The 72,089-nt window shown below is 39.3% G+C and overlaps 5 protein-coding genes and 1 long non-coding RNA gene across 6 annotated transcripts; 2 read left to right on the top strand and 4 right to left on the bottom strand.

Annotated features, from left to right (window-relative positions):
* Positions 1–16,779: 16,779 nt before the first annotated feature.
* On the top strand, positions 16,780–18,111 carry LOC138879585 (uncharacterized). Its single transcript, XM_070159199.1, has 2 exons — positions 16,780–17,199; positions 17,242–18,111. The coding sequence occupies exons 1-2, from the start codon at positions 16,780–16,782 to the stop codon at positions 18,109–18,111; spliced, it is 1,290 nt and encodes a 429-aa protein (XP_070015300.1).
* A 12,917-nt stretch (positions 18,112–31,028) lies between these two features.
* Positions 31,029–36,180, top strand: LOC104233897 (uncharacterized). Its single transcript, XM_009787358.2, has 2 exons — positions 31,029–31,693; positions 35,189–36,180. The coding sequence occupies exons 1-2, from the start codon at positions 31,187–31,189 to the stop codon at positions 35,963–35,965; spliced, it is 1,284 nt and encodes a 427-aa protein (XP_009785660.1). The 5' UTR covers positions 31,029–31,186; the 3' UTR covers positions 35,966–36,180.
* A 5,267-nt stretch (positions 36,181–41,447) lies between these two features.
* On the bottom strand, positions 41,448–42,197 carry LOC138879584 (secreted RxLR effector protein 161-like). Its single transcript, XM_070159198.1, has one exon. It carries the CDS (start codon positions 42,195–42,197, stop codon positions 41,448–41,450), a length of 750 nt encoding a protein of 249 aa, XP_070015299.1.
* Positions 42,198–44,249: 2,052 nt separating this feature from the next.
* LOC138879583 (uncharacterized) lies at positions 44,250–46,260 on the bottom strand. The gene is made up of 3 exons (XM_070159197.1): positions 46,084–46,260; positions 45,076–46,005; positions 44,250–44,672 (listed from the first exon to the last, which is right to left on the bottom strand). Exons 1-3 carry the CDS (start codon positions 46,258–46,260, stop codon positions 44,250–44,252), a joined length of 1,530 nt encoding a protein of 509 aa, XP_070015298.1.
* Positions 46,261–48,113: 1,853 nt separating this feature from the next.
* Positions 48,114–52,106, bottom strand: LOC104233896 (uncharacterized). Its single transcript, XR_712775.2, has 3 exons — positions 51,844–52,106; positions 51,110–51,253; positions 48,114–49,045 (listed from the first exon to the last, which is right to left on the bottom strand). It is a non-coding gene; the product is annotated as an uncharacterized lncRNA (long non-coding RNA).
* A 1,654-nt stretch (positions 52,107–53,760) lies between these two features.
* On the bottom strand, positions 53,761–54,402 carry LOC138879582 (uncharacterized). The gene is made up of 2 exons (XM_070159196.1): positions 54,309–54,402; positions 53,761–54,191 (listed from the first exon to the last, which is right to left on the bottom strand). The coding sequence occupies exons 1-2, from the start codon at positions 54,400–54,402 to the stop codon at positions 53,761–53,763; spliced, it is 525 nt and encodes a 174-aa protein (XP_070015297.1).
* Positions 54,403–72,089: the final 17,687 nt, after the last annotated feature.

The raw sequence follows: 72,089 nt of genomic DNA, 5'->3' as shown, positions 1-72,089 counted from the left end.
GCGACGAAAGCTGAGAGAAATAAAATGAGAGAGTCTTATTGGTGAAAACCTTCACAGGCACCTTAAGGCGACAGTAAGTTGAGAGAAAGAACAAATGCGAATACCCTTTAGGCGCTACAAGCCGAATAAGGAATGCGAATCAAATTGGATAAGCGGAGCATTGAAGCCCAGTTTCACGGCGAAAAGGTACAACAAGAGCTGAACATCAGATTTGCTTAACATAATAGGCCGCAGGTGCATGTCAAGGTCATTAGAGTCAGTATCCACATCCGATAGGTTTCTACTGTGTAGTTTTCTTGTTAGGAATCATCTCTTTCTATTGTCCTTTACTCTGTCCCTTTTGTTTTTTTTATTTCCCCTTTCTGAGTCTTTTGGTCGTAACAAGTGAGAAATGACTTCAAAATTTGCCATCAGCTTTCCAATTGCACAAAATGGGGTCACAAGTCAGGAAAAACAACAAGAGCAACTAAGCTGGTAATAATCAACATACTTTGGGATCCTTATGAAGCACAAAGGTTTGGTAGACATCGATTCAGGAGCAATGAGATAGAGGGTATTGGGATTGAACGGGGAAAAAGGGTATTTCAGTGACACAGATGACGCGGAAAGTGGCTAATCAGTAAACATGCAAGACCTTCAAGAAGAATCAGTTGTCATAGAAAACATATGGGGTTAGATAAGAAGACTAGAAGTAATAATTAAGAGATAGTCGTCAAGAAGGACGGAAGTTATTACCCAAGTTTCAAAGATGGTCGGACAATACAAAGCATGGAAAGGAGAAAAGGAAACCCATTCCCAGCAGGAGTACCACAATACAAGTGGTATGGAAACAGGGGCATGAAAATGTTATTGAAAGATATGCTACAGGAAGATTATCAAACTAGGGTAGAAAATTATTTTCGGAGGATTGAAACACTGTTTTTAGGGAAATGGTTTTTGAAGGAGGACAACACCAGTATTTAAGGAAGCAGTTCTGGAAGAAGATAATTCAAGTTAGAGGGTAGATAAAACAAGTTTCGGAGGAAAATTGTTAAAAGAAAAATCTTAGTCTGATGAATTTTTCACCTAAGATGAAGGAATCTTAGTCTGTTGAATCTTTCACCTAAGATAGAAATCTTAGTCTGATGAATCTTTCACCTAAGATAAAGACAGAAGTTGGAAAAAAGAAAGGAATGCATAATTTGGGGGAAAAAAAGGAAGGCATAATTTGGGAAAAAGAAAGGAAGGCACAATTTGAAAAAGAAAGAAAGGAATGTCTGAATTTGAAAGATTAAGAAAGTCTGGATTCGAAAAATGGACCTAGTCTGATGAATTATCTCCTAGAGTCAAAATCTCAGTCCGATGAATCTTCCTCCTGAGATCACACTAAAATGGACCTAGTCTGATGAATTATCTCCTAGAGTCAGAATCTTAGTCCGTTGAAACTTTCACCTAAGATGAAAATCTTAGTCTGTTGAATCTTTCACCTAAGATGAAAATCTTAGTCTGATGAATTTTTCACCTAAGATAAAAGATAGGAATCTTAGTCTGTTGAATCTTTCACCTAAGATGAAAATCTTAGTCTGATGAATTTTTTACATAAGATAAAAGATAAAAATCTTAGTCTGTTGAATCTTTCACCTAAGATGAAAATCTTAGTCTGATGAATTTTTCACCTAAGATAAATTTCAAATTTTAAGATACATTTCAGTCTTTAAATTTTTAAAGTTGCACTGCAGTCTTATCACAATTCAAGTTTTAGTTCTTATTAGTATGCGGTAACAAGCACCCAGTTTTCCAAACTGGGGCAGAAAGTTTTCTTTGTTTTGTCTGTTTTTGTGAAATCAGGGGCCCGCCTGGATAACAGAGGAATACATTCAATTTCAAGTCCAGCAATCAGGAGCCCGCCTGGAGAATGGAGGTTGTTATATTTTGAGTTGTAGTTGAAGTCAGGAGTCCGCCTGGAGAACAGAGACATTCAATTTCAAAATTCAGAAGTCAGGAATCCGCCTGGAGAACAGATACATGCAATTTCAAAATTCAGAAGTCAGGAACCCGCCTGGAGAATGGAGGTATTAAATTTTTAAGTAGTCGAAGTCAGGAGACCGCTTGGAGAATGGAGGTATTAAAATTTTTAAGTAGTTGAAGTCAGGAGCCCGCCTGGAGAATTGAGGTTGTTATATTTTAAGTTGTAGTTGAAGTCAGGAGTCCGCCTAGAGAATAGAGGTAATATAATTCAAGTTTTAGTTTTTAAATTCTCATCCAGTAACATGTATCCAGTTTTCAAACTGGGGCAGAAAGTTTCCGTTGTTGTGTTTGTGTTGTGAAGTCAGGAGCCCGCCTGGATAACAGAGGAATACATACAGTTCAAATTTCAGAAGTTGGGATCCCGCCCAGATAACAGAGGAATACATTCAAGTTCAAGTTTATTCAAGTCCCGCAAGTTGAAGAGAAGGAACGACATCTTAGTTAGCAATCTGGAGTAGCAACGATGGATTTCATCAGAGGAACGCAAGACAATAAGGAAGTACAAGAACAAGTTTGAAGATTTTGGACAGGATCTTGTAATTCATAGTTCATAGCTTAGTCTAACTTCTTTTATTTTTGACACAGTGTAATAAGGGAGGTCAGCAAGCAGCAGCAACAGCAATCGTAGTGAAATCACCGCTCCTGGTAGTCCCAGCTACCAGACATTCCCGAACTACACTGACCTGATTCCTGTTTAGCCCAGGATATGTAGGCAACCTCTGAAGCAGGGTGCGGTCAAACTTTTCAAAAATGCTTCACAACGGAGTATTTCAAACGGGCAAAAATCGCTCGTATTTGCTCACTTATCTTTGCCCAAAAACATTTCATGTTTCCAAGCAAAGAGGGGTAGCTGTGAGCATGTGATTTTTGCCCTATATATGAATAATTCCCAAAAATTCAAACAAAATAATTTTTCTTTATTTTTACAATTTTTTGTGCATTTTGGTATCATTTTCTGATAATTGTTGCATTTTATTTGTGCATGTTAATTCATATAAAATACAAAAAATATGCAATTGCATTTAGGATATAATTTCATATTTTTAGGATCAATTAGGGGTTAGTTTGTTTTAGAACCAAACATGAAAATTACAAAATAGTTCACTTTTGCATTTTAATTGTTTTAATCGTGAATTTGGCGTAAAATAGGTTTTAAATAATTTTAGAATTTAATTAGTTTAGCTTTGGAATATTAGAACTTTATTTTAATTTTTGCACATTTATAAAATTGGAAAAATATAAAAATTACAAAATGGAAAACAAAAAGGAAATAATAAGAAAAATAAAAGAAAAGAGGGAAAAAACGAGAAAACAAAGAAGGCTGCTCATTTTGGGCTCAAATTTTGTCCTAGCCCAAGAAAACCAATCGCCCAACCCGTTTGGCCAAAACCAGTGCCCAGGCCCAATCAGCCCCCCCCCCAACCCGGTCCAGCCCCAGCTCACCTGAAACGACACCATTTGACCCACCTCGAATCTGAGCCGTCGAGGTCTCATGATCTAACGGCCAGGAAGCCCTCACCCTCTAATACTTATATGTCTGAACAAGCCCCCCCCCTTTGTTCTCTCAATCGTCTTCACTAAACAAGACCCCTCCCTAAGAACCCTAATCTGAGCCGCCACCAAACCCCACCGCCCTAGGGTGGCGGCGCCGATGCCAAACCTCACCAAATTGACACCCCAATCTCCTCTCGTCCTCCTCTTCCCATATCTGATAATGGCTTTCCTCGAATCAAACCCAAGCCTCTCGAATCTTGATTTTGAAAATCAGGCCCAAAACCCTATTTCGTCCAAACGGCCCTAAATCGATACCAGGGGGTCCCCGACCTTCCTCACCACAGATCCACAGTCAGAACCCCTCGAATAACACTGAGTATCAACAAATTTGGAATCTAGAGTTTGCACAGTCCGGGCTAGGGATTGAGGATTTTTTTTAAATCAATCGATTTCTGTTTAATATTATAGGTTTATTTTCGTTGAAATAAACGTGTAATATTAATCAGAAGTCGATTTCGGAGGTCTTCTCATAAAAGCTTGAATGCCAGTAAGTTTCTTCCTTCTTTCTTTAGTTTAATTCGTCGTTCTGTTTAATCATGATTTCCAGTTTAGTTTAAGTTTACCTCTAGGAGTGATACGAATGTTTAGCATAATTGTTTTCTGATTAATGTTCACTTGTGTTTCTTTTATTCAAATTTTGTGTTGATTATTGGTTTTGTTGGTTAAATATCCAAGTGCTAATTGGCCGATAGCATAATTAGGTTTCCTCTTTATCCTGTTCATGTGAAGTGGGATTTGGAGTTCGTTTTAGTTTGATTTCAGTTAGTGTTAATTGCTGTAGTGTTTAAGATGGTTGGATTGGATATAGCTGAGAAGATCTTTTGATTAATTAACTTTAGTTAAATTCTAGCTAGGGTGAGGGATTAGGATCAGTTAACTTTAGTCTGTAATTTTCAGACTATTGGAAGGGCATTTTAGGCATAGAAAAAGGTAGTTTCTGCAAGAATGGTAATTTCAAAACATTAATAAGGGTAGTACAGGTATTTTGTGGGTAGAAGAGCATCCTAGGGCCTTCTAAAAAGGTACTTTAGTGTAGATGATAGCACTATAGAGGTATTTGCTTGCTTAGCAAGTCAAAAATAGAGGGACCAAACTGAAAATAAGGGAAGGACTAAAAGAGAAACCTAAAATCTGATTCACCCTCTTTTGGTCACCTATAAGAGGGCATCAAGTGCCTGGAGGAAGGGGCTTCAACTTTCAGCCCAAAAATCCCCACCAAAGGCTCTCCTCCTTGCTTTCAATTTCAGCTAGCATTTCAACTCCAGTTGAATTTCTATTTCTAAAAGTGTTCAGAAGTGATTAACGACTGATTCAGTTGAACTTGGGGCCTATTAGTTTGGATTTTAGTTGAGTTTTAGGTCCAACGGGATTTCAGAGGCATCTAGGTTCAGCTTTGAGGGCTAGGAGTGCATTTCAAGTGGGTGTTGAATTGATCTGTTGAGTCTGCTTGTATTTCTGGTTTTCAAAATCATTTCCTGGCATGTTCTGTGATGCTATACTGCTGAGTTTGGTTGCTGTTGCTGTTCAAAGTGGCTGACATTATTTTCTTCTCATATTTCCCTTATCCAGGTACACTTTCCCTATCCCAAATGATATGGAGACTTGGTTCAAATGTATGAGTGATTTGGAAAGTCAATAACAATGAATTGCCATCTGTTCAATGGAATGTGTTGAAAGTTGTTGTAGCTTTAAATATTCGATTAGATATTCATGTTCATTTTGGGACTGTATTGAATTACTGATTGATAAATGGTGGACTGTTAAACTCATTAGAAGTGTTCCTGGAAGTAATAAATGCAGAGTTAACAGTTTATTTTGGTTGAGCTTATGTTGATCATGTAATGTTAAATTTCAGTATGCCTGCGTATCACTTGGCCGTTGTTTTGGATTGTTTAAACTTGGAGTCGTCCAGTTAAAATTTGTACATAGCTAGTACTTTTAGTTTAGATTTAATTTCGTTTGTAAAAGAGAATCAGAAACAATTGAAGTATCATTTTGAATTTGAAATCAGGTTTTATATTCAAGCTGAATCCATATTGAACTGCAGTGAGTCATGTCCGCATGTTGGTTCTTAACATATAAGCGTAATTGATTTTAGTTAATGGTTCAGATCGGCAATCTATTTGGACTAGGCATACACAACTAATTGGACTATTTTGAGTTACTTAATCCATGCGTATTAATGGGGGTTGTGTGACTTGGGCCAACTTTGGGCCCGATGTCTGTGGCTATTGGGAATTAAAACATGCACCCATAGCGTGGTTTGGGCTCTTTTGGCCCAAGAATGAACTGATAATGGTGATTCAAAGCTTAACAATAATGTAAACTCGGGTCTTGAGTTAAGTAGCGGGTCCAAGCTAAAAGGTCCTTCCTTTTGTTTGGGCCCGGACTTGAACTCGAAGCCCAAGTTTTAATAATAATCAATTAGGATCTTTTCTTTTCTCTTAGAGACAAAAATAAAACAAAAGTTAGAAAATATAGTTGCTTCTAGGTTTATCCTTAAAATAAAATGGGACGAGCCTCGCCCAATAAAAATGCAAATTTGCGGGGCCCCCAATAAAGGTTTAAAAATATTTAGAAAATCGAGAAGGGTCGTTCAGTGAATGTTACGACCCTCCCAAAAGATAATAACGCGTTAGCCTCTTTAGACGCGATTCTAATAAAATTACCTTCTTAAACTCGGGTGTGCATTTCATGCGACCCAAATCAAATCCCAAAATGTTGGATAGAGTGTGCTTAGGATTGCGGGTGCATTTCATGTGACACGATTCAAAAGCACGCTTTAAACGACGTTCACTTTCTCTTCAATAAATACACATTGAATAAAAGCGGTAAAACGTAAAAGTTGGCGCGTAGGTTCTTCATGTAAAATCAGTTAATAAGCTAAATGTGACAGTTGAGCGACCGTGCTAGAACCACGGAACCCAGGAATGCCTAACACCTTCTCCCGGGTTAACAGAATTCCTTGTCCGGATTTCTGGTTCGTGGACTGTGAACAGAGTCATCTTTTTCCTCGGTTCAGGATTCAACCGGTGACTTGGGACACCATTAATCTCCCAAGTGGCGACTCTAAACTTTAACAAACAAATCCCATTCCGATTGTCCTTTAAGTGGAAAAACTCCTTTATGCTCTTGCGGGTGTAGAGGAAAAGGAGGTGTGACAGTTTTAATTTCATTTTTGTATTGCTTGAATGCGTCTATTGCTTCATCTTTACTATTAAGTAAGTAAACATAGCAATATCGAGTATTGTCGTCAATAAAAGTTATGAAATACTTCTTTCCACCGCGAGATGGTATTGACTTCATATCACAAATATCTGTGTGAATTAAGTCTAAAGGATTTGAATTCCTTTCTACCGACTTATAAAGATGTTTAACATACTTAGATTCCACACATATTTGACATTTTGATTTTTCGCATTCAAACTTAGGTAATACTTCCAAGTTAATCATTTTTCGCAAGGTTTTATAATTGACATGACCCAAACGTACATGCCATAAATCATTTAACTCAAGTAAGTAAGAAGAAGCTGAAGTTTTATTATTAGTTTCAATAACTATTACATTCAGCTTGAAAAGGCCCTCAGTAAGGTAACATTTTCCTACAAACATTTCATTCTTACTAATCACTACCTTTTCAGATACAAAAATGCACTTGTAACCGTGCTTTACAAGAAGTCCAGTAGAGACTAAGTTCTTCCTAATCTCAGGAACATGAAGGACGTTGTTCAAAGTCATGACCTTTCCAGAAGTCATCTTGAGAAATATCTTACCGTATCCTTCAATTTTTGCTGTAGCAGCATTTCCCATAGAGAGCGTCTCTTCGGGTCCAGCAGAAGCATATGTAGAAAATGCTTCCCTCACAGCACAAACATGGCGAGTGGCTCCAGAATCAATCCACCACTCCTTTGGGTTTCCTACCAGGTTGCATTCAGAAAGCATGGCGCACAAGTCATCAACATCATCATGCTTTTCTACCATGTTTGCTTGACCCCTTTGCTTGTCTTTCTTCCGAGCACGACACTCCGTAGATTTGTGTCCGGTTTTCCCACAGTTGTAGCAGTTTCCACTGAACCGCTTCTTGCTTGGGTTGTATTTCGGACCAGAAGCCTTCTTTCTCTTTTTGTTATCTTCAACAATATTTGCTCCCATTATTGTTGAATTTCCACGGCCTCTCCTTTCAGCAGCTTTATTGTCCTCTTCGATTCTCAATCGAACAATGAGATCTTCAAGGGACATTTCCTTTCGTTTGTGTTTCAAATAATTTTTGAAGTCCTTCCACAATGGAGGCAACTTCTCAATTATTGCTGCTACTTGGAATGCTTCATTGATGACAAGACCTTTAATGAAAATTTTGTTAGTAGAATTACTAAAAATTTTACTATCAACATCAGTATTCTTTTGAAATATACCTTCAGCAAATAGATCATGAATAATTACTTGCAATTCCTGGACTTGGGTAATAACAGACTTGCTATCTACCATTTTGTAGTCCAAAAATTTTGCAGCGACGAATTTCTTTATCCCGGCATCTTCAGTTTTGTATTTCTTTTCAAGCGCATTCCACAATTCTTTTGACATCTCCACGCCACTGTATACATTATACAGATTATCCTCCAGTCCGCTAAGAATATAATTCATGCACAAGAAGTCAGAATGCTTCCACGCCTCAATCACGAGAAAGCTTTCATTCTCTGGAGTTTCATCTGGAAGATCAGGAACATCTTCCTTTATGAACTTCTGTAGACATAATGTAGTCAAGTAGAAGAACATCTTCTGCTTCCAGCGCTTGAAATCCATCCCAAAAAATTTTCCGGTTTCTCTGTCGGTGCCAACGCCGGAGTTCAACTTGTCGATGCGTTGGCAGTCATCATCGGAACAACTTGATTTCCATCATTCGCCATTTTTTTTTTTGAAAAAAAAATGACACAAACAAATGTTTAAAATTGGAGTGAAAAATCACGTAGATTTTAATCTCCAACAAAATGCCATGAAGGCTTTACTCTCCAAATGGGAGTACACAAAACCACAAAGGTTTTAAGTTTCCAGAATAATAAGAATACCACAAATACAGAAATTAAAATTATTAAATTCCTTAAGCTTGTTGTTGTTATGCCTGTATTTGTAAATAATAATTCTGGAAATTAGAACGTTAGCTTATAAATGTAAATATAAATAAAACAGAAATTAATTCGAGCCCACTGAATTCACAGTGTGTCCTTAAGGAATTTAATCCGCTCCTAGTACCCAAGGTTATGGATTATTTCCTCCCAGGATAGAACGAATTACACACTGGTGTAGCGGTACTCAAACCCCAGTGTTTCAGCGAATACAAAGTTCGACAGCAAATCACACTTACGGATGCTTTGTTTGTAGTTTAAAACAATGCAGAACAAGGGAGGAAAACTCAGAAGTCGAATGGAAATTCTGAGAGGAAGGAATGCAAATTATAGCCAACGTTGAGTTTTCGGTGAAGAGAAGATCAATAGCTCTCAATTCTGTTTCGGTATGTGATTCTCCAAATGCTGCTGCTCATATTTATAGCAGTCAGTTGTGAGACCCGCCCCCTCTCCATGGTGGAGAATGCACTAGCTTGTTATGGAGCAAGCACTTAGCCATGGTGGGAGGAGCACTAGGCGACTGCTATTGCAACTGGTGGTACAATACACGAATTGGAATATATCCGTTACAAACACGGATAATATTACGTTAATATTTACTATTAATAAATAAATTTGGTCCAAAAAATTAATCAATCAATCATTTGACCAAATCCGAATCCGTAGCCGTAGCCGTAGCCGTAGACGTAGCTTTAGCCGAAGCCGAGCCGAACGAGCGACGACGACGGCACGAGGCTTGCCTTCTTCCTAACTCTTTAAGAGCTACATGAAGTGCATTTGTATATAAACCCACCAAACTCCTTTTCCTCTACCAATGAGGAACAATGTCTCATTAAAAGGAGATGGAAACTTAAAATTTTACTCAAAATTTTCATTTCCCTCCATTTTCCATTCACCCTCTTTTTAATACTTTTCTATATTAAAAAAAAACTCAACAGGTGTGCCACTAGAAAAACCCCTAAGAACACACACCTATATAGGAACCCAGAAACAAGTCATATTTTATGAAGGCATACACCTTCTTTGTACTGCCTGTTGTAAAATAGGGCATTTATTACAAAACTACTCACCTACCATCACCTTGCCAAACACAACGTCCACCCTTACAACCAATCAGAATTCCTCAGTAGCACCCACATAATCACAAGAATGGAAAACAATCCACTTTCCGAGGAAATCTGCCGCCAAAGCAAAGGGAACCCATCAACATTCTCTGCAGAAGGCATAGAACCGCCTCCCTCTACAGGTGTTTCCCACACGCCTCAAGCAGGTAAGTATTCCCCTCTCCCAAAACAAACTAATAAATCCACTAATCTTTCTCGTACCCCTATTATTAGTGTTAAGAGTGATTATACACACTCCAATCAACTTGCAAAACTTCAATTAGATGAGACAATTAACCCACATGGCCACCTCACTCAAGCCCAAAATAACGGCAGACCAGTAACTACAACTCCAGCCCAATCAAAGCCTAGCCCATCAAACCCAACTCCTAACAAGGTTAGTCTCCCAATCACTGGCACATTAGGACACCATGCCTCCACTTCTAATGTTCACATAAACTTTCAGGGATTAAAATCCACTACTCATACCCCACATGAAGCCACATCATCCAACCTAACCATGCACCTAAGGCCACGATTACCCACCAAATCTCTAAATATTTTCAAAAATCCCAGGCTTATCATCACACTGATAATACAAACCCACACGAAATTGACCACACCAATATTAAAAATCCAATTCTTGATACTACTATTTCTGCTTCAATAAAAGACTACACATCAAACTCAACTTCACCCTAGCAGTCACACTCTATTTCACCACCCATATTCACCATCCCTTACTCTACACATATTACTCCCTCCTCACCCCAATCATTAGTGCCTACAACTACAAATTTACGTACCCCTACACCGTCATATATTAACCATGCAGAGGATTCATCCATCACTCCCACAAACACAAACAACTCCATCTCTCGCCTAAACACCCCCCCTCCTCATTACCATCACCTCCAGTTTCAAAACTCAACCATGAACCCCAACACTCACATTTCACTGCCCAAACAACCCATGCAATAGAGGATCCGACGTCCTGGATGGAGGTGGGTCTCCAGAATCATACTCTCATTTTCACAATGGTAGTGAACAATCAGGAAGTCACGATCCTCCTCACAAACCCCACGGATTTAGCGCAAATAGTAACAGAAGGGATCCGCCTAGCAACAGACATTTATGGCCGGTACTACTAGTCTATGATGCAAGCTCCATTCCTAGCACCATATCAACCACTACCAAACCCAGCACCTACCACCCACCTCTATCCACAACGTCTCCAACTCCCCTTTTATCCAACATCGACATCGTATCCATCAACCCTATAGATGCAACCCTACACGCCCCTACCACTGAACACCCCACCACCCACACCACCACAATCACCACCCCCTCCCAATCCAGTAGAACCAAACATCGAATTCCAACAGGAAATTGCAAGAGCAATGGAGCATTATAGGAACACACGCCCAGAGCCTCTCTGGCTTATAGGAATCAAAGATTTTGTGGTCCAGGAGGAATACGCAAAAAAGTTTCATCTAAACTGTCCTCCAAATCTCCACACCTGCTCCTTACGAATCCGGCCAACCACAAATCGAGCGGTGAGCAAACATGCAGTAGTAGTGATCCCCTCACTCCATCCTTGGAGTGAGGATGACACTGGACCCAGTCAAGCTACAGAACGAACACATATGACAATAGCAAATACTAGCCAAATGAACTTCATTATGTGGAATTGTCGGTGCGCCCAATCCCCAGAATTTCATAGGAATTTCTGCTCTCTCCTAGACTATCATAGTCCCGCCTTAGTTGCCCTACTGGAAACCCACCTCCATGATCATAACTTTCTCAAGGAAGACTTTTTATTTACTAACATGGCACAAGTACCCACTGAAGGACAATCTGGTGGTATTGTCCTCCTCTGACATTGTGAGGCACTAATAGTGGATGTTATTGAGACAACCCAACAAGAAATCCACTGCATGATAAAGGTAATTCCATCCGCCTAACAATGGTTATTTTCGGTAATATATGCTAGCACTAGTCATCATGCTAGGAATATTTTATGGCAAAATATTAAATTTTTGAGATCTTTTTACGGGCCCTTGGATATTGGGTGGGGACTTTAATGAAATCATCTCTGTGAGTGATAAATTTGGCGGGAGAGCTATCAACTTAAATAGATCCCAATATTTTCTGATTTCATTAATTACTGTCAATTTGCAGACTTAGGCTTCAAAGGAATCCGATACATATGGTCAAATAACCGTAGGCTAGGTAGTAATAGTATGGAACGATTATATAGATTAATGGCTAATTATGATTGGATCAATTTATTCCCTAACTCGTTAGTCACACATCTCCTTCGCACTCACTCCGACCACTAATCTTTATTACTCCAACTCAATTTTCATCTATCTCCACAAATGAAGGTCTTTCGGTTTGAAACCATCTGGGCTTCTCACCTTGATTTTCGCCTCCTTATCCAATCCATTTGGACATACTATTCTCATCTATTACCCGTTATTCAAAATTTCACTGACGCTGTTCAAGTGTGGAATAGAACACATTTTGGCAATATTTTTAAAACAAAAAAATCTCTTAAAAAGACTAGCAGGCATACAAACGCCAGACAAATACCCCACTAGTTCCTTTTTACAAAATCTAGAACAGGATCTAATTACTGATTACAATGTTGTACTACAATAGGAAGAAGACTTTTGGAAATTAAAATCCCGCATCACCTGGCTTAACCAAGGTGATGCTAATATCAAGTTCTTCCACATGTCCACTATTCAACAACGTCGTCGAAATAAAATAACTGCCCTCCAAGATTCAGGGGGAATTGGATTTGTGACCCCTCCCAACTCCAACTCTACATAATGGAGTACTATAACATCTCTTTACCACAAATTCAACTTGTTCCAGTTACACGACGTCCTTAGCCCCGCATAACACCCTCTCCCAAGATGCCCAAAATCTACTATTGCTCCCCCTTCAGAATTCTGAAATCCTTGAAATCCTTGAAGCTCTAAACTCCTTTCAACCATTAAAGGCCCCAGGCCCTAGGCCCTGATGGACTTCATCCTTATTTATCAGTAGCATTACTGGACTGACATCAAACACTCGGAAATCTCCTTGTGTCACTAAATCTTTAAGGACCACGTCATCCCTCAAGAACAATACCACATATCTTTGCCTCATTCTAAAAAATAAGAATGTAACTTCCATCACCCAATATCGTCCTATTAGCTTATGTAATACTATCTATAAAATTATCACCAAAATAATCATTAATCAAATGAAGCCGCTCTTACATACCATTATCCACCCTACCCAAACCAGTTTTCAAAAAAATAGAAGCGCGACAGATAACGCAATTATTTTTCAAGAAATCCTCCTCAAATTTCAATGTATGCGAGGAAAAGTTCCGCATATGCTCCTCAAACTCGACTTGGAAAAGACTTTTGACAGACTTGAATGGTCTTTCTTACGCAATGCCCTCCTTCAACTACATTTCCCCACCCCTTTTGTACAATTAATAATGTATTGTGTTTCCACTTCCTCCATCTCAGACCTGTACAATGGTAGCCCTACCACATTTTTTCAACCCACACGCAGTATCCGACAAGGCGACCCTTTATCTCCCTATCTCTTTATACTTTCAATGGAAGTACTATCCCACAATATTAATAATGCTGTAGATTATCAACTACGGTATCTTATACAACTATCCAGAGGAGGACCACATATTTCTCACCTTTTCTTTGCTTTTGATATCATCCTCGCTTCCAAAATCACTGACTAAAAGCTGTCATACTATTATTGATACATTAAACAACTTTAATGCCCTATCAGGCCAGTCCATTAACTTTACTAAGTCAAAAAATTTCTTCTCTAAGAATTGCACCCCTTCGGACAAACATTTTGTACTCCACAATTTCTGCATGATAGAAGGTCATCAGTTCGGGCGATACCTTGGTTTTCCCATATTTTTATGTCGACCTCCTAAAACTGATTTTCAATTCCTTCTTGACAACTTCAAAGAACGATTGGCTGGGTGGAAATCTAGTCACCTCACCATGGCTGGACGAACAACTCTCATTCTACACTCAACGCGCTTCCAAATCACATTATGCAATATATTTTCATACCTTAGTACCAAAGCAATTTCTTATGGGTTACAACCCACCAAAAAAGGAAACTTCATCTCCTATAATGGGACAAGGTCACTCTCCCAAATACGAAGGAGGACTTGGCATTCAGCGATTAAAAACTAAGAATAAGGCTCTCCTTGCAAGCCTAGATTGGTTGGTCCACTTGCCAACTAGGCTACAAGTGGCGAATTGCCACTAGGCGACACATAAAATGTTGGCAAGACCCCTGGATCCGAGTGATAATAGGTGAATTTAACTATAATTAGGCCCTAAATAACCACCTTCTTGTATAGTTTGGATGATAAAAGTGATAACAAAATGCTCTTATTAGTGTTTTTCATGCTTTGCAGGTTATATATGACCAGAGAAGGCTATGGAGTACTTTTGGGATCAAATATGGAGAAAAAGAGGCCGATCGTAAAATTCCGTCAAGTAAACCACGCGAAACAACTCAAGTCAGAACTGAAAGAGGACTGTCACGGTTCCACCGCGACCGCGGCAGAACCGCGGTAGAAGATGGCTGCAGACAAAGTGAGAATCAGAGAGCATGTTTGGCCGCGGTTTGACCGCGACAGAGGCAGAACTGTGGCGGAGGCGGAGAGCTTCAGGGACTAAAGTGCAAAACACGGGATTAGCCCAAACCCCTATTTTAAACATTAGACTTCGCCCAAGAGAGGGATGTATTGATTTGGAGAGTAATTTGGCAAGGAAAACAATTGTGAGAGATCACCCAAAACATCTTTCTTCTTTTCTTTGATTTTTCTTGCAAGTTTTATGATAAATATTGTTTTAGTTTGTTTACCCATAGTTATGAGTAGCTAAATCCTTTGTCTAAGGTTTTGATGAAACCTATTGGGGGATGAACTTCTTGTTTATGTGAATACAAATTGCTAGTCTCAATCTTTATTTGTTCAACTTTGTGCATGTGGTAGTTAATTGACAGGATCCTCAATTAGTTGTGCCTATTTAGTGTGCATAACTCGGGAGAGAGTGCATATTTAGGTTATTGTTGAACAACATCACTCCCAAAGTATAAAAGGGATCTATAACTGCGGGTTTAAAGGCGGGATTAGGGATAACGAAGCCTTGAGTGCAATCTAAAGTGAACCGTGTTAATTAGAGCTAGCTAGTGTATTTCAGGAGAGTGCATTGAGTATATTACTGTGATTACTCGGGAGAGATTTACGGTAAGATGAGCGCTCATGATTGATAGAGAGGTGTTGGTCAATTTGTATGAAGCATAAACATAAGGGATTCCATCAATAGGGGAAGTCATTACCTTAGCGTTTTCTCATTATTGTTTACAACCTTAGCATCCTTAGTTTACAGCTGTTTATTTACTTGCAATTTTAGTTATTGAAGACACCATCAACTGTGATTCAAACGTTTGGGGAAATTTGTTCTCAAGAGTTTAGTGGATCTAAAGATAGTGATTGATAGGTTAACTCTCTGTGGATTCAACTCTGGGCAGAATACTCAGGTTATATTTGCAACGTCCGTAGGGTCCTTTTTATAAGGCATAGTTGGGCGTGATCAAATTTTGGTGCCGTTGCCGGGGAATTAACAGAATTATCAATTACCATTGATAGAAATACAAAAATTCTTAGTGTAGTCAGTTTTCTCTACACCAAATTTTTGATTGAAACTTTTGACGGTTGTTGACGTGGTTGCACAGGTGTATGCCTAGAAACTCTACGAGGACTGGATGACTACTTGAAGGACTCTCAGACCCCGAGAAAACATTCCGGATATTGAACAGTGCCAACAAAAGACTTCAACAACCTCATCAAACACACAAACTCGAAATTGACATGGGTGATGTAGACAACGTCAACGGTAACGTCAGAGATATGGCACCTCCTGTGCCTGAGGCTGCACTATATGACTGGGAACAACCACAGCTGACAATCTGGCCACTGCCATTATTGTGCTCGCGATACAAGCTGAATCGTTCCAGATCACGAACAACATGCTGCACTTGCTGCAAAACAAGGGACTATTTTCTAGGACACTAGCCGAAGATCCTCAGTAGCACTTGAAGAACTTCCTATCGATTTGAAAATCTCAAAGGCAAACCAACGTAACTCCGGAAACAACCATGCTGTTATTATTTTCATTCTCGGTGACAGGAGCTGCTCAGGTCTGGCTAAACTCACTCCCCATAAACTCTATAGAAACTTAGGATGAGTTAGTCAAGCAATTTCACATCAAGTTCCACCCGCCCAACAAAACAGCTCAACAAATTGATGAGATCGTGAGCTTTAAACAGAAACCAATGGAGACACTGCATGAGACATGGAGCCGGTTTAAAGGAATGTTGGTTATATGTCCACACCATGGTATTCCAGATCAGATGTTGGGACAACGGTTTTACATGGGACTGTCAGATAGCATGAAGAACATTGTAGATGCCTCAGCTGGTGGGGCATTTTTGATCAAAACTTGGAGAGAAGGTCAGAGTCTGCTTGACAAAATGTCTCAGAATTCGGGGTGGACGACGAGGAATGCACCTATCACTCCAGTGGTGCACTCAGTGCCTTTTGACCCATCAAATTCCATGGCTGAAAATGTGGCAACCCTCTTGACACAGATGAGCATACTCACCAAAAAGGTGGAGGAATCAGGGCAGAAACAGCAAGTGCACATTGTAGATACTACCAATGGGGGCTTGTGCACATCTTGCATTAGTCAGCCAGTTGGTAATCCTTGGAATGCAGAACATGATCATCATCATCAGCACCCTAAAGACATGAACTATGTGTCAAACTATGGAGGCAGAGACAAGGCAATCTGAACTGGGGTCAGCAAACTCAGTAGCCATACAGACCATCTCAGCCACAGTACAACGCTGGAAGCATGGGAGGTATGAGACCTTCCAACAATATGGCACCTTATCCAAGGCCACAGGGGTACAACAATCAGCAGCAAGGGTATCCCCCACCTCAACAACAGCATGGTGGAAGGCAAGAAGATGGGTTCACTAGACTTGAAGCAATGATGCAACAGGTTATTGGGTCCAATGCAAAAATAAATGAAAGAGTAGATGCACATGACGCAGCAATCAAAAATATTGAAGTGCAATTGGGCCAAATTTCAATGTCTCTGAACAATCGTCCTCTGGGGACATTACATGCAGACACCCAGATTAATCCAAAAGATCAGGGCCTAAAGCAGCTAATAGCGGTGAGTCTCCGTAATGGCAGGGATCTAGATGTAGAACAAGAGAGAGCCCGAGAAAATATACAGGCTGAGACATTCATTCCAGTGCTCATTGAGCTGGATGAGTCTACGATACTGACAGAGGTGACAGTCCAGCCTGCTCAGGAAGAAAAGAACATTCAGTAGGAGACCGAGAAAGTAGCTGAGCCAGTAGTTGAAATAGTAGCTGATAAAGAGAAGTCTCAAGTGATTGGGAAGAAGATACCTCCTGCACCCTTTCCACAGAGGCTGGCCAAGCATCAAAAGGAGGAGCAGTATAAAAAGTTCTTTGAAATGCTCAAACAAATCCAGGTAAATATTCCACTGATTGAAGCTTTAAAGGAGATGCCTGGGTACGCAAAAATGATGAAGTATTTGATGTCCCGGAAATTTGATTTTCAAGACTTGGCTACGGTTACACTTACTCAGACCTGTAGTGCAGTGGTGACGAGACTTATTGCTGAAAAGCTGTCTGATCTAGGTAGCTTTACAATTCCATGCACTATTGGGAATTTCGCCTTTGCTAAGGCGCTATGTGATTTAGGGGCCAGCATTAATCTTATGCCCCTGGCTATCTATAAGAGGTTGGGCATTGGGAGAGCTAGACCCACATCCATGTTGTTGCAGCTGGCCGACAGGACTGTGAAGCGTCCATTCGGTATCCTTGATGATGTGCTTATTCAGGTGGGGAAATTTGTGTTCCCTTCAGATTTTGTGATCTTGGATTGCAAAGTGGATGAAGAGATTCCTATAATCTTAGGAAGACCATTCTTGGCCACGGGGAGAGCTCTGATTGACTGTGAGACTGGGGAGCTCAAAATGAGACTCAATGATGAGGAAATAACATTCAATGTGCAGAAGTCTATGAGGCGACCAAGCGAGTTTGCCAATTGCTCTCTTATTGATGCCGTGGATGTAATTGTAGAGTCCGATGATGAGGTATTGACAATTGAGGACCCCCTTGCTGCATGTTTGATGAACTTAGATGAAGTGAATGGTGAGGATTTGGCGGAATGAGTGTTGGCATTGGAAGGTACAGGGTTCTGGGAGAGAAATCTAGAGTTTGAGCCCTCGCACTTAGAAAAGAGAGAAACTCCTCCAGCTAAGCCATCCATTGAAGAACCACCAAAGCTGGAGTTAAAGCCATTGCCAGCCCACCTCAGGTATGAATTTCTGGGACCTGACTCCACATTACCTGTTATTATCTCATCTAATTTGTTAGACGTGTAGGTTCAAAAACTTTTATAGGTACTAAAGGAGTGCAAAACTGCCATGAGGTGGACCATGGCAGACATCAAGGGGATCAGCTCCGCCTACTGCATGCACAAGATTCTGCTGGAAGAGGGGCACAAACCTTCCAGGGAACATCAGAGGAGGCTGAACCCCAACATGAAGGAAGTGGTGAAGAAGGAGGTGATAAAGTGGTTGGATGCGGGAATTATTTTCCCAATCTCTGACAGCAGCTGGGTGAGCCCAGTGCAATGTGTTCCTAAAAAGGGTGGCATGACGGTTGTGACAAATGAAAATAATGAATTGATCTCAACAAGAACCGTCACAGGCTAGAGAATTTGTATGGACTATCGAAAGTTGAATCTAGCCACCCGGAAAGACCACTTCCCACTTCCCTTAATTGATCAGATGTTGGACAGATTGGCAGGGAGGTCACACTTCTGTTTTCTAGATGGGTACTCAAGGTACAATCAGATCTCCATTGCACCGGAGGACAGAGAGAAGACCTCATTCACATGCCCGTATGTCATTTATGCCTTTAGACGGATGCCCTTTGGCCTATGCAACATTCCAACGGTGCATAATGGCCATATTCACTGACATGGTTGAGGACATAATGGAGGTGTTCATGGATGACTTCTCAGTTGTGGGGAATTCATTTGATGAGTGCCTGATAAATCTGACGTGTGTGCTTAAATGGTGCATCGAGACTAACTTGGTTCTGAACTGGGAGAAGTGCCATTTCATGGTACAAGAAGGCATAGTCTTGGGGCACAGGGTGTCAAGCAAGGGAATAGAGGTGGATCGCACGAAAGTTGATGTAATAGCAAAGCTGCCTCCACCAACTTCAGTCAAAGCCATCATAAGCTTCCTTGGACATGCCGGTTTTTACTGGAGGTTCATAAAAGACTTCTCCAAAATCGCCAACCCTCTCTGTAAGTTGTTAGAAAAAGATCACCCATTTTTGTTTTCTGATGATTGTAGGGTAGCATTTGAAGAGTTGAAAAAGAGACTGGTCACAACACCCATCATTGTTGCCCCCAACTAGGAGCAACCGTCCGAACTAATGTGTGATGCCAGTGACTATGCAGTGGGAGCAGTGCTGGGCCAGTGGAAAAACAAACTGATGTACCCAATCTACTATGCTAGTAGAACGCTGAGTGGAGACTAGTTGAACTACACTGTGACTGAAAAGGAGATGTTGGTTGTAGTGTTTGCGTTTGACAAGTTTCGATCCTACCTGATAGGGTCCAAGGTAATTGTATATACTGACCATGCAGCTCTCAGGTACTTAATAGAAAAGAAAGAATCTAAGCCACGCCTGATTTGTTGGGTGTTGCTATTGCAAGAGTTCGATCTTGAGATTCGTGACCGTAAGGGCACTGAGAATCAAGTCGCTGATCATCTATCACGACTTGAGGGAGCTGAAAATGTAGTTGAGGTTGAGGTTGAGGAAATACTGGAAACTTTTCTAGACGAGCAGCTGCTCGCCACCACTCATCAGAAAGCGCAATGAATGCAGACTTTGCTAATTACCTAGCCAGTGGTATTGTTCCTCACGACCTTTCATCGGTCCAAAGGAAAAGATTTTTTCATGAAAGCCGCCAGTATTACTGGGATGAACCTTATCTGTTTAGAATATGCCTTGATAATATGATCCGGAGATGCGTCCCCGAGATAGAGCAATTTTTTGTTTTGCAGGCTTGTCACGCATCGGCGTATGGTGGACACTTTGGAGGCGTTAGGACAACGGCAAAAGTGCTAGAGGCTGGATTCTTCTGGCCGACAGTGTTTAAAGATACGCACCTATGGGTGAAGGGCTGCAATGAATGTCAGCGGACCGGGAACATTTCCCGACGCCACGAGATGCCCATGAACCCAATTCAAGAAGTGGAAGTGTTTGACGTCTGGGGGATTGACTTCATGGGTCCCTTCGTCAGCTCCTATGGCAATAAGTACATTATTGTTGCTGTAGACTATGTGTCCAAATGGGTGGAAGCTGCGGCGTTACCCACCAATGATGCAAAAGTGGTGGTGGGATTTCTAAAGAAGAACATATTCACCCGCTTTGGGACACCACGAGCAATTATCAGTGATGAAGGCACTCATTTCTGCAACAGGGCCTTTGAAAGGTTGCTTGCTAAGTACGATGTGCGCCACAAGGTGGCTACTCCTTACCACCCGCAAACTAGTGGACAGGTTGAAGTGTCCAACAGAGAAATCAAGAGTGTGTTAACCAAAACTGTGAACGCCACAAGAACTGATTGGGTGAGGAAGCTAGATGATGCACTCTGGGCTTACAAAACTGCCTTCAAAACTCCAATTGGTATGTCACCATACAAGTTGGTATTTGGGAAGGCCTGCCACCTGCCAGTGGAAAATGAACATAAAGCGTGGTGGGCATTGAAAAAACTGAACTTAGACATGGAAGCTGCGGGCACGTCAAGAGTCACTGAATTGCATGAGCTCGAGGAGTTCAGATATCTTGCTTTTGAGAGCACAAAATTGTACAAGGAGAGAATGAAGAGGCTGCATGACCAGAACATTGTTGAGAGAAATTTCAAACCCAGGGACATGGTATTGCTATACAACTCAAGACTACATCTGTTCCCAGGTAAACTTTAGTCACGATGGTTTGGACCATTTTGAGTAGTTGAAGTTTTCCCTTCAGGAGCTGTTGAGATTGCCACAGAGAATGACTCTCGTACATTTAGAGTCAATGGTCAAAGATTGAAGCCATATGTGGGCATGAGCAAGAAAAAGGAAGTGTCTGAGCTGCACCTGACTGAACCACAGAGGTCGAGCGAGCCTTAAATGCGCTCATCCTACGTCGTGCCGCGACGTTAAATCAGGCGTTGCGTGGGAGGCAACCCACGAAATTGTTGTAAGTGTAACACATTATATGAAAAAAAAATCAAAAAAATTAGACAACTGCCCAGACCGTGGTTCCACCGCGACCGCGGTCAAACCGCGGTCAGAGACCCCCTCTGAACTTCGTTCACCGCATTTCCACTGCGACCGCGGTGGGAACCCCTCTCTGAACTTCGTCTACCGTGGTTCAACTGCGACCGTGGTAGAACCGCGACAGACCCCGTCGGGCCCAGGTATGCAGAAATTTTTTAATTCACCCCCACTTTCTAATTCACCTAACCCTGCACCCACCCCAAAACAATTATTCCCCCTCCCTATTCAGAAACAGAACCCCCCCCCCCCCCAAAATAAAACCCAAATCCTCTCTTCTCTTTCTCTCTCAAATCCCTCCCTCACTCCAAAAAAAAACCGCCATTGTTATCTTCTCCACACCTCCTCTCACCACTATCCACCCCTTCCAACCTTCATCAAGTAAGTGTTCTCTTCTTTTTGATTCTATTTCTTCTTCTAATTAGTGTAATTTAGTCTAAACTAGTTTAGTTAAATCCTAGGTAGGAATAGTATAGATTTTCTTTCAATTTTTGCTTCTTCTCTATTTTTATTGTTGTATTTTCTTCTTGTGGATTTGTTTGGTGCTAAAATGATTGGGTCTTTCTTATACTTCGATTGTGGGGGTTGTTTAGATGATTTGGAGGCCTAGAAATAATTTTTGCGGTGTAGTTTGGTGGAGGGCCCTTTTTGGTCGAAAATATGGGGCTTGTGGTGCTATTTTGAGGAATTTTGTGCCTATCCTAGGTTGTGGTGGTGTTGTATTTGGTGAATGGTGGTGTTATATTTAACATGAATCACTTGAGGGAGTAAGTGTGGGGTGTTGTATGCCAGAATTTGTAAGAAAGTTGTGGGGCCATTGTGGAGGTTGTAACCTGGAACACCTCACTAGTTGGGGGTTTGGCATAGTGTATGAATCGAATAAATTGGGGATATTATTTGGTGCCATCGGGTGGTGAAGTCTGAGTAACCATCCGACTGGCGCATGTAGGATATATTTGATGGTTCTCTTGTATTCTTTGTAGGTCATATGGCTCATAAGAAGCAAAAGAGATTGGCAAGAACGTCCCAATAACCTACATATGATGCCTCACGGTTCGAATCAGAATTGGCAGAGGACAACTTTCATGCCAAGGCCTCAAAGAGCTTCATCCCTGAGATTCCGATTGATAGGGCAGCCCTCCATGCAGAAAAGGAGGAGATGTATGAGGAAATCCGGCGGAGGGAAATGAAGTTCTTATTTGATGAACCTGAAATGGTGAACAGGATGCTTGTAAGAGAGTTCTACGCGAACTGCCCATCACATACGTTGCGGGAGGTGACTGTGCGGGGCAAATGGGTAGATGCCTCAGTTGAAACTATTCAATAGGTGTTGCGGCTGCCCCGATTTACTGGTGACGTCGACTATTACCAGGACGCACCAGGAGTCACTTGGGATATTATGACTGATGCACTCTACGCAGGAGGGCAACCAATCTGGATACGTGACCATATCACCCTGAACTCCAATTCATTCACCCATTTGGCTAAGTGTTGGCTCACTGTCATTTGCATCCGGTTCTTGCCCTCAGGCAACACGACTGACGTGAACTTCCAAAGAGCCCTCTTGACGTGGTGCTTCATCACAAAGAAAGATTTTGATGCGGCAAGACTTATTGGTGATGAAATGATCATACGACCCCCGCTGAGGTCAAAGGGATTATACTTCCCCTCCCTGGTGACTACATTGTGCCTGTTGAAGAATGTCCCCACCAATCCTACTGATGGAGTGTTGCCCCCTAAAACAGCTTTCAAAGCATCGACCATCAGAGTGGGCAGGAGTGCACGTACCACCATTCAGATAGATGATGAGGATGATGACCCGGTTCCCATGGCACTATCCAGGAGATCCTATGACAGTGCCGGACTCTCTCGGCGCCCCCATGCTAGGGCAGGCTTATCCAGATCACAGTCTACCCAGCCTATGTTGCGTATTATGGAGGAAGAGGTCGCGGATCTCCGCACCTCGGTGGAGGGCCTACACACGCGTATGGATGCCATGTCTCAGCGGCAGGCCAGGTCTGAGAGCCGGTTTATGTCATGGTTTCGTGCTTTGGGGAGAGCTTGCCATGTGGACCCCAGCACCGTCTCCGACTCTGATTGAGGCTCAGGGAAGTCTTCTTACCCTTCTGCTCGTTATTTTTGATATGACATGGGGACATGCCATAATCTTTAAGTGTGGGGTGGGAGACTTGCTCGGGTAATGTATTGTAGTGTATATAGACATGGTGTATGTTGTAGTATTTGATTGGTGTTGTTGTGTATAATTGACTGTACTCACATTAGAAGTAACTGACTTGGCCCAACGACGGACACTTGTCGACGGGTCTCTTGAGGGTCAAAGTCAAATTTAAAAAATAAAAATAGAAAATGTAGAGGACTCTTCCTGAGGACGGACCACTTGGACAGTACTCTTGAGGGAAGTAGTCCATTTAGTTTCTTTATTTTATTTTCTTTTTTCTTTTTTAGGTAGTGTAGTAATTTTTCCTTGGTTTTTCTTTTGACCACGGTTCTTTTCCAATGGCTTTTCTTGAACCGGGTTAGGTAGATTTTTCGTTTGTAGTTTTAGGACCAAAATGGGTGAAGGCTAGAATGCAACCCTTGATGTACACACCTGAGAATAACAAAAACGAACATGAGGGTGCGACGTCTAGGCTCGTTTGTAGACTCGTAAATCTATGCCTTAATTTTGCACATCCTGTCTTGCTTGAATGCTTGTATGAGTGTGTTGATAAAATGATTCGGAATGAGTTACATGCCAAGTGTGTGTGAGCTATTACTTGTATTCTGTGCTTGCATGTGATACCTAGAACTTTCCCTGTGTGTTTGCAAAGCGAAATAGAAGCTGTTTGGTTTTAGAGATGATTGAGGCATTTCTTTGTGTAGCCTGTATATTTGTGAATCCACCTGTATATATTGCCATAGTTAACCCCTTTGAGCCTGAAGCCTGTTCTTTGATAACCCTATAATGACCTATATCCCCTGTGTTTGAATAGTTTGACTGTTTGAACCTGTACCTCCTAGAAGCACTTGAATTACTAAAGAACATACAAAAGTCAAAGTGTGGGGTGGTAAGGAAGTAGGAAAAAGGGGAATCAGGAAAGAAATACTTGAATAGTGCAATGGATTTGTAAAAGTCTCAAAAAAAAAATAGTTGCACCTAAAGAAAAGTGGGGGTCACCTATGAACTAAAATGTGGAAGAACGAGTGGGCTGAGCATGGAAATTGAAATAAAAGAAAGTGTGTAGTAAAAGTGTTTAGGGAGGTTAGTCACTATATCCAAATATATCCTACCTGTCCCTTAGCCTACATTACAACCAAATAAAGACCTCTTGATCTTTGACTGAATAGCTCGATTAGTAGAGTACTACACTAGGGGCAAGCTTATGGTGTGTCTGTGTGGCATGTGAATGTTCTTTGCTGAGAGTGAGTGAATTCTTCCTATCTTTGGTTCCTTGTTGCTTGAATTTTATGTGTGTGGAACTTCTCTCAGAATTATGATGTGAGGGCATGTGACTCAGGAAGAAAAAGTGAGTTTTCACCTCTGTTAGAGTAACTAGAGTGAGCATGAGTGTGTCATGGTGTTAGAGTCTTCATCTGAGGCGTGACTATTGCACTGCTTAGGTTGTTCCTTCATAATGGCGAGTGTGGCATAAAAAAAAATTGGGTAATGCATCGTACGATTAGGCCTAGAAGTGTGGTTTAACTTGCTCGAGGACGAGCAAAGGTTTAAGTGTGGGGTGTTGATAATAGGTGAATTTAACTATAATTAGGCCCTAAATAACCACCTTCTTGTATAGTTTGGATGATAAAAGTGATAACAAAATGCTCTTATTAGTGTTTTTCATGCTTTGCAGGTTATATATGACCAGAGAAGGCTATGGAGTACTTTTGGGATCAAATATTGAGAAAAAGAGGCCGATCGTAAAATTCCGTCAAGTAAACCACGCGAAACAGCTCAAGTCAGAACTGAAAGAGGACTGTCGCGGTTCCACCGCGACCGCGACAGAACCGCGATAGAAGATGGCTGCAGACAAAGTGAGAATCAGAGAGCATGTTTGGCCGTGGTTTGACCGCGACCGCGGCAGAACCGCGGCGGAGGCGGAGAACTTCATGGACTAAAGTGCAAAACACGGGATTTTTAGCCCAAAACCCTATTTTAAACATTAGACTTCGCCCAAGAGAGGGATGTATTGATTTGGAGAGTAATTTGGCAAGAAAAACAATTGTGAGAGATCACCCAAAACATCTTTCTTCTTTTCTTTGATTTTTCTTGCAAGTTTTATGATGAATATTGTTTTAGTTTGTTTACCCATAGTTATGAGTAGCTAAATCCTTTGTCTAAGGTTTTGATGGAACCTATTGGGGGATGAACTTCTTGTTTATGTGAATACAAATTGCTAGTCTCAATCTTTATTTGTTCAACTTTGTGCATGTTGTAGTTAATTGACAGGATCCTCAATTAGCTGTGCCTATTTAGTGTGCATAACTCGGGAGAGAGTGCATATTTAGGTTATTGTTGAACAACACCACTCCCAAAGTATAAGAGGGATCTATAACTGCGGGTTTAAAGGCGGGATTAGGGATAACGAAGCCTTGAGTGCAATCTAAAGTGAACCGTGTTAATTAGAGCTAGCTAGTGTATCTCGGGAGAGTGCATTGAGTATATTACTGTGATTACTCGGGAGAGATTTACGGTAAGATGAGCGTTCATGATTAATAAAGAGGTGTTGGTCAATTTGTATGAAGCATAAACAGAAGGGATTCCATCAATAGGGGAAGTCATTACCTTATCCTTTTCTCATTATTGTTTACAACCTTAGCATCCTTAGTTTACAGCTGTTTATTTACTTGCAATTTTAGTTATTGAAGACACCATCAACTGTGATTCAAACGTTTGGGGAAATTGGTTCTCAAGAGTTTAGTGGGTCTAAAGATAGTGATTGATAGGTTAACTCTCTGTGGATTCGACTCTGGACAGAATACTCAGGTTATATTTGCAACGTCCGCAGGGTCCTTTTTATAAGGCATAGTTGGGCATGATCACCGAGCAAATACCACACTTTGCTCCTTAATCTCGGGGCTGCTACTACCTCACGAAGAATCCTCCTCGGTAGCCCAGTACACACCCAACGCCTCATGGCAACTCAATAACATATCCTCTCAATTACCTGATCATATTATACAACAAACCTGTACTATCTACTTACCCCGAACGAACCAGCAATTTGATCAAATCGTTTGGTCCCTCACAAACAATGGCACCTTTTCAGTAAAATCAATCTACCACTCCCACATTCCCTCTTACACTGTACCACTCTTTAAATGGCTTTGGCGACTGCAATCTACCACCAAAATTACTACACTTTCTTTGGCTATGCTTCCATGATCGATTACCCACAAATAATTATTTAACCTTCCTTTCTATAATCAGCACTCCCATCTGCCCAACATGCCACCTCACCCCTGAAACAGCTCAACACATATTCTTCGAATGCCCAAAAGCCCAACTACTATAGACCAAATTAAATCGCGCAACTCTCATCCATAATTTCAACACCCGGTTTCATACCCACCCCCAGTGGGTCTATCACTTTTTACACCTCCCTTTTAGTACATGCCCCAATAACATACCTCCGCATATTTTTGCCTCATTTAGCCTCTGGCAAATTTGGCTAAATAGTAATCAAAGCATTTTTGGACATAATGATCATCCCATTAATCTGCCACTAATAATCTCTAAGGCATCGGAATACTACTTCCTTACCAATGCGTCCCAACGAAAGCCTAAAAAAATTCCGTTACACATTAAATGGAACCCACCACCCATAGTGGTCTATAAATTGAATATAGACGGTTCGTACACAACTAACCACAACGGAGTAGGCAGAGATTTTAGGAAATACTTGGGGCATTGGCAATTAGGTTTCTCCAAACATATACATGCTACTTCTTCCATAGATACTGAATTGCATGCATTACTCGAAGGGTTACAACTAGCACATCAACACCAACTTCTTCCTCTCCATATCGAGGTGGACGCATCCGAGGTAATTAGTATTCTTAAATATGACCACGCCAGTTATATTAATATAATTGATGACTGCAGGTCAGTGATCTCACAAATGGATGATCTAGTCATCCGGCATGCATACAGGGAGCAAAACTATATAGCAGATTGCCTAGCCAAATATGCGGCACAACAACAGAATGGAAGCAGCTTGGAGCTTTTTGCCACTCCACCATCTTTTGTCACACACCACTACCAAACTGACTGCCTGGGAATTGACTCTACAAAACTTGTAAATGCCTGTGTTTTTGAAGCAACTATCCCTCCCCCTGTATATCCACCACAGGCAATAGTATCTTTTTATAGTACAACTAATACTTTTGCTCATACTACCCCCACTAGGGAAGTAGAACCTAGTAATATGTCTACTACTTGTAACAACTCTGTATCGGGGGTGCCTAATGAGCCCCCGCCCCCTGTATGCTTTCTTCCTAAATACAAAAGTTCTACTTTTTTAACCAAAAAAAAAGAAGCTTAAAACCATATCTGTCATTGCATTCATTACTTATGTCCTTATTAATTTCTCTCTTTCTTTTTCCATTTTTTGTTGCCTTTATTTTTTGAAAGGAAATTTCAATTTTTTTCTCTCAACAATAAGGTGCGTATTATGATTATCTTTGAAGTATGTCCAAGAAACATTTGTTTTAATTAATTTCTTTATTATATAGTCAAAACATGGAAGAGGAAAAGCTAAAGTGGACGAGAGGCCATAAGATCACAAGATTGAAACTGATCTATAAAGTTGATTGATATGGTGGACTAACAAGATAATTATTTTTAGGCAAAATACCTTAAACCACCCTAAACTTGGCTCAGATTATTAGTATCCTCTCCGAATTATGCCTGGTCTTAATTACCCCCCTCAACTTGGCCATTTGAAAGACATTACCCCCCTAGACGCTGATGTGGCAAAAAGTGTGAGTACACTCACCTGCCACGTGGATTTTTCTGTATATGTGGCATTTTTTTTTCATCAAAATATATTTTTACCGTTTTAAGAATATTACTCTTTTAGATAATTTTTTCGAATACAATTTATAATAAAACTTGGATAGAACTACATTATTTAGGCTAAATATTTTTATTTGGACAAAAATAATAAAGTTTTAGTTAATCTTTTTTTGAATTTGACCTGAAAATAAAGATTTATACAATTGAAATATATAGTCAAGGCATCTAAAAAGTTTTAAAAAAAACATAGTTTGAAATTAATTATTTTGGTTATAATTTTTTATATAGCACTAAATTACGGTGCTCTAATTTTTTTTTTTACAAATTTTACCTAAAAAGGTAAAATACATAGTTGAAATAAATAGTCATTGCATCAAAAGAAGAAATAAAAAAAGTGTATTGATGCAATGACTATTTATTTTTTATAACTTTTAGATGCCTTGACTATTTATTTCAATTGTATAAATCTTTATTTTCAGGTCAAATTAAAAAAAATACTCCCTCCGTTCCAGTTTATGTGAACTTATTTCCTTTTTGGTCCGTTCCAAAAAGAATGAACCCTTTCTAAATTTGGAAACAATTTAGTATAAACTTACAACTCTACCCCTAATGAGAAGCTTTTATAACCACACAAATACTGACCCCTTTTTAACTTGTTTAGGACCACAAATTCCAAAAGTTTTCATTTTCTCTTAAACTCTTTGCCCAGCCTAACAGGTTCACATAAATTGAAACTGAGGGAGTAATTAAAACTTTATTATTTTTGGCCAAATAAAAATATTTAGCCTAAATAATATAGTTCTATCCAATTTTTATTATAAATTGTATTCGAAAAAAATTATCTAAAAAAATAATATTCTTAAAACGGTAAAAATATATTTTATTTTCAAAAAAATGCCACATATACAGAAAAATCCACGTGGCAGACAAGTGCACCCACACTTTTTGCCACATCAGCGCTTAGGGGGGTAATGTCTCTCAAAAGGCCAAGTTGAGGGGGGGGTAATTAAGACCGGGCATAGTTCAGGGAGGATACTAATAATCTGAGCCAAGTTTAGGAGTAATTTAAAGTATTTTGCCTTATTTTTATAAGGCAATTAAACTAAATGTACAAAGTTGATTCCTAGTATGTACTAATTACTACAGTAATGTCAAAGTATATTCTTTTGAATTATTTAGGATAACATGCGAAAGAAATACTCTTACAATTGATAGACGAAATTATCAAGAAAATAAACAATAAATGCTGAATACGGCAGTCTGGTCTCCCTCAAAAATGTTTTGTTAATTAATCGACGTGGACATAAAAGAATCCGCAAGACAAAGTTCACATATTTGAATTTTTATGTAACTAAACTAGTAAATGAACATGACCCCATTTCATCGTTCAAAATTTATCTCAAATATAGATTTGTAATACACTATATATTTTATGTGACTTAATTTAATTAGGCACAAATTTAAGATTATAAATAATTTTTTTGGATTTCGTAGTGTTTAATTAAAAGTGTGTATAACAAATCTAAAGTACTATCTGAATCTTATGGTCTTACATATGTCATGTTATTCTTATGTAGAAATGATACCAAGGATACGATTAAAATGTTGAAATTAGAAAACTTATTAAATATAATAGTACAACGTTTTCTTAAAAACCGAAGAGCCTGTTTGGCCAAGCTTTTAGGAAGCCAAAAGTACTTAGGTTTTTATCAAACGAATAATTTTTTAAAAATTTGAGGAGTTTGCCCAAGTTGAAAAAGTAGTTTTGAGCGGCAACGGAAGTATTTTTTCTACTTTTGGAAAAAAAAATACAAATTCTAACTTATTCCAAGAAGCAGAGGCAGAAAATTAATTTATTCAAGACAAAATAACCTTACAATAAATTAATATTTTTCAAATTATTCCTCATTAATTTTAACATTTTTCTTTTCCTTTTCCTTTTTTATTTCTATCATACATTTCTTCTCTTTTTTATTTCAAATTTATTTTTATTTCTTTCTTCTATTCCTAAGAGTAAAATTTTAATTTATATTGAATAATTTATTTTGATATATTTAAATTATCATGTATTAAATAATAATTAATACTAGATACTCAATGTTATTACTTTGGAATAACTATATTTTATATTGATTAAAAATTTAATTTCCGTTTTATATTTTAATTAATACTTTTATAAGAAATATTTAACTTTTTTTTAAATAATACTACTTGTAAACTGAATCTTTATTGTCTTTTTTTGTTACTTGATATTGAAAAGTACTTTTTGAAAAGATTGGTCAAACACAATGAGCTTGCAAAAAAGATTATTCAAATGAATTGGCCAAAAATAAAATATTATTTTGCAAATATACGTTTTTAGAACAAAAACACTTTTCAAAATAAGAAAATTTTGACAGCTTAGCCAAACGAGATCTAAAACGATAAGACACATAAAAATGGCAATCAGAAGCTTAATTTTCTTTTTATACAATTCTTCTTTGTGAAAAAGTTTTTACTGTTATGCATAAATTATTGCTTTCGAGAACACAATTAAAATATAGTATTAGTAACTTCTAACAAGAATCATACACGTAATTTACTAAAAATAAACAAATAAAATCTAAAGGAAAAGTGTTATTATGACAGCTAATAAAGCTATTTTTACATACATACATAATTATTACTCTATTACCCCATGTTAACTTTTCATAACTATAAATCATCATAATCAACCTGCAACAGTGATCGTTGTCATTTTCACTATATATCGTCTGAACCAATCCAGAAAAAGTAAGAGCCATTCAACGCTTCCTTCATGATTCAACCATATGAAAAAGCATACGAAATATCCCGTCTTAGCTTAAGTAGTTGAAAAGTCACCTTTACTCCTTTCTTAAAAGGATGAGCGACGCCCAATATTTGGAAGAAGAAAAAGAAATGATGTTAAAAAATCCTTCCAAAATTCAACAGCAGTTTACAATATGGATTTCGGATCTTCATTGGAAGAAGTTACTGTTGATACTCCCACCTATGTTTCTCGTTGTTTATATATCTTTCTCTTCAAAAATTTCCCCATTTAGCACTACTACTGTTGTTAATTCTGGGTCGTTATTTCCGGCGAGTTTTACGAAGGACGAGTTGGATCGGTCGAGAATCGCTGTGTGTTTAGTGGGTGGGGCACGTAGGTTTGAACTCACTGGGCCTTCTATTATCCAGAAAATTCTCAAAGTTTATCCGAATTCTGATCTTTTTCTCCATAGTCCTTTGGATTCCAAGGCCTATAAGCTCTCCTTGTTGAAGGCTGCTTCTAGAATTGCTGCCGTTAAGATTTTCCGGCCACAGCCCATACCGGAAACTGAGTCACAAGTCCGAGTTCTCACTGCTCAAAACTCTCCTAATGGCATACAGGTATATTCTCTCATTTTCCTCCTCCTCTGATTTTTTTTTTTTTTTGGGTTTTGGAAAACAATTATAAATAATTTAGCTTTTGATGGATACAATATTTTTGGAGAAAAGGGTTTGTTGGTTAGGATAGTAACAAAGAGATATTAGTGGCGTATTCGTTGCACCCGACGCAATTCTAGAAGGATTATTTAGTGGAGGTTGGGAGGTGATTTTAGCTGGCGGCGCATGTTAGTTTGTAATCGACATTTTTTTGGTGAATACCAAAGCAAAAGCAGCTCTCAAAAAATTTCTGGTTATTTTAGTGGAACTAATCTAAGATTAGCTTAATGATCTCCATGAGTTTGTGTGATTTTCCATTTAAGGTTGTGGTGAATGAAGTGAATAAAAAACTTGATCAGAATTCAAATTTAAAAAAATTGACGTAGTTTGACTTAGACACAAAATTTAAGAAAAAAACAAACTTTTGAAACATGTGATTTTAAAAAGTTAAAAGGCCAAAAGTTTTGTAGGATCATGACATTTGTGTGGCTATAAAGTTTCTCATTAAGGGAAAAATGGGTAAGATGAAAAATTTAAAGTTAAATTGTTTTTAAATATAGTCATTTTTTTAACGGACTAATAAGAAAAGTGTATCATTTAAATTAAAACGGAAGGAGTACTCCATTAGATAATAATTCTCTTCTACTTAAGTTTGTGTATAGAGTAATCTAAGTAGTATGCTGGTGGGTTATGTTGTTCAGACTCTGTTGATAAATGTGTGGTGGATTCTTTTCAAGTTGTGCGTTTTTGGAGAATGCAATATGAATGAGATAATATTTTTAAAGAGCGCAAGAGACATAGCTGGTGGAGGGAGCTAACCTTACCCAGGCACTACCGTTATTAAGAAAATATCTCTAAGACATTTCAGATCAGGGTCTCGGGTTAGTTGATGATTAACGCATTTTTATGTGAATTTGTATATCAACAGTTATATGTATAATATAAACCAAGCTTTTTATTTTTAAAAATGCTTGACAGTGTTTTCTGTTTTAAAAATGCTTGAAAATTTCTTTTTCGTACAGGAAAAAGTTAGGTTGAGAATATTAGTATTGTTTGATTTTACCTGAAAGGTAAAAGGATTCTAGAATTAGGTTGAAGATAGATGCATAAATTGTGGTATAATGCCAACATGTAACTTTTCAAATAATAATGTTTATCATTCTCTGGAGGAAGCAATTGTTGTAACATTTGGTTTGGTGAAATCTGGAACCAATAGCTCAGTTCTGCCGGGACCAAATGACAACTTCTCCTGTAAATTAAATAGAGGAAAACGACGAAAATGTATTACGATAGGTGGGTCTCGATTAGGTAAAGGTGGCACTTTCAGCTAAAGAATTTTTTGTTGGTTCATCTTTTCAGCTTCATCCAACTAGGAGATATTTACGCCTACACCACTTGAGCGAGGAAAAAGAGAACATAGGAGAATTGAATATAGTTTTAGTTATTAAAAAAAAAAACTTGTAAAGTGAAGTGATGAAATTACGCAAAAGAAAGACCCACTTGTTTCTTAAATCAAAGTCAAATCTAAAACTTTGATGATTTTTTAGACAAATAGCTTCTGACTTTTGAAGTAATTCACAATTTAAGTTACTAAAAGGTATAAGCAATTTACACAAGAAGCAAAAGGAGGGAACGAGATTTCTGGGGGAAATAAATGCAGTTTGTCAATGTGCTTCTTCCTTGTATTATGCACTCGGCCAAAAGTGAGAGAGAGAGAAGGGTTTTGTCTGTAGCATCATATCCCAAAGCTCTCAAGCGCGAGTGCTACTCAAGAGCCGTCAAAATAGGCTTAGCCCGTGAGACCAGTCCAACCCAACCCGTTACTTAGGTAGGATTGTGCTAGGAATTTTTGAGTCCATTTAAAATTAAGGCTTATAAGCCCGGCCCAAATCAGCATACTGGCCCTTGAGGCTTAATCGAGGCTGGGCGTGGGCTGGCCCGTGAGCTAAAAATTAACAAATTAATTAATAATTAAATAATTAATATTTAAAAAAGTAAAAACTAAAAAAACTATTATCTATAATCCCCATTCCCCAACTCTAGATTGATCATTTACCCTTCCATATCAACTAAAATTTAGATTTTTGACATGCATGTAATATGACAACATTAGTTTATCTTTTGCTTAATTAATAACGAACTCGAAAAGTTTTAGTTGGCCAATAATAATTATTTTCAAAAGAAAATATTACTTTAAGTGGCCAATGATCAGTTTGGATTACTTTAATAAACTATTAATATTTAAACTACTTACACCCAAAAAAAAACAATTGACCCCTAGTAAATTTCGAGAATTTTAAATTTTTTATGGACTATAATGATGAAATCAGCAAATGATATTAATCCTAAATTAAAAACCTCAGCATTTAAACTTATTGAATCAATCCCTGAATCTGAGGAAAATGAAAGAAAAGCATTAAGAAAATATTCATGCAACTTCAAAAAAGGAGAGTTAGAAAAATAGAGAATTTTCATTTCAATTACGAGATTCCTCGTCAAATATCAAACATTTTTTAGGTTCTAAGCAAACAAAAGTTATTTGCATGATTAATCGACTATGTCACGAAAAAATATTTAAGGATTTAAAGAAATTCTTTTTTCTTAAAAAAAAATTGAAGGGCCGACCCACCCTAGCCCGCGACCCTCTTAGGACTGGGTTGGGCTGGCCATTTTAAGGCCTGTTCATATGGCGGGCCGGCCCATCCTAGCCCACCAAATTTAAAAGCCTGCGAGGCTTGGGCTGGGCTGGGCTGACCTGGCCTGTTTTGACAACTTTAGTGCTACTCTTACGCTAAACAATTGTTGTCAACTTGTCCATACTAAGCCATGCCCATGGGCTATGAGTAGGAGTGACAAACGGGCGGATCGGGTCAAAAATGAGTAATGAAAAAATGGATAAATTATCATATCCGACCCATATTTATTACGGATAAAAAATGGGTTAACTAGTGGATAATGGGTAATCATATTATATATGACTTCTTGCATATGATCACTTTTGTGAGAATTCTTAGTCTCCCTAACTTGAGGAACCCTCAATTTGAGGCTTTACAAATATAAACGTTAGACCAATTGATTATCCATTTAGAAAATGGATAATATGGTTCTTATCCATATTTGACCCATTTTTAAAAAAAACTTATTATACAACCCATTTTTTAGTGGATAATATGAGTGGTTAACTGTTTTCTTTTAACTATTTTGCCACCCCTAGCTATGAGGGAAAAATTACTTACTAAGTCAAACGATTTCACCGTAAGAGTTGCAAATTAAAGTGAAAATACATAGTAATTATTTAATCATGATAAAAGTTATATACACGATATATGTCTTGTGTTAATTGAATTTGGTGTAAGAGAATGCAATTTTTTTTTTTCATGGCAATTAGCTATACTCTCCCTTTCCCATTTTCCCTCTCTTTGTCCTCTGTAAGTGAAGCCAACATGTTATCAATTGCAGGGGTTGCTGCAATATTTCAACCTGGTAGAAGGTTGCTTGACGATGATCCAAGCCTATCAAAAGCAGAACAACTTCACTTATGACTGGATAATCCGGACAAGAGTTGATGGCTACTGGTCAGCAAAACTAGCCCCCGACAACTTCATTCCCGGTCACTACCTTGTCCCTCCAGGTTCCTCCTACGGTGGCTTAAACGATCGGTTTGGTGTTGGCGACTATAATACATCAGTGGTTGCTCTGTCAAGGCTCTCCATGATTTCCCAACTGGATTCAGCAGGATATCGTCTCCTCAACTCAGAAACTGCCTTCAGAGCCCAACTTACCACTCAACAAGTTCCCTACCAAACTATGCGCCTACCCTTCTGCGTTGTGACGGATCGTCAATACGAATTTCCACCCTCCCACTATGGTGTTCCGGTTGCAGCGCTTTCTAGTCGAGGCCCTTTAAGCGGGGCCAAGTGTCGGCCTTGCAAGCCTGCATGCACCGGCTCATGCATTGAGCAAGTCATGAATGGACTAGATAAAGGATGGAGTTGGACGGATTGGGCTAATAACTCGCTCGAGCTCTGTGATGCTCATACTGAATGGGAGAGCGGGTGGGAGAAAATATTTGATGGAGTGGCTGGTAAAAAACTTGCTGCAGCTAGAAGCCGAATTGAAGGTTTAGAATTGGATCAGTGTGTGAACGATTTTGCTGAGATGAAGAACAAGACAGCTCAATGGGAGGCTCCACCAGGGTCTGAAATTTGCAGCTTAGGTTTATTGGACTCTTCCTGAAATTAAACCACACGATATTCTACACGGATCATGTAAAGTTTCTCAACCACCTTGGGAGTTTTATATTGTTTGATTTCTTGAAAAAATCCTTGTACACATAGCAGGATTTTGAATAACGTTTAACTGCTAGTAGTATTAGTTCTATAGAGAAATGAATACAGAACAGGTGAAAAAGCAGCATCTTTATTTCGTTACCTATATTTCTGTTCTTTTAATAGGTGTGGCACATTTGTACATATACGCTATCTATTAATACAGTTAGAATGTTATGAAAGTATATCCAACCCAACACCCGGTACTAGTTTGCGTTGTTTTTTTTCAAAACTCGGAATTCACCAGCTCCACTAATTCACATTATGATACTTGTTTACATCCCTCGTTTATTCGACGAAGATGGCAGACTTACTTGTATAAACTCTTGAACGAAGAGGGGGATAGGAACATCGAGCTAGGTGAATTAGAGCACTCCGAGAGTCGTCGGAACTTTGGGTATTATAGGCGTATAAGAGTCGAGGAGGTTGAGGGGGCTATGCGTAAGATGAGCATGGGGAGAGCGATCGGTGCAGACGAGATCTCGATGGAATTTGCAGATGTTATTATACTGATTGACGAGACACGAGGTGGTGTTAATGAGAGGTTAAAGTTTTGGAGACAGACCCTGAAGTCTAAAGGTTTCAAGTTGAGCAGGACCAAGACAGAATACTTGGAGTGCAAGTTCAATGGTGCGACTCAGGTAGTGGACAAAGACGTGAGGCTTGATTCTCAAGTCATCCCTAGGAGAGAAAGTTTTAAATACCCTGGGTCAGTTATAGAAGGGAATATAGAGATCAACGAGGATGTTACACATCGTATTTGAGCAGGGTGGATGAATAGAGGCTCACTTTTGGTATTTTGTGTGATAAGAATATGCCACCAAAATTTAAAATTAAGTCATATAGAGCGGTGGTCATACCAACTATGTTATATGATGTGGAGTGTTGGTGAGTCAAGAACTACCATGTCCAAAAGATGAAGGTGGTTGAAACAAGGATGTTGAGATAGATGTCGGGGCATACTAGGTTAGATAGAATTAGAAATGAAATTATTCGGGACAAGGTGGGAATGGCCCCTGTGGAGGACAAGATGCGGGAGGCGAGACTTAGATGGTTCGGGCATGTGAAGAGGAGATGCACAAATGCACCAGTAATGAGGTGTGAGAGGTTGTCCCTGTAGGGCCTAAGGAGAGGTAGAGGTGGACTGAAGAAGTGTTGGGAAGAGGTGATTGGGCAAGATATGACGTTGCTCCAGCTTACTGAGGAAATGACCATGGATAGGAAGGTATGGAGGTAGAGAATAAAGGTAAAGGAGGTAGCCGAGCGTTGTCCTTATTTGTAATACTAGCTTTAAAACATGACTTAGTGTCATTTGTGTATTTTCATATTCCTTGACTTCTGTTATTACTTGTTTTTGCTTTGTTTTTAGCTTTCTAATGTAGTACCTAGTGTTAATTTTGTATTTTTGCTACGATTTTTGATAGTTTATATGAGTTAACCAAACTATAGAGTACCAGGTCCTTTATAAGTTTCTACTGAGAATACTAATAAAACAGTAAGTAAATAAGACATGGAGTTTTACGTGGAAAAATTCCTGCTCAAGGGGATAAAAAATCACGACCTACACTGGTAGGATTTCAACTTCACTATGAGCAACTTTTAGATTACAACCTATGCAATCTAGGAATTAAACTCTTAATCCCTCACTAACTCATAATACACCTATTACAAGCCACTTTGCAATACACCTATTACAAAGACTTCAACTCATGACTAACTCTAGTCACAACACAAACACAACGGGTTTATGGTTTTACGAAGGGGTTCCTAAGCAACGCTTCTAGCTAAGCAATTTAGGAATTACAATGAAGAACAATTACAAAGTTACAACTCAACTAAGGACAACAAAATACTTGATTTAGGAGCTAGTCCATAGTAGCGTTTTACTTTGTTCTTGAGGCTCTTGAGAATTAAATTCGATGTCTCATAAGGCTTGAATGCTTGAAGAGAATTCTCAAGTGTTCAAGTGATATTTTTGTAATATTCTTGTTAATGCACATTTGATAACATCACTTGAATGATGTAAGCACTTGGCAGGTCAAAGGACAAGTTACTGCAGAACTGTGCTGCACTGTTTCTATGGCAGTCACTTTTCAGCTGTACACAGTTGACTTTCGTACTGCTGCCAGGGACACACAAGGGATTAGGTCCCTGAGTTGGTTCTCTGTCTTCTACAGTTGCAACAGTTCACATTAGTTGGAGTCCTAGCTGGAGTCCATTGATTAGCATTGTATACCAAGTGTGTCAGGTTCCCTATCTGGTTCTTGACAGTAAGTTCGTTAGATCATCAAAACATAAGGCTAAGACATTAAAAAACCATCAATTTCCCCCTTTTGATGATGGAACACTTAGACATTGATAACATATTTTTAGAGCAGAAATAACCAGATGAAGCAACAGTAACTTCACAAGTTCTCCCTGACTTTATGCTTCCCCCTTAATCAGATCCATGTTTCAGTTATACTTCCCCCTTTTTGCATCATTAAAAATACACAAGCAGACAATCATCATAAAGGAGTCCAACATAGCTAACTTATGCCACATATGTACACACAACATGATAGAAAAGAGAAACAGAGAGCACAAGCATTTAGATAGCAAAAGACGATAGTTTTTATATAGAAACATATGCCTTTGCTTATAAAGCAAAGGCAAGATTGGACTGTTGAAATCGGGAGCAGTACTGATACATCCCATCCACATCAAAACAAAAGAAACAAACACAACTACCAAGTCATTAAAACAAAAAAAGAAAATCCAGAAACTGGTCACTGAAAGGGTTACTTAGGGGGCACTAGGAGTAGAGGGCTTGGAAGTTGCAACAAGGGTTTGGAGAACTAGGTCTGTTCTGGCATTCACTGACTTTTTCTCGTTGAGCAGTTCTACTTTCAGGTTCTCCACTTGCGCCCTGAGATCAACATTTTCTTTTGTCAAACGAACCACCTCCTCATTTGACTATAGGGCCTGCTGACCTTCCAGGATAGGGTTCCTCGCCTTCAACCTTCGAATTTCCTCAGTTGTACTATTTTGAGCATTGATGAGCTGGGAGATTGTCGATGTACTGTCTAACCCCCCCCCCATTCTTCTCGATGCACTCACATTCTTCCAAAGTTGTTTGAGGGAAGGTCTGCTTCTTGGTCTCTACTTTGCCTTGTCCCAATGGAACTTTGAAAAACTTAAACACTTGCGTAAGAAGGAAACCATATGGAAGACCATGATTGTCATCGTTGAAAGTTGCTATCTTCTTTATATGTTCGATCATGATGGCAGGCAACTTCACAGTTGTAAATCCACCAGTTGCTCCATTAGATACAGGTCAGACCTGGAAGACACAGACCTCCTCTCAGCACGGGGTAACAAAACCTTGTTCACCAGCTCGAAGAGCAACTGATAAACACGGAGTAATGTGTTCTTGTGAAGCTGGTTCCCCTTCTGGTTTGCATGATCCTTCACCACAACATTTTGGAAGTTTGATCTACACGTATCTTTCACAGTAGACACATCAACCGCAGGGACTTTAAGAATATCCCTAAGCAGACTCACATCAAACACGATATCCACCCCATTCACTGAGGCACAAATGTGGTCGGTATCAACAGGAAAGAGGCCGACGTAGAAGCTTTGAACCTTATTCTCATACACCTTGGGTGCATCCATTTGGAATAGATGCCCCACCATTTAAACTCAACCATTGCAATGACTTGTCTCATACTAGCCATATCAGAAATTACTGGGTCAAAAGTGCGACCCAATAGGACCTTTTGGTGCCTCAATCGTTCTGAAGCAGAACTAGTTTCGCTTCTCACCTTTTTCGCAGAAACAGGTTCCTTAACATGTTCCAACTTTCTCTTGCCAGACTTCATAACACTTGATTTTGCTTTTCCCTTAGACTTGACCAACACATCCTCATCAGAAGCTCATGGTTCACTCACAACATTTTTCAACTATGAACTGGAGGTTGTAACATTCTCCACTGAAGCAGATTGCTTCTTCTTCTGGGACCTTCTCACCAAGGAACTAGGTTCCTCTGTTGTTTCCTCCTCAACTTCCACCATAGGAACATCCTTATCATACAGTACTTTACTGATTTTCACCAGTCTCTTCCTTTTCTTCTTACTTCTCTTTCTGCTCTTTTGAAGGGCAGAGTCATAAGCTACCTTTGCTTGCAACCTAGTAGTAGGTCCTTAGTAGAAGACTCAGAGGTGATTACTGCACTTCGCTTGACTATGAATGCATCAAGGCAATGTTGTCTTGATTTTCCTCATTGCTAGACCTCATCTCAGGGACTATAATGTCCAAGGGCTCAACAACAAAGTGTGGAGAAGATGCAGGAGCAGAACTGGCCTGGGAGTGGGAACCTTGACCTGTTTCCTTCGAATAGGGGTCAGGTCCCTCACAAGAGGGCCCAATAATTTATGCTGGTGTAGAGCCTTCAACATGCACTATGGCTCCTTCTCCCACCAGTCTATGTGTCTCATTCCTCTGAGACTTGGGTACACCAGAAATTATCTCATGCAAGACTCCATCTGCAGATACAACTAAGATGGTCGCGATAGTTTCATCCTCGATAGGCTCCATGGCCACCACAGAATCCGAAGCAACAATGGCGGAAGGTTGATCAACCCTAGCCCCAGAAACCTCTACAACCTTACGACCTTTACCCTGTTCTCCACTTTTCCCTTGGTCAATGAAAATCTCAGAAGATAAAGATGAAGGATCAACGACTTTTGGGGTTTTTGAGATAGTCGCCTTAGAACTAGAGAGTGAAGGGAAATCTGGGTTAGAGGTGGTTTCAGTGGTTAGGACAGGGATGGTGATAGAGGATTCATCGAGGACGGAGGACTCAAGGGTTCTCTCTAGGTTAGTGATGATCGAAGAGGGGATTTTGGGGAGATTGTCAGCCATTGAAGAGATAAAGTTGAGAATCTTTGGAGAGGGTCTAATGAGGGAGTATGATTAGTGAAGAGAAGAGATGGTTTTTAAAAGAGAGAAGATAATTATTAGGAGAGAGATAGGAACCGGTTCTGAAACGGCGGTAGTGCTTGGGGAGATGCAACGTTTCAGAGGGAGATGGAAAGGATTTGAAATGAAAAGACGTGACAACAGAGTCTGAAATGGTGGATGACATGGAAGTTGATATTTGTACCTTTACAAGACGTGTATTAAAGAATGCACATGACTACTAACCTTTGGTAAAAGAACTAGGTTCTTGACCTGTCTTTGAAAATTTCAATCCACTTCCATTACCCATGCAATGCATCTACAACTTCTATAATCATCATGCGTGTTTACCTGCAACGATATTGAAGTAAGTTAGACTTGGCCAAAAAACACTTTAGCTAATTTTACCTGAAGGTGATTTTCATAGCCAACTGATGGGAAACATGTTCTCAATTAGGCTTCAATAGCCCCAACTTCACCCTATTGCTTTCAAAATGTTCCCTACTCAATGCTTTGGTGAAGATATCTGCAATTTGGTCTTCTGTACTGCAGAACTTCATATAGATAAGCCCTTTCTCCACATTGTCCCTTAGAAAATGATGTCTCACATCAATGTGCTTGGTTCTTTTGTGTTGAACTGGATTCTTGGCTATGTTGAGTGCACTGGTGTTATCACATAGAAGAGGCACATAATCAGTAAATACCCCAAAATCCTCCAATTGTTGTTTGATCCATAGGAGCTGAGCACAATAGAAGGCTACATCTACATATTCTGCTTTAGCTGCTGAAAGAGCCACTGAGTTTTGCTTTCTTGTGCCCCAAGAGATGAGATATGATCCTAGAAAGTGAGCCATTTCAGAAGTACTTTTCCTGTCCATAAGATAACCTGCATAATCAGCATTAGCATATCCAATAAGATTAAAATTGTCACTTGAGGGGTAATACAGGACCAGGTCCTGTGTTTTCTTAAGATATCTCAAAATACTTTTGGCAACCTTCAGATGAGATTCCTTGGGATTTGACTGAAACCTTGCACATAGCCACACACTGATGATAATATCAGGTCTACTGGCAGTGAGATAGAGAAGAGACCCAATAATGCCTCTATACATAATTTGATTCACAAGAGATCCAGCCTCATCCATATCCAGTCGAGTGGCCGTTGCAATGGGAGTGTCTATCACTTTTGATGCTTCCATATCAAACCTCTTCAAGAGCTCCTTGATGTATTTTTGCTAACAAATGAATGTACCCTTTGTGGACTGCTTCACTTGAAGACCCAAGAAGAAATTTAGCGCCCCCATCATGCTCATTTCAAACCCACTTCCCATGAGTTTTGCAAATTCTTTACACAGTAAATCAGTTGTTGCCCCAAAAATGATATCATCAACATATACCTAAATAATGAGCAGGTTCATTCCCCGTTTCTTCAGGAACATGGTGTTGTCAATTTTCCCTCTTGTAAAACCATTTTCTAAAAGGAACTTTGACAGTCTTTCATACCAAGCTCGAGGAGCCTGCTTCAACCCATACAGTGCTTTGTCCAGTTTAAACACATATTCAGGGTGTTCATGACATTCAAACCCTGGAGGTTGCTTTACATAGGCTTCTTCCTTAAGAAGTCCATTCAAAAATGCACTTTTGACATCAATTTGGAACAGAGTGAATTTCATATGAGATGAAAAAATGACTAGGATTCTAATAGCTTCCATGCGAGCAACCGGAGAAAATGTCTCATCATAATCAATTCCTTCCTCCTGATTGTAACCTTGAACCACTAGCCTAGCCTTGTTTCTTATAGTGTTTCCATGTTCATCAAGCTTATTCCTAAATACCCACCTGGTTCCTATAATGGTTCGATTTGAGGGTCTAGGTACCACGTGCCATACATTGATCCTTTCAAACTGATGCAACTCATCTTGCATGGCTGTAATCCAGTCTACATCCTTCAAGGCTTCCTTGATATTTTTGGGTTCTATTTGGGAAAGAAATGCTGAGAAGGCAAGTGAATTTCTGGGTTTTGATCTGGTTTACACTCCAGAATCTAGAGGGGTAATTATGTTGTCAAGAGGATGAGAGCTTTTGTGTTTCCAGTTGGGTATATGAGGCTCATTTGTGGAGGAGCTGGGTATATCTAACTGGTTCCCTTGTGTTCTTCTCTCAGGTACTCGTGGAGTACCTTGCACTGCATCAACCATTATTTCTTCAGCTTTAGTGGTTGTAATTGAGGTGCCTGGTTCTCTTGAGGAAGAGGCAACATTGTCTCCACTTGGCTCCTTCACTTGGCTCATCATGTCTGCGTTTCCATTTGTCATGTCAATGACTTCACCTAGAACCAGTAAAAGCTCCCCATCTTGATCATCCTTGTTGCTTTTCTCATAAGAGGGATAGGATTCATCAAAGATTTCATGAACAATTTCCTCAACACATTGAGTCCGCTTGTTGTATATCCTGTAAGCTTTACTTTGAGAAGAATACCCCAAAAAGATTCCTTCAACACTCTTGGCATCAAATTTACCAAGCTGATCCTTTCCATTGTTGAGAACATAGCATTTGCACCCAAATATTCTTATGTGAGTCAGCTTGGGTTTCCTTCCGTTCAGCAACTCATATGGGGTTTTGTTCAGGAGAGATCTGATTATGCACATGTTCACCAAGTAGCAGACAGTGTTGACAGCTTCAGCCCAGAAGTTCTTTGCAATCCCACTATCGATCAATATTGTTCTTGCCATTTCCTCAAGAGTTCTATTCTTCCTTTCCACAACTCCATTTTGCTGGGGAGTTCTTGGGGCTGAAAAGTTGTGGGTAATGCCATTTTCATTACAAAACTCATCAAATTTGGCATTGTCAAATTCTGTTCTATGATCTGATCTAATACATGCAACTCTAGACTCTATCTTCACCTGTATTTTCTTCACAATGGCCACAAATACCTCAAAGGTTTTATCTTTTGTTCTAAGAAATAGAGTCCATGTGAATTTGGAGTAGTCGTCTACTATCACAAAGATGTACCTTTTTTCTCCCCTGCTTTGCATTCTCATAGGGCCACAAAAATCCATATGAAGAAGATCGAGTCGCTTTGAGGTGCTGACATCCTTTTTAGACTTAAACGAGGACTTCACATGCTTCCCTCTAGCACATGCATCACAGACTTTCTGTACTTTGAACTTTGACATGGGCAGACCACGGACCAGGTCCTTTTGAATTAGTTTATTTAGAAGAGAGAAGCTTGCGTGCGCTAGTCTTCTGTGCTAGAGTTCAACATCATCATCAACAACTTTCAGACAACTCAGATCACTACTTTGTATAGACTCGAAATCAGCAACATAAATGTTTTTGTATCTCTTGGCCACAAGTACCACTTCACCAGTTACCAGATTAGTAACTGTACATATCTTGGACAAGAACTCCACCTTGTTTCCTTTATCACAGATCTGAGAAACACTCAAGAGACTATACTTAAGACCGTTGGCATAGTACACATTCTCAATAGAGTGACTAAGTGATTTCCTGACTTTTCCAACTCCGAGAATGTACCCCTTTTTTCCATTGCCAAAGAATACACTTCCTCCTTGCAGGGCTTTTAGTGAAAGAAAGTCCATGGTGTTCCCAGTCATGTGCTTTGAACATCCATTATCCATGAACCATTGCTGATTGCTTCCTTTTACTGTTCCCTGCACAAGGAAATTAAGAGTTAGTTTTAGGAACCCAAACAAGTTTGGGTCCCTTGTAGTAAGCAAGAGGATGAATAAGAGCTCTCTTAGTCCATGCAGGTAACATGCATTTTTTATGGGTGGCACCTGGTCCCTTTTTAGTAGTTACATTTTCAGCAAACACTTTATTTTTCTGAATAGACTGGACCCTGGCTTGGCAATTTTCCTTGAAATGCCCATTGTTCCCACAGTGGGTACACAGTCAGTTATCCGGTATAGCAACATATTTTCTATGGGGTTTGTAAGGGGTTTTCTCCCTTTGAAACCTTATTCCCTGCCTGTTTCCACCATTATTAACATACATGGCAGTGATAGCTTTCGAGGACCAGGTCTACTTGAGGGACTTTTCAAAATCATTTTTTACTCTTTCCAGTTCAGTTTCGAGATGCTTGTTTTTCTCAGTTTCAACACACAAGCTAGTTTTCACAGGTTTCAACTCGTTTTCAAGCCTAACGTGTGCCTCACTGGCTACCTCTTTTCCTTTTCCAGAATTTCCAGGTCTAGACTCAATTCCTAGTCCCTCTATATTTTCCCTTATGTCTGCGATCACTATCAAAAGATCATCTCTCTTCTCCTCAATTTCAGTCACTCTCTTCACTAAGGCCTCTTTTTCTTTACTAAAATTCTCAATGGTTTCCTTATAGTCAATAGCTACAACCACTAAATCATCTCTTTCATATTCTATGCTAGCAATATTTTTAGTTAAAACAGTTTTTTCTTTCTCCAAATCACTTATGGTTTCCTTCAGATCAACTACACACACTACCAGATGATCTCTAGTTTGTCCAGCTTCTCCTAGCTCTAAGGTAAAAACATCTTTATCCTCCACAAGACTATGATAGACATCAATCAATACACTAGCTAAAGACATAAGTTTCTTAGGGGAGTAGGATTTCAGATTTCTCTGAACATCCCTGAAGTTTACCTCACTATTGTCATCATCTTCATCATCATCTGATTGGGCCATCAAAGCAATTATTGAATCATATTCATTTTCTTCACTTTCAACTGCCATCATGGAACTGTCATCTGCATCAGTTTCTTCTTCAGACTCACTAGAGGAGTCTCCCCATGCTGCAAGAGCCTGCTTCACCACATTGTCACTCGATCTCTTCCTTACGAGCTTGTTCCTGGGAATGATTTCACCAAGTGAGTGTAGCTCATTTATGATGGAAGTGGATCTTGTGTGCATATCTTGAATAGATTCATCGTCTTTCATCCTAAAGAGTTTATACTCGGTGGTGAGCATATCAATATTAGATTGCTTTACTTGAGTGGTTCCCTCATGTGCTATCTGCAAAGCTTCCCATATCTCCTTGGTAGTTTCACAAGCTGAGATCCTATTGTATTAATGAGGTCCTATTCCACATACTAAAATTTTCTTGGCATGAAAATTTTTCTCCACAACTTTCCTATCTGCATCAGTGTATTCTTTTCTGGTCTTTGGCATCGTCAATGGAAGATCTCCGACGTTATTCATTGGGAAATAAGGACCATCACATATGACATCCCACAACTCAAAATCTTCAGCCATGATAAAATCATACATTCTTGTTTTCTACCACCCATATTATTGCCCATTGAACCTGGGTAGTCTATACATAGATTGACCTTCTTCAAAATTTGGTGGAGCAGCCATAAGGATCCTTCCTAGGTGTTAGCCTGATAGGAGGAACCCGCTCTGATACCAATTAATAGTTTATATGAGTCCACTAAACTATAGAGTGCCAAATCCTCTATGAGTTTCCACTGAGAATACTAATAAAATAGTAAGTAAATAAGACAGGGAGTTTTACGTGAAAAAATCCCTGCTCAAGGGGATAAAAAATCATGACCTACACTGGTAGGATTTCAACTTCACTATGAGCAACTTTTAGATTACAACCTATGCAATCTAGGAATTAAACTCTTAATCCCTCACTAATTCGTAATACACCTATTACAAGACACTTTGCAATACACCTATTACAAAGACTTCAACTCATGACTAACTCTAGTCACAACACAAATACAACGGGTTTATGGTTTTACAAAAGGGTTCCTAAGAAACGCTTCTAGCTAAGCAATTTAGGAATTACAATGATGAACAATTACAAAGTTATAACTCAACTAAGGACAACAAAATACTCGATTTAGGAACTGGTCCGTAGTAGCGTTTTACTTTGTTCTTGAGGCTCTTGAGAATTAAATTCGCTGTCTTAGAAGGCTTGAATGCTTGAAAAAAATTCTCAAGTGTTCAAGTGATGTTTTTTTGTAATATTCTTGTTAATGCAACTTTTATGACATCACTTGAATGATGTAAGCACTTGGTAGGTCAAAAGACAAGTGACTGCAGAACTGTGCTGCACTGTGTGCACTATTTCTGTGGCAGACACTTTCCAGCTGTACGTAGTTGACTTTCGTACTGTTGTCAGGGACACACAATGGATCAAGTCCCTGAGTTACTTCTTTGTCTTCTATAGTTGCAGCAGTTCACATTGTCTAGAGTCCTAGTTGGAGTCCGTTGATTAGCAATGTATACCAAGTGTGTCAGGTTCCCTATTTGATTCTTGACAGTAAGTTTGTTAGATCATCAAAACATAAGGCTAAGATATTGAAAACCCATCAATTTTTGATTGGTGTGCTTGTTGTTGCCCTTATTTTTACCTTTCCTAAGCCAAGGGTCTACAAAAAATAGCATCTCTACCTTCTTGAAGGTAGGGGTAAGGTTTGCGTTCATACCACCTTTCCTGATTCACATTTGTGAGATTACACTGGGTTTTATTGTTGTTGTTGTTATTGTTGTTATTGTTGTATTATGACATGTTTGAAGTTACTTTTTTCATTACTTTATTAGTTACTCCGTTTGTATCAATTAATCTGTCACTCTTTCCGTTTTTAATATGTCCCAAAAAATTTATTTTTCTATATTTAGAAGCAATTTATTTCTTATTTTATACTTAATGAGAATATTAATAACCAAATAATTTTTAAGGCTTATTTTGGATCACAAGCTTGTGATTTACAATTAGATTTGATTTTGTGGTTCTAAAAATACGTGATTTATTTTTATGCTAGTCGTTAAGTAGTAGATGCTAAGTGTGAGACTAAAAAATGAGATAAGAACTTGAAAGCAATATGTTTAGGCAAACCGAGTGGTTGAGAATCGGGGCTTCCAGCTAGGTTATACGGGCCCTCGAGGTCGAACTCGGTACTAAGCTGTGGGCAGCCGATGAAGGACTAATAGTTTTGAGAGCTTTGATGAAGGCTCTTTATGATCAATAATGGGCAGTAAATGAAGAACAATAAATGAAACATAATAAATGTAAGCAATAAATGTAAATAATAGAATCAAGAGAGAATGTGTTTAAGTTAAAGAGCAGAGAATGTTCTTTCTTCTTGTATTGAATGTTGTGTGTTCAATTCATGTGTGTTAAAAAATGACAAGAGTCCCCTTTATATATGAGGAGGAATCCCAACATAGTACAAATGCATTTATTAGAAGGATTTGAGGCTAGTACAACCATTTAATGCCACGGTACGGGCTTGAACTAGCCTAATAGACTTGGTCAGCTTTAATCACGTGCCTTGGGAACTTCCCGTTTGTCCATCATAGCCTTTGATTTCACTACCTCGAGGTCGATCATTAAGAATCCTCGGGGTCGAACCTCGAGCCGGGCCTCTAGACTTCAGGAGGCGGTCTCACAAAGCGCCATAATGATCATAAAATCGGACCCTCTGTTTTTTACCATATACAGATAGTCCCCGTATTTCTTAGATTAAAATGATAAGAAATGATTTTGACGTCGATCTCCTCAAGCCTCTCGTAATGACATCATGCTTATGATGTAAGATTTTGTGATAACTGAGACGTCCCATCGGTTCGTCTATCTAGAAGCATTCAATGTAGCATCGGTTTATTTCCCAAAAGCAATAATATTGTCGCCGATCCGTTTTCCAAAATTCATTGATTGTGCCTTTCGATATGTTTCCCAAAGGCATTGATTGCGTCGTCGATTACGCTACCGCCTTTCTATAAATGGAAGCTTTCTTGAACCCAAACTCCATCCAGTCATTCTTCAACAGCCTTTAACTCTTTTCCTCTCTTCATCCTCTTCCAACTCTATTTTCCTTGTTCCAAGTCCGTGACCGTAAGGTCACACGACATCGGTCTTGCCAGTTATACCATGGATCCTTGTCAGAACCTTTCCCCACTGAGTGCGATCGTACTGGTTTGTTGTTGTTATTGTTGCTGTTGTTGGTCCGAAATAATGATGGGGGGCTTTGAATTTTAGAACAAAATTTGGCCTTTTAAGCCCTGTTGATAGTCCTCGAGGGAGAATCTGCTCGAACATCTGAGAATAAAGATAGCCCTTAAATGCACAGTCCTTCACACAAGTAAAATTAATATTTCATGATTCAGTTGAAAATGCACAGTCCTTCTCCTTAGAAAGGAAAGAGCAGGAATTACAAATGATCTTACAAAATTCTAATGGAAGAGATATATATAGAGGAGACTCAATCTGTTTCATGACTCTTTGATATAGTTAGAAAGTCAAGTAAAAAATAAAGATAGCAAAATAGATCCATAATTACTTATCAAATAATTTCTTGCTTTTGAGTCATATATGAAATCAATTGAAAGGTAAAGTCCAAAAAGCAGAAGAAAGAAATACAATTATGCGAATGTGAAGATCCATACTTGTGTGACCAGGAGGTAAAACATATTCTATTGATTGTCTAACTTTGTTGTCAGCAGTCGTCAAACTAATCTGAAAATGTGGATAATTTGCCAGCAGTCAATTTGGAATAAGTTTTATACTTGTCAAGCGAAGATTATAGAACAGAGGGTTAGTTATGATACATCTAATGAGAGAGATGAATTCTATTAAACCTATTATTGGAAAAATAGTAGAAAAACAGGAAAACAAAATAACTATGCAACTTTCCATCGTATATTTGAAATGTTTCTAAAAATGAACTTGGAGAAGAAATCTTAATACGCTTTGCGAACAGATAAATAAGCATCACATGTTAAAAGTACCTTTTACCCTTTTTTCCCTTTTCTCTCTCTTAGAAATGCAGTCTGGCTTTGCAACATAGCAATAATAGTTTTGAGCACAGTAAACTCTAAATATCCATTCAGTTTATCGGTGATAACTGATGCATGATTTGCGTACTAACTTAAAATACATAAATATAAGCATTATTGTATCAGTCCCATCCTTCATTGGTACAAAATATTGTGTTAATTCTTATTACATAGCATTGGTAGTTAAAGTTCCTTATTCCAAAGTTTATGTGACTACTACTAGGACAACATCATACAGGTTTAGTCTTATAACAATGATTAGATAGAAATGTTGCCAAATGAATAATTAAAACAAGAAAGACCAACTTCAGATTAAAGCAAAATTAGGTTCTGAAGTATAGCAATGAAAGATCCTAATGCTATTGATGCAAGAAAATGTATCTTGATTATCAATTAACGTTGAAGCAAGAAAAGAAAAACAAGCCAGATCAACATAATTAGACAGAGATGGAACAAACTATACAGAACGTACAAACAGTAAAATCAAATAGATATAAAATTGATCTATATATTGCCCGTCAAAATACTTGACTCTTTTTTTCAAAACAATAAAGGTTTAGCAAGGATTTGCAACCACAGAAGCTAACCCTTGGTTATTGCATAGTAAAAATTTCAACCAGGAACATGTTTCTTTAGTCAGTTGTTATTGATAGAAACCATGTGTGTACTGTTTTAAGATACCCCTTTTTCGGCATGTTTAAATTGCAATCGGGAATTATGATATGATGATGGGAAGAGTCTATAACATATACCATCTTAAGTGCTAGCACATGAAAGTAGCAGGTCATTTTTTATTTCCTTTCACCCATGTGCTATCCTAGTAAGAAAACAAAAGCATTGATACATAAACCCTTTGTTCACCGAGAGTTCAGGATAAGTTTGATCATGGTTCTCAACCATTATTGGCTGGGACTGAGTATTAACATCACAAGATAATTCAGAAAAGCTAAAAGCTATCGCAGCAAATATGGAGTAGCAATTCAATCAAAAGACAACAAGAAATTATTTAGCAGGAGGTAAAAAATTGCTAATTGACTGATAGGTAAGCATATAGTTGTAGATTATGTATAGGTGTAAACAATAATAACTAGTAGAGAAGTCAGGGGTGTCTAAATTTAAAGAAATAAATACACAAACAAATCAAGGGGATTTTATATATAGTATATATACATAGAAAAAATTAACTTTGACTTATTCAAAGAACGTATTTTTTTCGCCGAAAACGTTTCACTCACGATAATCATCAACAATGATTAAAAAAAGAATAGAAAAATATTGTTCAATCGGTGATTAACTTTAGAAATTAAATTAGAAAATATACCAATACCTCAACAATCAAGAGCAGAAAAAACTTTTTGTCCTGCCTCTAAGGAGTTTTTTGCCTATAGTGTACCACCCAAATATCACTTGTCCTTCTGTGCAGAAGCAACATATCTGGAATACTGGTGTTTCAATGTCTTTTGCTCGACACCTGCATTCAATTATTATCCAATCAATTCAAACACACTAAAGATTTTTACACCAAAGCGCAATAGTTCTTTAGAAAAGTTGTTACAAGAAGCAACAATAAGCAAAATAAAAGAAGCAATAACATTCCACAATAACAAAATTTGAGATAAGTCCAACTGTTAAAGCTTCGGCTTTTACTCTATATGAATCTATTGTTAGGATTCTACATCCCGTTTCTGACATTATATGAAAAACTTCGATATTAAGCCTGTATGGAACAAACTGCAATAGTTATGGCTGATAACTATATACTCAACTGAGTGAGACATCTACATAAGTTCATTATGCATAACATCATATATGATTTCTGCAATATCCATGTTTCAAAATTTGCATCCTTGCCAAGGATTGTATTGGAAAAATTCTACTTTTCATCAATACCATTCGTTACGTTAACCGCTGCCAAAATGCATAAAACTACAGAAGCTAAGGCTAAACAACTTTGAGTACAACCTTTGTACTTCATACACAATTAAAGTAAGCAAAAGCAACACATCAGTGGAAGATAGAAGAGTCCTTTGCGGACATACAGAGAGGAAGATGAATCTTAACCATTTAACAACTGCTAAATCCTCTGAAGACTGTAGTCTGGAGGCAGAACAAGAAAGTGATGTGAACCAAGATTCTGAAGACATACTGTTCTTCATATCCATGTTATACTATAAAAAATTCATCCTTTATGTCCTTGTATTCCCTGAATCTGCATACCCTGAAAGAATGTGAAATTTTTATTTAGCAAGAGAAGATATTTGTAAAAAATGAAATCACATGAACATTGTGTGAGTTGGAAAAAGCACCAACGAAAGAGAATAAAAAAGAGAAAGAGAAATCTGCAGGAAATGTGAAAGTGTAAAGAGAAAGAGAAAGAGACCTTTCAGAAGTAAATATAATGGTTGTTAGCTACTGGACCAAAATATTGTACAATAAAAATTCATCAACTTTCACAGTACAACAAAAGTTCATGTAGGGCAAATATACAAAAAGGAAACTTTAGCAACAATTTAGAGTAATATGATAAAGGAGATGCTGATTATGAATGAAAAGACAATCTTTTTTTTAGCAAAAAGTTAATGAGTACCATTTCAACTAACATTTAGCATTGTTAAAAAAGTTAATTTGGATAGTTAGAGATTTCATTTTCTATTTCATTTTTTTTTGGTTCCTGAAATTCAGCAAAGTAAGTCCAGTAGCTTCCAAGGAATTGTAACCATATGATAAAAATTGCTTTTGGTCAAAGCATATTTCTCAGACATCATGCACTTTCAGGTTACTACGGGTTCATTATCCAGAAGCAGCAGATAGCCTTGTCTGGCCAGACTTCTCTTATTAGTATCTTTGTATATCATATGTCCTATTTAATTATTATTTTTAAGACTAAACAACAATGTTAATGATGAGAAAATTATTATAATAGTCAAAATAATATTTTTTTCACCTCTCTTCTTAGAGAATTGCAAATGACAAATTAGAAAACCTTTTACATGAATTAGTAGCATTTCTAGGCAGCCAAAATTCAAAGAAGAACAAAAATTCTAGCAAAAACGAAAGTATATTTATTTATCAGTAGCAAAAATAAAGTATTTATAGTGTAATATATCAAATGAATTGAGGGAACTCCTTTTTGGGGAAAAGACAGTAATTGAATAAAAGAGCCTAAGCCGTTAGTTTCAATCCTTCCTTTTCAAAGGAATCTCAGGAACTTGCAGTACATTCTTTAGCCATTGTACACCGGGAAAACTAAACAAATTATAGAAAATTTCAAAAAGGGGTAGCAGAAAGAACAGTCAGAGAATGAAAATTAAAATAAAATCTAAGCAACGTGATTGGAAGCAATTTGAAAGCAATGGATATATGAGAAGAAAAATGTTGTTGTATATCCTATTTGGCAAACTCGTGTATAACTACAAATGACCTTTCACCATCGTGTGTAGAAACTGATACATATGCTTTAACTGCGTGCGTCATTTTTATTTTGGGAGTTCCGAAGTACATGTTCCAACTCTGTTTAGTTCAGCATATGCTATAGAGTAACATGTAAAAGATTCACAAGAAAGCCTTCTGAATGATTTTATCTTACATTATATTGTTTGTAGAATGATCATCATTACTATCTGAGTTTTTCGGCCGAATTAATATCTTGATACAATTCGATGCTTTTTCTCTTGACAGTGCAACATAAAGCTAGCCATGTGAAAATACTGGTTCTCATAAATATATTCCAATAAAATTTAGTGTTTGACCTTGTGCTTTATTTATAGTTATAGAAAAACACAATTTTACTGGAAATTGTGTTCTTTTAAACTGCATTGGTGATTTTTTATCTTTTGATGACATTAATGGTATTCTCGGAATGAACACATGTGTATTTTTAAAGTCACCGCTTGCAATTTTTACGCTAATAATATGTGTGTTAAAATCACAACATGTCAATCTTGTGCCATTGCATAAACCTTTACAAGGATTCAAATTTTATAGTAATATAATTGGACAATTTTCTTTCAAAGTTAATATGTAAGGAGGTAAACCGTCAGGATTTAATGAGTGCAAAAAATCTTCATACTCGCTTTGATCATTCGATACACATATTTCATCAATTGCAACAAATGTTTTAGCTTCTTTTGAAAATTTGGCTATAAGCATATCATTTATTTCATTTACAAAATCATGTTTCATTGTCAAAATAACACAGGAAGCCACAGAAGATGCATCACACAAGAAATCATGCATATTAGGAAATGTTGTTTCAAATAATGCATTCAAAGATTCTTGTTCAGTAGTATAAGGGACAATAAATGAATTTGAAATTTCAATTTTGTTTTCCGAAGTAAGAAGTTCTTTTCTATTTCCTATTCTCATCAAATATTCACAAAAGGTTGGATTAGTTTTTGCATGCATGTTTTCTGACAGTTGCAATTTTTTAAGTCAGGGCCAAATCTCAGAATATAATAAACTTTCATGAATAAAATCTTCTCTTTTTTTGTTTCGAACTACTGGTAGAGTTTGTCCAAAATCACTACCAAAGACAACAACTTTACCACCAAAAATCACATTAGTATTCAAGAGATCTTTCAAAAGTAGATCAAAAGTTTCAATCATTTTCTTTTTTGCCATCGATACTTTATCCCATACAATTAGTTTTGCATATCGAATCAAACAAGCAAGTGAACTTTGTTTTCTAATACTGCAACTAAATTTTTCATCAATGTCAATGAGAATTTTAAAACGGGAATGAGTTGTACGGCCACCTGGAAGAATCGAAGCCGCAACTCCAGAGGTTGCTGTTGCTAGAGCAATAAATCCTTTAGATCGCACAATAGCTAATAAGGCACGATATAAAAAAGTTTTACCTGCTCCTCAAGGAACTTCAACAAAAAAAGCTCTTCTCTGTTCGAAGATATTCTTTCTATAATCACATTGTATGCCATCTGTTGTTCACGGTTCAACTTTTGTCGCAGTGTAACGATCCGGTCGGTCGTTTCGAGAGTTGTAGACCCATTTCCCCATTTTCTGCTTGTTTTGTATTCTACGACTGCATTATGACTTACCGGGTTAGTTGGTTCGGGTTCGGAGTGATTTCAGAATGAATTGAGACACTTAGTCTCTTAAATGAAAGTCTAAGTTGGAAAAGTTGGCCGGATGTTCACTTATGTGTAAACTGTTGATACCCAATTTTTTTCCTTATATATTTTAAATATGCATACATACTTTCAAAATATTGTACATACATTTACAAACATGCACACGTATTTTTACAATTTTTCTATAATTTTTAAAGGCCTTAAATCAATTTATTTATGTATTTTTAATTATATAAATATTCAATAATTATCCCTCATATTACTTTATGATGATTTAATCATCTAAATTTATCATTTATGCTCATATAAGTATTTAAATATTTTAATTGTATTTTTACAATCACATTTGCATTTTTAGGCTAGAATTATATAGTTTTGCAACAATAGCCTATATATATGCAAAATTGTATTATCCATACAGAAAATGACTTTTCATATTTTTATAATATTAAGTAAGTACTTTAAAACATTTTCTCACATAAATGACATTTTTATCATTTATAAAATTGTTTTACTGAATTAATCGAGTATTTAAAATATAGCCCTAGAAAAGACCCAATTTCAAACCAGCCCAAAACCCAAGCCCAAATCCCATCTGACCCTAACAAGTCTACTGTCATGACCCGGATTTCTCATCCTCGGGAGTCGTGATGGCGCCTACTAATGAAAGCAAGCTAACTGTTTGAACAAATTATCTTTTTCCCATTTTTAACCCTTTAACAATTACGAAATAATAGCTTATAAACACTAGAGTTTTAAACAAGCACAAGAAACAATAAAACCATTTGAATATATATCCAATACAATATCTTAAACAAAGTCCACCTAGAACTGGTGTCACAACTCCACAGATGTTCTAGAATTACTACAAACAAGGTATGCAAATAAATAATACACTGTTTTTGAAATATGTAAATAAAACAGAATGAAGGGATAGAGGGAGACGCCAGGGCCTGCGGATGCCTGCAAGACTACCTCGAAATCTCCGACTGGACTGAAGGCAGCCACCCAAGCTAAGGTCCGAATGTTGCTGCTCCGGGATCTGCACACAGTGCAAAGTGTAGCATCAGCACAACCGACCCCATGTGCTGGTAAGTGCGTAGTCTAACCCCGACGAAGTAGTGATGAAGCTAGGACCAAACTACCAAATAAACATGTACAGTTATATCATATACAGCAGAAAATTAAATAGAAATATATAATTAAGGATGGGAGGGGGGACATGCTGCGGGGGAATATCATTTACCAACAGTAACTCAGGAGAAAAGCATAAAGAACAATTTAAAATATGTGGCAGAAAGACTAAGGAAACCGTAACCAATCAATTTTATTGTTGTTGCGCGCAACCCGATCCAAATCATAAAAATACTATTGTGGCGTGCAATCCGATCCATATCATTTATAATTGTTGTGGTATGCAATACGATCCAATTATAATGTTGTTGGGGTATGCAACCCGATCCAAATATAATATTGTTGCGGCGTGCAACCCGATCCTAATATACAATTCAACAACAATCATAAAAGAGTCCCAGCAAGGGAACAATAAGGAAACAACACTATTCCGACAAGGGAATCGACAATATAAGTAAATACGTCCCGGCAAGGGAATCAGCTATAATCAAACTTATTCCAACATTTAACTTCAAAAAAGAAACCTCAACTAGCACCAATACTCAACCATAAGCAATTTTCACGAGAATAATCAATTCTTGCTCAACACAGAGAATCAACAACTTAGGCATTCGTAGTACTTATTAAGAACACAACGATTTTAATTTAAGACTCATGGGCATGCTTGACACCAACGTATAGATACTCGTCACCATGCCTATACGTCGTACTCAACAAATAACACATAGCAAATAGGACATAACTCTTAATCCCTCAAGCTAAGGTTAGACCAAACACTTACCTCAAACTTCCACGGCCAACTCAAGCCTCAAACACCGCTTTTCCTTTAGAAATCGCCTCAAAATAACTCGTATCTAGTCCAAATTGATTTAACAACATCAATAAATGCTAAAGAATTCATACCCAATACTTAATTATAGGTTTTCTATCATTTTTTCCAAAAAGTCAAAAATTTACCCCGTGCCCGCTTGGTCGAAACTCGAGGTTCGGACCAAAACCCAATCACCCATTCACCCACGAGCTCAAATATGCAATTAATTTTGGAATCCGACCCCAAAATGAGGTCTAAATCCCAATTAATCAAAAAGATCTAACTCTACCCAATTTCCTAATTTCTACCATGAAAACCTTAGATTTTAGGATGAAAATTGATTAAATGCAATGGGAAAGCGAAAGAAAAAGGTTAGAATCATATACCAATGTTTTGGGGAAGAAATTATTCTTTGAAAATCGCCTCAATGTTCCCAAATTTCAAAAATATGAAGTAAATAGGTTCTGCCCGTTTTTGCTTATGTTTTAAAATCACTGGGCAGGCCTTCATCGCGTTCGCGATGGACCTGTTGCGTTCGCGATGGGTCAGGCCCAGCTGACCATCGCGTTCGCGATCAGAAGCTCGTATTCGCGAAGCTTTAGCTCCCAGAGTCATCGCGTTCGCGGTCAGGTGGCCACGTTTGCATAAGGTAAGTTTGAAATCCCTCCCCCAGGCCAATAACCCTACGCGTTCGCGTAGGGTATCCCCCCCCCACAGCCTCGCGTTCGCCTCCCAAGCTCCGCGTTAGCGAAGAACAATTTTCACATAAGGGATATTACCTTCTGCGCTAGCAAGTGAAGCCACGGGAATGCGAAGCACAAAATCCCTGTGTACCAGAAACTGAAAACCTGCAACTTTTTCTAAGTTCAAAACCTTCCGAAACCTATTCGAAACTCACCCGAACCCTCGGGGCTCCAAACCAAACATGCATACTAACTTAAAAATATCATATGAACTTATCCGTACAATCAAATCGCCAAAATAACATCTTAAACAATGAATTTAGCATAGAAATCTAAGAAAAACATCAAAACTTTCAAAGTATCAATTTTCACAACTACGGGTCCGAATCACATCAAACGACTTCCATTTCTTACCAAATTTTACAGGCTCAACTTAAATCACATATAAGACCTGTACCGAGATCCGGAACCAAAATGCGGGTCTGATACCAACAACTTCCAAACATTTTTCAATTCTAAAAACTCATATATATTCCAGAAAATATTTTTTTTAAAACTTCATTTCTCGGGCTTGGGACCTTGGAATTTGATTCCGGGAATATGCCCAAGTCCCATATTTTCCTACGGATCATCTGGCACCATCAAATCAAGGGTTTGAGTCCGTTTACCCAAAATGTTGACCGAAGTCAACTTAAATTCATTTTAAAGGCAAATTTTATTTTTTTTACAGATTTTTACATAATGGCTTTCTGGCTATGCGCCCGGACTGCGCACATAAATCGAGGTGATTCAGAGAGAGGTTTTTAAGGCCTCAGAACATAAAATTTATTTCTAAAACAAGTGATGACCCTACCCGACCCAGGTCTTGTTAGATCTTGGCCGTTGATCATTTTGATCAATGGTCCAGATCTCCCCTTACCTAAATTATATACCCTCAAACCCTAATCATTTTACCACCCCTCCCTGCCATCATCTGTTCTTCTCATCTCTCAAATGCTCTTAACCTAAACCCTAATTTCCAAATGTCGTCACTCACCTACTACTCTCCTATGGTGGTTCTACACCACCTTAGGCCTCTTATGGCCTCTTGTTTTCTATGACGTCTCTATTATTGGATCCTTGAAGAGATCCTCAAGGGACCTAGGCGGTCTATTTACACATTGGATTTTCTTGCTAGTTTCAAGCTATTTTTGCCGGATCTTGAGTAAGATATTTCTCATTTTTCGTCTTGGATCCGTGGTTCCCTAAGTTTGTGCATGTCTCTGTTGCTTTTCCAAAAAAAAAACCTAATTTTTATCCTTTTATCTTCTCAGATCTATCCAGATCTGAGATGAATCGAGTCTATTCCAGATGTTTTCACGAAAGTCTTATTGTTTTCAATCGATTCTCCGATTTTCCTGAAAACTATGGTTCACTGAACTCACTCTTTTAAAGACTTTCCATTTTTTGAGTGTTTAATCGTGATTCTTAAGTGTTGCTGACTGATCGTGTTAATATTGTTTGGACCCTAGTCGATTTATGCTAAAAGCCCTAATTTCTTATATTTTTGCTTCAATTCTGAATCTTTCTGTGTTACTGGCTACATTGTTTGGTCTGTGTTTTGACTCTCATGATTTTCCTTAATCCAATTCAGTATCTGGTGACTTCTACCCTAGTTCATCTCTACTAGGGTTTCTGAGTCGATCTCTTGTCTAATTCATGTGTGTTTATGAAGTTTTGTTCAACCTACTCATCTATTTGTGGAAAACTGATATATTTCCCTCTCTTTAAACCAGTGTTATTTTGAATTTCGATTTACTGATTTTCTTGGTTGAAAAGTATGTGTTGATTCTTGATTTATTCCCTTGTTTACGACTGTAATTATTCTTATTACCTTGTTGTCTGTAATATTACTGATTCTTCACGATTATTTCCTTAATTAAACTTCTATTTATTTACCTCTTTACTTAGGTCTGATTTGATTTTCTTTCCTTAAGTGACTCCTGTCCTTTAACCGTTGGGTAGTTGTCCTTAATTGAAGGAAGAATATGCTAATTTCATGATTGATTGATTGTGTAATTTCCGTGATTGCTGAATTATGATTCCTTTACCTTATTCTGCTCCAATCCTAAACTACTATATGTACTCTCCTTTATTTTCACTTCTGGACACGAACATTTATTTCATCAACACTCTCAAAAGCTCTCTATTCTCTTCTGTTACTTGCAATTCTCACTAACCAAGCCGGCTATAAGCCAAGGCTGGCTATTTGCACCATCTCTGCTCTATACTCTGTATTCTCTCCTTAACTGGTATGTGATGACCCAAACGGTATCACTTGTTTTAGAAGTGAACTCTGTGATCCGAGGCCTTAAAAAAACCTCTTTCTGTCTTACCTCAATTTACTTGCGCAGTCTGGGCGCGTATCCGGAAAGCCCTTATGTGAAAATCTATGAAAATAATAAATTTTTCTTTTAAAATGAATTTAAATTGACTTCGGTCAATATTTTGGGTAAACGGACACATGCCCGAGAAATAAATTTTTAAAGAAAATTATTTTTTGGAATATATAAGAGTTTTTGGAAACGAAATGTGTTTGAAATTGATGGTATCAGGCCCGTATTTTGGTTCCGGAGCCCGGTACAAGTTTGAAATAATAATCACGTTGAATTTGTAAAATTTGGTAAAGATCGAAATTGGTTTGGTATAAAACGGACTTAAAGTTGAGAAATTGGAAATTTGGGTGTTCTTGAATGATTTCATGATTTTGGTGTTTAATTCATAGTTGTTGATGTTATTTTGATGATTTGATTGCACGAGAAAGTCCGTATGATGGTTTTAGGTTAGTGTGCATGTTTGGTTTGGAGCCCCGAGGGCTCGGGTGAGTTTTGGATAGGCCACAGAGTGAAATTGGACTTAGGATCAAGTGCTGGTATTTGGTATTTTTGCCTAGGCACAATTGCGAAGTTCTCAGGCTTGGTAATTGCGACCCAGGCTTCGCAAATGCGAACCAAGCGTGGGCAGGCCCTTTTTCGCAATTGCGAAACATTAGTGGGAATTGCGAATCCCCCTCTTTCGCAAATACGACAAGTCCCTCGCAAATGCGAAGGTGACCGGATTGCTTCATGGTCGCATATGCTACATATTCTTTGCATTTGCGAAGATAGCAGGCCCTGAAGGGGTTCGCAATTTCGAACCCTAGTCGAAATTGCGATATCTGCAACCTGCAGATTCATAACTTAGCAGAAAATTTCTCATTTTCAAACCCTCTCAAACCTAAAACACCTTTGGGCGATTTTTCAAAGACAACTACTCTTCTAAATCGATTGTAAGTCATTTCTAACTCGTTTCTTTAATCTTTAACATCTTTTCATATGATTTCAACTCAAAATCAATGGTTTTCATGGGGGAAATTGGGTGTTTTGGGTAGAACTTAGGTTTTTCAAATTTTGGGGATTTGGACCTCAATTTAAGGTCCGATTTCAAAACAAATTATATATTTGGGTTCGTGGGTGAATGGATAATCGGGTTTTAGTTAGAACCTCGAGTTTTGACCATGTGGGCCCGGGGTTGATTTTTGACCTTTTTTGGGGAAATCATTGGAAAACTTATTTTCATGCATTAGAATTGATTCATTTAGCATTTATTGATATAGTTAAGTAGCTTGTGGCTAGATACAAGTGAATTGGTGGTGGAAACAAGAGGTAAAGCGATAGTTGAGGCTTGATATATGTTCGTGGCATCGAGGTAAGTGTTTGGTCTAACCTTAGCTTGAGGGATTAGAAGTTATGTCTTATTTGCTATGTGTTAGTTATGGAGGACGACGTATAGGCATGGTGACGAGTATCTATACGTCAGTGTCAAGTATGTCCGTGAGTCTAGTATTGTAATTGTTGTAATTCCGTTGTGATTTATTCATGCCTAATATGATGAATTTCATTGTTGGTTCCCTTGCAGGGATGTTATTGTTTATGATATTATCTCCCTTGCTGGGATGTTATTGCCCTTGCCGGGATGTTATTGTTACGATATTGTTTCCCTTGCTGGGATGTTGTTGTTATACTCTTGTTCCCTTGCCGGGATTCTTTTATGATTGATGTTGACTTGTAAATGGGATAGGGTGGCATGCCGCCACAGTGATATATGAAATGAGAGAGAGTATCACGCCTGCAACGAGATATATGAAATGGGAGCGGGTTGCACGCCTGCAACAAGATATATGAAATGGGAGCGGGTTACACGCCTGCAACAAGATATATGAAATACGAGCGGGTTGCACGCCTGCAACAAGATATATGAAATGGGAGTGGGTTGCATACCTGCAACGAGATATATGAAATGGGATCGGGTTGCATGCCTGCAATGAGATATATGAAATGGATCGGGTTGCACGCCTGCAACGAGGAAGAAATGAAAGTGAATACTGTGTTTGTTTTCCTTATCCTTGTTAGCAATTGAATTTTGGTTTCCTTATATTCCTCTTTTGGTATTCGGTTGTTATCTGATACTCCCCACAACCTGTTTTCCCCCTCCCCTCTTTAACTGTGAATATCTGCTTTTATTTTTCCGATGTATATGATTTAACTGCATAGGTTTATTTGGTAGTCTGGTCCTAGCCTTGTCACTACTTCGCTGAGGTTAGGCTAGGCACTTACCAGCACATGGGGTCGGTTGTGCTGATACTACACTCTGCACTACGTGCAGATCTCGGTGCTGCAGCTTTTGGACCGCAGTGAGGGTGCTGTCTTCAATCTATTCAGGCGACCCGAGGTAGTCCTACAGGCGTCCGCAGGCCCTGGTATCTCCTTCTATCTTTCTATACTATTTCTTCTATGTATTTCTGAAACAGTTTGTATTTATCTTTCGGACCCTTATTTGTAGTACTCTTAGATAGTTTGTGAAATTGTGACACCAGAACTAGGTAGCTTTTTAGTTTATGGAATTGTATCGGTATTAATATTAAACTGTTATATTTCGTCTCTTTCGCTTATTTAATTTCATTGTTTATATGATGTTGTTCACCATTGCTAAAGGATTAAAATATATGAAAAGGTTAAGTAATTGGAACAATTGGCTTGCCTAGCTTTCATTAGTAGGCACCATCACAACCCCGAGGGTGGGAAATACGGGTCGTGACAAATTGGTATTAGAGCTCTAGGTTACTTAGGTCTCACAATTCACGGACAAGCTTAGTAGAGTCTGAGAGATCGGTATGGAGACGTCTGTATTTATCCCCTAGAGGCTACAGGGTTAGGAAAAACTTCACATCTATTATTTCTTGTCGTGCGGTTTGGTTTCTCAATGCTAATCGAATTTCTACTTTGTTCTTTCGCAGATGGCGAGAACATGTGCTTTCTCATCTACTGTTCAGCATCCCGATCCCCCAGCACCAGCTCCCACGAGGGGCAAAGGGCGAGGCCGAGGCTGTACTAGAGGCCGAGGCAGGGGCAGAGCTCAGCCTAGAGCAACAACACCAGCGGTGGAGCCTCAGTTTGAGTTTGATGATGAGGTTCCGGCCCAGGTAGTTCCGGTGGGCCCAGCTCAGGTCCTAGAGGGGTTCATTGCTACCCCAATACTCCAGGATGCTCTGGTCCATTTAGAGGGCCTTATGGAGAGTGTCACCCGGATAGGCTTGCTTCCTGTAGTACCAGCCATCTCTCAGGCCGGAGGAGGAGCACAAACTCCCGCTACTCGCACTGCGAAGCAGATGGATCCCCAGTTTCAGACTCCAGCAGCTCATCTAGTTGGAACAGTTCAACCGGGTGTGGTAGCTCAGATTGGTGATGGAGAAGCTATGTCTACTGATGCCTTATGAAGATTGGACAGGTTTACCAAGCTCTTCACTACCACTTTCAGCGGTGCATCTTATGAGAATTCCCAGGATTATTTAGACAACTGTCATGAGGTTCTCAGGAACATGGGGATAGTGGAGACCTATGGGGTCGACTTTGCTACTTTTCATTTGTCTAGTTTTGCCAAGACTTGGTGGAGAGATTATTATTGGATAGGCTAGTTGGGTCACCAGCTTTGACTTGGGATCAGTTCTCTCAGCTATTTCTGGAGAAGTTTCTTCCTATCACTCAGAGGGAGAACTATAGGAGGCAGTTTGAGCATCTCTAGTAGGGTTCTATGACTGTTACTCAGTACAAGACCAGATTTATTGACTTGGCCCATCATGCTCTTCTTATACTTCCCACCGAGAGAGAGAGAGAGAGAGAGAGAGGAGGTTCATTGAGGGACTCATTCAGCCTATTCGATTGCAGATGGATAAGGAGATGGGGAGTGAGATTTCTTTTCAGGAGGCGGTCAATGTGGCTAGGAGAGTTGACATATTTCAATCGCAGGGAGGTGGTCAGGGGTCTGACAAGAGACCTCATCATTTTGGTAGGTTCAGTGGTGCCTTATCTGGAGGCAGAGATTCTTTCGGTAGGGGCCATCCGCCCAGGCCGTTTCATTCAGCACTTCAGGCTTCACGCGGTGCTCCAGGTGGTTGTGGTTCTCATATGCAGTATTCTGATCAGTTTCCCTATAGTGCACCGTCAGCTCCTATCAGTGCACCACCACTTTAGAGTTTTCGGGGTTGTCAGACCCAACAGCCGAAGGCTTGTTTTACTTATGGTGACATGAGGCATATTGCTAGATTTTGCCCTCGAGCACCGAGCAATTCTCTGCACCAGGGTTCCTGTACCATGGTTCAGGCACCGAGTGTTCCACCGCTCGCTCAGCCTTCTAGAGGTGGAGGTAGGGGTGCTAGAGGTGGAGGTAGAGGTATTAGAGGTGAAGCTTAGGCCGCTGGAGGTGGAGGCCAGCCAATAGGAGGCTATCCCAGGGATGTAGTTCAGAGTGGTGGGGCATAACTCCGATGTTATGCTCTTCCAGCCAGGCCTGAGGCTGAGGCTTCCGATGCAGTTATCACGAGTACTGTTCTGGTTTGTAGTAGAGATACTTCAGTTCTATTTGATCTAGGGTCTACATACTCCTATGTGTCATCTTATTTTGCACCGTATCTGGTCATGCTTAGTGATTCTTTGAGTGCTCCTACATATGTATCTACACTAGTGGGTGATTTTATTGTGGTAGATATTCTTGTATATTGGTGATTGGGGGTATTGAGACCCGAGTAGACTTATTACTTTTGGATATGGTTGATTTTGGTATCATATTGGGAATGGAATGGTTGTCACCTTACCACGCTATTTTGGACTGTCATGCCAAGACTGTAACCTTAGCCTTGTTGGGGTTGCCTTGTTTAGAGTGGAGAGGGACTCCTGGTCATTCTACCCGTAGTGTTATCTCATATATGAAGGCTCGATGTATGGCCGAGAAGGGGTGTTTGGCCTATTTGGCATATGTTCGTGATTCTAGTGCTAAGGTTCCTTCTATGGATTTTGTGCCAGTAGTTCGTGAGTTTTGTGAGGTATTTCCTTTAGACCTGCCGGGTATGCCACCCGACAGGGATATTGATTTTTGCATTGATTTGGCTCCGGGCACTCAGCCTATTTCTATTCTGCCGTATCATATGGCCCCGCCTGAGTTAAAAGAATTGAAGAAACAATTGCAAAACCTGCTTGATACAGGCTTCATTAGACCTAGTGTCTCGCCTTGGGGTGCGCCGATGTTGTTTGTTAAGAAGAATGACAGATCGATGAGGATGTGTATAGATTATCGGCAATTGAATAAGGTTACAATCAAGAATAAGTATCCATTGCCGAGGATTGATGATTTGTTTGATCAGCTTCAGGGTGCCAAATATTTTCGAAAATTGACTTGAGATCTGGCTACCATCAGTTGAGGATTAGGGCATCCGATGTCTCTAAGACATCTTTCCGCACTCGGTAGGGGCATTATAAGTTCATGGTGATGTTATTTGGGTTGACAAATACCCCAGTAGCTTTTATGGATTTGATGAATCGAGTTTTCAAGCCTTACCTGGATTCGTTCGTGATAGTCTTCATTGATGATATTTTGATCTATTCCCGCAGCCGGGAGGAGCATGACAGCATCTGAGATTGGTTTTTCAGACTTTGAAAGATAGTCAGTTGTATGCTAAGTTTTCGAAGTGTGAGTTCTGGTTGAGTTCAGTTGCATTCTTGGGTCATGTTGTATGAGCAGAGGGTATTCAGGTAGATCCAAAAAAGATAGAGGCAGTCAAGCATTGGCCTAGACCCGCATCAACTACAGAGATCCGGAGTTTCTTGGGTTTGGCATGCTATTACCATCAGTTTGTGGAGGGTTTTTTATCTATTGCAGCCCCGATGACCAGGTTGACCCAGAAGGGTGCCCAGTTCAGGTGGTCGGACGAGTGTAAGGCGAGCTTTCAGAAGATCAAGATAGCTTTGACTATGGTGTTAGTGTTGGTTTTGCCCACAGGATCAGGGCCATATACAGTTTATTGTGATGCATCGCATATTGGAAGTGTTGATTCAGGATGACAAGGTCATTTCTTATGCTTTACGACAGTTGAAGATTCATGAGAAAAGTTATCCAGTTCATGATTTGGAGTTAGCAGCCATTGTTCACGCGTTGAAGATTTGGAGGCATTATCTATATGGCGTGTCATGTGAGGTGTTCACGGATCACAAGAGTCTGCAGTATTTGTTCAAGCAGAAGAAGCTAAATTTGAGGAAGAGAAGGTGGTTGGATCTATTAAAGGACTATGATATCACCATCTTATATCATCCGGGAAAGGCCAATGTGGTGGCTGATGATTTGAGTAGGAAGTCGCTAGTATGGGCAGTCTTACGTATATTCCGATCGGTGAGAGATCGCTTGCTTTGGATGTTCAGGCTTTGGCCAATCCGTTCGTGAGGTTGGATGTTTCTGAGCCCAGCCGTGTGTTAGCTTGCATAGTCGCTCGTTCTTCTCTATTGGAATGTATCCGAGATCGGCAGTATGATGATCCTCATTTGTGTGTCCTTAGGGACACGGTGCAACACGGTGGTGCCATGTAGGTTACCTTAGGAGATGATGGAGTTTTGAGGCTGCAAGGTCGAGTTTGTGTGCCTAATGTGGATGGGCTTTGAGAGTTGATTTTAGAGGAGGCCTATAGTTCCCAGTACTCTATTCATCCGGGCGCCGCTAAGATGTATTAGGATTTGCAGCAGCATTATTGGTGGAGGAGAATGAAGAAGGATATTGTTGCATATGTAGCTCGGTGCTTGAATTGTCAGCAGGTAAAGTACGAGCATCAGAGACCTGGTGGTTTGTTCCAGAAGATTGAGATTCCTGAGTGGAAGTGGGAGCGTATCACTATGGACTTCGTTGTTGGACTCCCACAGACTCAGAGGAAGTTTGATGCAGTGTGGGTTATTATTGATAGGCTGACCAAGTCAGCACATTTCATTCTGGTGGCAGTCTCCTATTCTTCTAAAAGGTTAGTTGAGATCTATATCTAGGAGATTGTTCGTCTTCATGGTGTGCCCGTGTCTATCATTTTGGATCGAGGTACGCAGTTTAACTCAGATTTCTGGAGAGCAGTTCAGTTTGAGTTGGGCACACGGGTCGAGTTGAGAACAACATTTCATCCTCAGATGGATGGACAGTCCGAGCATACTATTCAGATTTTGGAGGATATGCTCCGAGCTTGTGTCATTGACTTTGGAGGCTCGTGGGATCAGTTTTTGCCTTTAGCAGAGTTTTCCTACAACAACAGCTACCAGTAGAGCATCTAGATGGCTCCTTATTGGGATTTATATAGTAGGTAGTGTCGGTCGCCGGTTGGATGGTTTGAGCCGGGAGAGGCTTGGTTGTTGGGTACGGATATAGTACAGGATGCCTTGGACAAGGTCAGGATTATTCTGGATAGGCTTCGTACAGCTCAGTCTAGGCAAAAGAGTTATGCGGATCGTAGGGTTCGTGATGTGGCATTTATGGTCGATGAGCGGGTGTTGCTTCGGGTGTTGCCTATGAAGGGTGTGATGAGATTTGGGAAGAGGAGTAAGCTTAGCCCTAGGTTCATTGGCCCATTTGAGATTCTTGATCGAGTGGGAGAGGTGGATTACAAACTTGCGTTGCCGCCGAGCTTATCAGCCGTGCATCCAGTGTTTTACGTGTCCATGCTTTGGAAGTATCACGACGATCCATCCCACGTGTTAGATTTCAGCACTGTCTAGTTGGACAAGGACTTGTCCTATGAGGAGGAGCCGGTAGCAATTCTAGACCGGCAGGTTCATCAGTTGAGATCAAAGAGTTTTTCTTCTGTTCGTGTTCAGTAGAGAGGTCAGCCTGTTGAGGCAACGACCTTGGAGTCTAATAACTAGGGAATATGATTCATTTTACACTCCTTCTTGCTTAAGTTTTGATTAGAAATATGTATAAAATAGTCCCAAAGGCTCACAAGTTGTGCTTGATTGCAGGTTTGATCAACAAGGTGACAAGATGTCAAAGATCAGCTCAAAAAAGAGTGAAACTTGCACAAGTCCCAAGACAAGACAAAGCTCAGTCAAACAGGACCAGTGTGGCCGCACACCATTCTGTGCGGTTCACACAAGTGAAGTTCAGAGAGGGTGTTATTCAGGCCAAAAGGCAATGTGGCTGCAAGGGGTTTTGTGCGGTCCGCATTGGGATCATTGCAGCCGCACTCGATTTAGTGCGGTCCGCAGAGCCAAGGTTCAGAGAGGTGGTGTTTTGGAGTTTGAAGATCAACGTGGTATGCGGTCCTTTTTGTGCAGACCGCAATGGAAGCCACCGCGGCCGCACTCGATTTCGTGCGGTCCGCATTGCCCAAGTTCAGAGAGCTGGATATTCAAGTCAAGAGCCTTAGTTCGGCCGCACTTGATTTTGTGCGGTTCGCACTAGCCCCGCAAGGGTATTTTTGTCCAAGATTTTTAGCCTAGTATAAATAGATTCTTTTCCCATTTTTAGGTCATCAGATAGTTTTTGTACTGAGCTACGCTCGTGACTTCGTCTTTTCGATCTATTTTGAGTAATTTTAGCGTGATTTCAACATTGAATCTTCAAGTTTATTTTAGCAATTAATTATTATGAGTTTCTCTTCATCTATTCTCTTGTTTTCTTCTCTAATTATGAGTAACTAGACCCATAATCTAGGGTTGTGGCTCAATCCTAGTGTGGGTAATTGATGGGTCTTTTGTTTTGATGTTTGATTGTCTATATGTGTCTGATATCTAGGCTAATTTAGGGTTTTAATTGTGAATTAGTGGTTGCAAATACTAGTTTATGCCTAGTAGACTTTGGTTCTTCTTGATAAAGAGAGCCTAAGTCAATGAAATTAGTCCAACAAGGAATTGGAGCGTATTCAAGAAATTGATAGCCCCAATTAAAGGATTAAACCTAGAGATAGTAATACCCGACATGAACCTTGATTGCTTGTGCAAATTTGCATACCCAATTGGTCTTGAGAAAGTCAATTCAAGCAAAATCACTCGAACTACCAAGAGGTATAGAGTGACTAGAATCGTGCAATGGTTATATCATACTCCCCAAATGTGACAATCTAGCTTTAGACTCAAGAATCCATCAATTGACCACCTAGGCGAAAGTCGCTACCCTAGTGCCTTTTAATCATTTGAACAACTCGCAATAGTTTAACCTTAGCTTATTTTAGTTTAATAGAGCATTGTAGTTTTATAAAATTAGAATCATAATCAAAACCAAAAATGTGTAGAAGTGAAATTTAGAGCAAATATGCAACTCCGCTTTAGATAGACACCCGACTCCAATATCTAGCTCCCTGTGGAAATTGATCCCGACCTTAATCGGGTAAAAGCTTCTTCGACCTCTCTCACTACTCCATAGTAGTGCAGGGTTGACCTCGATCACTTTTTGGCGCCGTTGCCGGGGAGCTAACGATTTTGGCTATCTATCTAAATAGTTTTGTGTATTGTTCTTCTTTCCTTCTGTGTTACTAATTTGTTTGTGTCACAACTTCAGGTACAAAATGGCAACAAACATAAACAATGCACCTCTTGGAGATCTTCCGCCGGGGGAGGAAGTAGATGACAATGTTGAAGATGAGGTCCCTATTGTGCCTCAAGGACAATGGAGAGGCCGCCAGGCCAATGATAATATTCCAGACCCTCCCCCGCCACCTCCAAGAGTGGCTCCTCGAGTGCTTCCAAACCAAGGCTATGCAAGCGCAATTGTCCCGCCCAGGATTCGGGCGGGCAATTTTCAAATTGCCAATCTGATGCTGATATTGCTGGAGCAGCGTGGGTATTTCACAGGCGCTGCCAATCAAAATGCTTGAAAACATCTCAAGGGGTTTGTGGACACCTGTTGGGGGAGCAAGCAAACTAATGTGTCCGAATATGCACTTCGGTTGAGACTTTTCTCATTCTCACTTAAAGTGAAGACAGTGGATTGGCTCGAGCGACTTCCCAACCATTTTATCACTACTTGGGATGAGTTGGCGGACAAGTTCATTGCAAAAATTTTCTCACCAGGGCATATGGCAGCATTGAGAGATGAGATCTTGACTTTCAAGCAGGAGCCCACTGAATCTTTGCATGAGATTTGGAAGCGTTATAGAACAATGGTGAAGGAATACCCCAACAATGATACGACTGCGGTGATGATCCAAAAGACTTTCTACTGGGGCATTAACACAACAAATCAGTGCATAATGAACCAACTTGCTGGAGGCAACTTTATGAAGTTGTCTTCTGATGAGGCTTGTGACATTCTTGACGAGATGGCTGACACTTCTTCTTCTTGGAAAAGTAGAGCCAATGTGCCCCAGGGTAACCTCACGGTTACTCATTTGCACAAAGAGTTACATGATCATGGGCAGGCTATAACTGAGTTGACAACTACAATGAACCAACTAGCAAAGGCACAATTGCAACAAGTCCAAAATCCTCGCCAAGTGAATGTCATGGAGGGTGTCAACATGCTTGTCAACAAAAGAAGATAAAGAGGTCAACAGAACCAAGGGAATTCGGAACAACTTGACAATGACTGTGGTGGATTTCAAGATGATAGTTATGATGGACAGAGTGAAGAGGTGCAATACATGAACAATTATCAAGGCCAAAGGGGCAATTCTTCCAACCAACAACAATGGAGACCCCAAGGCAATTGGGGCAATCAATAACAACAAGACAATGGTAATTGGGGAAACAACAACCAAAATAACAACTGGGGTAATCAGAACAACAATCAAAACAATCAAGGAAATTGGAATGGTAACAATAACAATTGGGGTGGTAACAACAATTAAGGTGGATGGAATAATGGAAACCAAGGAAATTGGGGGCAAGGCTTTCAAAGGCCCCTAATGTACCAACAACCGAACAATCCACCCCTATTTCCATCCCAAGTTCCTAGTTTTTCTAGCAATGATATGGGTAGAATTGAAATGATGATCGAACAAATGATGAAAAAGAATGCAGATTCTGATGCGCAGTTGGCTTCGCACAATACCTCAATCAGAAACTTAGAGGTGCAGTTAGGCCAAATCTCATAGTCTTTGAATACTCGTCCTAAGAGGGCTCTACCTAGTGATACGGTGGTTAACCGGAAGGGTGGGAACAATCATGTTATAGAGGTAACTACAAGAAGTGAGAGAGACAGTGATGTGAATGCCTCCAAACAAAAGCAAATTTTGAGTGATGAGGTTGAGTTGAAAGAAGATGAAGTTCCTTTGGTGGTTGAAAATGTGATTGATGACAATGTGAACGAAGAAGTCAGGATTGATATTCAAGATGCCGAGGTGAAAACTCAAAATGATGTGAACCTATCTAGGGAACACGTAATAGACATGTCGGAGCCGGTGGTGCCTAAAGCCAAGGTACCTTTGCCAAGGACACCTCTGTCTTATCCTCAAAGGCTCGCAAAGCAGAAAAATGAGAATCCGTTTAAAAAGTTCATTGACATGATGAAGAGCCTATCCATTAATGTGCCTTTGGTGGAGGCTCTTGAACAAATGCCAGGTTATGCTAAATTCATGAAAGACTTGGTGGCAAATAAGCGGTCCATGGATTGTGAAACTATAAAGATGACTCACCAAGTTAGTGCAATAGTGCATTCAGTGGCTCCGAAGCTTGAAGATCCCGGTGCTTTCACCATTCCTTGAACCATTGGGAGTGCGGACTTTGCTAAGGCTCTATGTGATTTGGGGGCTAGTATCAATTTGATGCCCTACTCAGATTTTAATACTTTGGGTATTAGGCAACCTAGGCCAACTTCCATGAGATTAAAAATGGCGGGTAGAACGATGAAGAGACCATTGGGTATTATTGATAATGTGCTTGTCCGGGTGGAAAAATTTATCTTGCCAACTGACTCTGTAATCTTGGATTGTGAGGTGGATTATGAAGTTCCTATCATTTTTGGGAGACCTTTCTTTGCTACTGGGAAGGCGTTAGTTGATGTGAAAGTAGGGGAACTCACCTTCCGAGTGGGTTATGAAAAAGTGGTCTTTCATGTGTGCAAGTCAATGAAGCAGCCCAACAGTTCTGAGGTGTGCTCTTTTGTGGACCTTGTCACGGCAGTGATAGTTGATGATACCAGTGCAATGATCAATGTAGAGGACCCTCTTGAGGCTGTTTTGTCGAATCTTGACATCAATGAGGATGCAAGCCGGGTGGAGTGTGTGAATGCGTTACATGGAATGGGGTCGTACTCTTATGAGACTAGAAAACTTTCTTTGGA

Source organism: Nicotiana sylvestris, chromosome 10, assembly GCF_000393655.2.
Source record: "Nicotiana sylvestris chromosome 10, ASM39365v2, whole genome shotgun sequence".
In the NCBI taxonomy this organism is placed as follows: Eukaryota; Viridiplantae; Streptophyta; class Magnoliopsida; order Solanales; family Solanaceae; genus Nicotiana; species Nicotiana sylvestris.
The sequence above is the reverse complement of the archived record's forward strand: the minus strand, read 5'-3'. Positions and strand labels throughout refer to the sequence as shown.

Coding starts and splice junctions, on each gene's coding strand:
- LOC138879585 (XM_070159199.1), top strand. CDS start 16,780: ATGGCACCTTATCCAAGGCCACAGGGGTACAACAATCAGCAGCAAGGG. Junction 17,200..17,241: donor AGTCTACGATACTGACAGAG/GTGACAGTCCAG, acceptor AACATTCAGTAG/GAGACCGAGAAAGTAGCTGA.
- LOC138879584 (XM_070159198.1), bottom strand. CDS start 42,197: ATGGAAGCATCAAAAGTGATAGACACTCCCATTGCAACGGCCACTCGA.
- LOC104233897 (XM_009787358.2), top strand. CDS start 31,187: ATGAGCGACGCCCAATATTTGGAAGAAGAAAAAGAAATGATGTTAAAA. Junction 31,694..35,188: donor ACTCTCCTAATGGCATACAG/GTATATTCTCTC, acceptor TATCAATTGCAG/GGGTTGCTGCAATATTTCAA.
- LOC138879583 (XM_070159197.1), bottom strand. CDS start 46,260: ATGTATGATTTTATCATGGCTGAAGATTTTGAGTTGTGGGATGTCATA. Junction 46,006..46,083: donor TTCATGCCAAGAAAATTTTA/GTATGTGGAATA, acceptor GAAGCTTTGCAG/ATAGCACATGAGGGAACCAC. Junction 44,673..45,075: donor TCGAAACTGAACTGGAAAGA/GTAAAAAATGAT, acceptor TTCCTTGTGCAG/GGAACAGTAAAAGGAAGCAA.
- LOC138879582 (XM_070159196.1), bottom strand. CDS start 54,402: ATGGCAAAAAAGAAAATGATTGAAACTTTTGATCTACTTTTGAAAGAT. Junction 54,192..54,308: donor TGGTAAAGTTGTTGTCTTTG/GTAGTGATTTTG, acceptor TGCAACTGTCAG/AAAACATGCATGCAAAAACT.